General features: G+C 47.1%; 2 protein-coding genes across 3 annotated transcripts; one reads left to right on the forward strand and one right to left on the reverse strand.

The window, feature by feature from the left end:
* Positions 1-12,173: 12,173 nt before the first annotated feature.
* Positions 12,174-33,978, forward strand: LOC146058701 (interferon alpha/beta receptor 2-like). The gene is made up of 7 exons (XM_083170957.1): positions 12,174-12,239; positions 13,058-13,184; positions 17,341-17,513; positions 25,035-25,210; positions 27,951-28,122; positions 29,996-30,123; positions 32,267-33,978. The coding sequence occupies exons 1-7, from the start codon at positions 12,191-12,193 to the stop codon at positions 33,005-33,007; spliced, it is 1,566 nt and encodes a 521-aa protein (XP_083027083.1). The 5' UTR covers positions 12,174-12,190; the 3' UTR covers positions 33,008-33,978.
* A 2,525-nt stretch (positions 33,979-36,503) lies between these two features.
* On the reverse strand, positions 36,504-52,178 carry CCT8 (chaperonin containing TCP1 subunit 8). 2 transcript variants are annotated; one of them, XM_083171831.1, is made up of 16 exons: positions 51,992-52,178; positions 47,031-47,121; positions 46,837-46,916; positions 46,587-46,736; positions 45,164-45,344; positions 45,017-45,078; positions 44,652-44,789; positions 43,673-43,851; positions 43,528-43,594; positions 41,999-42,086; positions 41,741-41,856; positions 40,225-40,296; positions 39,952-40,116; positions 39,717-39,836; positions 38,032-38,146; positions 36,504-36,714 (listed from the first exon to the last, which is right to left on the reverse strand). In XM_083171831.1, exons 1-15 carry the CDS (start codon positions 52,049-52,051, stop codon positions 38,051-38,053), a joined length of 1,665 nt encoding a protein of 554 aa, XP_083027957.1. In that variant the 5' UTR covers positions 52,052-52,178; the 3' UTR covers positions 36,504-36,714; positions 38,032-38,050. The 2 variants fall into 2 exon arrangements, with proteins under 2 accessions (XP_083027957.1, XP_083027959.1); XM_083171833.1 differs by lacking the exon at positions 38,032-38,146 and having other exon boundaries at positions 51,992-52,173.
* Positions 52,179-72,089: the final 19,911 nt, after the last annotated feature.

The raw sequence follows: 72,089 nt of genomic DNA on the forward strand, positions 1-72,089 counted from the left end.
ATGTTACCTCAATGATAATTGGTCGCTGACCATCAAATAATTTTTTTCCCATAAAAGTCTGTCTAGGTTTTTATCTTGGACGCAGGTGTCCGCCCGCTCCAAGCAGGCATTGACACGTTCCCTGCTCCCGCCCCCTGCCCGTCCCTCCTGGAGTGAACGGCCCAGCAAGATTGAAACTCAGCGATGCCGTTCGCTCCCGGGGTTGGCACATGAGCATATTTGCGCATGCGCAAACCCCGACCATCGGGACGAATTCAGACCATTATGAACGGGTCTGAATCGGCCCATTAATATATTAATGCAATATGTTAAATGTTTGGAGTCATTATACCGACCCCATAACTAATATGAAGGGACAGTCCAGCTATCCGCACATTCGGTAAGTTGGGAGGTATTTCTCCTGCTGCCCAGGGCCCTATTTTGAGGTTGCAAATGTTATAACGTAAATGAAATTACTTTGACAACATTTTTTGGGGGTCAGATTGGGGAGGGGGGGGTCAGGGGCCCTTCCATAAATTTGAGAGAGGTGCCCATAAATTGGAGTAGAGGAATGGCGTCACCGAAGAACAGGCAAGCGGCAGCGGTGGGCCGGCTGGTTACAGAATTAGTTTTCCAAATTCACATTGAAATCAATAGATGGCCACTGATTTGTCATGGCTCTCAGCCAATGAGTGGTTTCCCATTAACTTCAATGGGACAATGCGCGGAACATGGCACCACCCTCCTACCTTGCGCTGAGGACAATACCTCCAGCACTGCCACACTGCCAACTCCACCGCCCCACCCCCCGCACTTTGACCCCGCCAGCAACCCTTCACTTTGGATACCGCCTGCACCGTGGCACTTCGGAGACCTCCAGAAATTTCGCACTGAGTACACCACAGGTACTCCTGCACTGCCGACACAACTGCCATCCCCTGCACTGCCGACACAACTAATTTTATCTCTCCTGAGTGATATCGCTCATTATAAATCCCAGTGTGTATGCCCTGCCCAACAGCCGGTGCGCGCTCCCTCGGGTCGTTAACAACCCCCTCTGCCATCTGTGCATGCTGCATGGCCCTCTTTAATGATCTGCTCCCCCCGCCACGTCTCTTGTCGCCCGCCCGCACTGTCACTCACCGCCCTGCCGATGCTGGCACCCGACCCTTCCACTAATCTGCGACAGAGACAGGTTGGTCAAAACCGGAGCTGATATCCCACTCTTAATCATGCCTGATGCGTATATGGTACACATGGGCAGTTGTTCGATTATCGCTCAATTTACTAATTCTCTAATTAGCGATCCATGCTCTGCTCCTTAATATAGCACACAAAAGATAGTACTGTAATAGCTATCAGGGCATGCTGCAACTTGTAGTTCCCCAACGGCTAAGAGAGTCACAGGTTTAAACCGAGTAGTGTGTGGAGACTTCATTCACTATCCAAGGCTGCTGTTTCTCTGTCGAGAATGTCAGTCATTGCCCTGCAGCCAGTCAGAGCACAGGGGGCGGAGCATTGATCTGGAAATATCATTCAGTATAAAGAACATAGAAACAAAACTCAGAGACTGTCCTGGATCGTCTTACACCAGTAAGTGATTGCATGCGTGCGTGTGTGCAAGACTATTACCGTGAATAGAAATAATTTTTTACGAGACCGGTAAGTGTATTCATTGCAGGAGTTGCTTTTGACTCCTCTGTACATTAATACGATGTTTCACAATGGATAATCATATCAGTGATTTGTAAGAAACTGGGTTACACCATGGCTAATTCCTGTGTTCTGCTTTCACTACCACTATGAAAAATACTGTAATATGCTCTTAGTGGGGTTGTCGTCGTCGACCTTTTGAATGACCTGTCGACCTAAACCCATGTCGACCTAGACTTATGTCGACCTAGAACCAAGTCGACCTATACCCATGTCGACCCAATGCTTGTCGGCCATTATGCTGTAGACCAAATGACGTGTCCCCTCTTGGTACTGTAAGATTACTGGATGGCATTAACTTTAATATTTGACTATTACTGTGTATCTCCTGTGTTAATATGTGTAGTCTGTTTTTTATGAATGGTCAGTGTTGCTGTCCATGAGCAAGGGAAATCTGGGACACAATAAACTTCATGTACAATACTTGTGCAATACGCTAAGGGCAATGCCATCTGCGCTAATGGTATGCCCCCAACATCTGTATTCCCCATGTACCTCAGTAAGTGGGCGCGCAGGGCAGCTGCCTAGGGGCTGCGGAATCTGGAGGCGGCACCCCCAATTGTATCACAAAATGAAGGATGACTCTGTGTGGTGTATTTACTAAGATGGGAGTTCTATTGAAGATGCTATCTATTATATTCTAGCAGGTGCTAAATAAATAAATAAGAAGTAAATTCTGATTGGTTGCTAGGGGGCAACATCTCAGGGCGCAATGTAATAGGGCGTGATTTTTGCACGTGTGATTAAAAAAAAAAGAAAAAAAAGAAATCGCACATTTACCAAAAATCGCACATGTAATATGCGGGAAGTGTGTGGGTGGTGGGTGGTGATGGGAACAGTAAGCTGAAGTTTGGCCTAGGGTGCCGAACAAACCTTGCACCTCTCCTGTCTGCGAGGGACAGAAAGAATGAATGTGGATGGAGTGTTCTGAAGTCTGAAGTGAAACCGAAACCACTGTAGAATGTGACTGATATAAAAAAACCTCTCAGGAGTAACAGATTAGGTGTCTATGTACTAAAGCCTGGAGAGAGATAAAGTGGATGGTGATAAAGTACCAGCCAGTCAGCTCCATGTTACAGGCAGTTTGGAAAATGACAGTTAGGAGCTGGTTGTCGGTATTTTATCGATACCTCCCAACAGTGGCGTAACTAACATTTTTGCGCCCCCCCCCCCCCCCCCACCCCACCCGCCCAAGTAAAGTTAAGTGATAAGTTGGGAATAAATCCACTGTTAAGTTCAAGGATAAATAAATGACACGTAATTACATATTTATCCAAAATAATATATTATACAATATTGCTTAATTCCAGACAGACAGAACAGAACAGCACAGCATCCAGGAGCATGGAGTGTGGAGTGAGGAGTGTGGAGGAGGAGGAGGAGGGGCAGGGCCCCAGCACTCCCCTCTCAGCTGTCGTCACATGATCCAATATATACCTTTTAAACCTATCTATCTATGGCCACAATAGTATGGGGGTGATTTCATATATGGTGATAATGCTAACTATTTAAATCATTACATATATGGAAGAACGTTTTTAGTACTTGTCAACAGTTCTAGTCGGCTCTCTGACGTAAAACATGTTGTAATTAGAGTATACATTTAAGCTATACATTCACTTCACGATCTCTTCTATTGACAGCAACAGGTGATGAGGCTTCAGAATAGATTGAGCTGGTAGTCTTTGATTGATGACAACAGGTGATAGTAGCTTAAAGTAACTTATGTCACGTTGATAAGTCCTTGGATACGTATACTGAATATATATATTGTTTATTAACTTGAAATCTTCAACTTGTGTGGAAATATAACTTTGTCCCATCCCAACATAAGCAACCCCCTTACCCCTCCGCATGCCGCCACCGCATTCCTGGTCCGGCACTGCAGATATCCTCCTGGCTCCGTTTCCTGCAGTTCTAATGAAAAATTACACAACAAAATGGCTGCCCCCTAATAGCAGACAGTTTTTAAGGATACTAGAGAAGGCCGCCGCCTCCTCTAACATTCCTAAAAAACTGTCTGCTCTATAGGGCCATTTTGTCGTGTAATTTTTCATTAGAACTGCAGGAGACGGAGCCAGGAGGATATCTGCAGTGCCGGACCTGAAATGCGGCGGCGGCTCTCCCACCACCCTCTCTGCTTCTGCCACCTGATGAGCACCGGCGGCGCCCCGCTGGTGTTTGCTCCCCCAAACAGCCGCGGTGGCTGCCGTATGGTAGCTATGCCACTGCCTCCCAACTGTCCCGCTTTCCGCAGTAACATCCCATTTTTTGGCGACATTCCTGCATCCCACCTGCACACAGCCTCTATTCCCCGCAGACAGAAGGGCAGCAGCAGCAAAACGGGGGCATGGTCTTGCGGGAGAGGCCATGCCCCCGTTTTGACGCTGCTGCCACTTCAGATTCCCTGAGCTGGCGCTGGCTGGTGGAGAGGCGATCCGTCTGTACATCGCAGGTGCTTCACCTGACGGCTGCACATCTGATTTATCTTATATGCAGCATGTCCGACCTCTGACTCCATTCTGAAACTTCTCCCCTTGGGCCAGATGCACTAAGCTTCAAAAGTGATAAAATGGAGAGTTATAAACAACCAACCAATCAGCTCCTGCCTTACATTTTTCAAACACAGAGAGGATTTCTATTACACTAGGTGTCCCAGAAAGTGAGTGGTTTTGCTTAAGCTGCGGTTTCGTGGATTTGGGATTCAAGCCCAAACAAACAGAAATACAGTGGAAAAAGGGGATGTGAAACCGCGCTTTATCTAATAACATGCAACAGGTGGAAAATTAAAAAACAATTCTAATAAAATATTACATATAAAATAGGAAATTATGTGAACATTCCATTTTCAAGGTGATATCTAGTGTACCCTATACCAGTGTTTTATACCCCAGATAATGAGGTAGATAGTTAGCATCTGTTGCATGTCAATATTAAATTTTTTGCCTGATTCATATATTCAATATTGGCTTACATTTCATAAAATAGGAGACAAAACTGGTCACAATGGGACCCTTTTTATCAAAAAACGAGCAGTGGAAAAGGTTAAATAACATATTTTACTAAAAGTAATTTAGCAGTCCGTTTCTTCCGGTTATGTCATTTCCGGTTTCAGTGAACCGCACATGCGTTCCACTGATGTTCTATATTCAGGCGTTGTATTCAGCCTGTCTTATGCCCTTATTCAAGATGGCGGTTCCCGTACTTCCTGTTTCCGGGAGCCGACTTTTTCTAGCGCTCCCCATGATTTAATTTCAATGGGAGTAAGGGGTTGCACTGTTAAACTCCCTTCCTTATATCAGACTGTTTATATTGGTTCCGTTTTAATGTAAATAACGGGATTCTTAGGGCGGGATGTATTAATATACATCGCCGCCCTTCGCCGGCTGTCCGTCGCGATGCCAGAGCATATGTACTAAAATATGCGGCAGGCATCGCGTTGCGGTGACGGAGCCCCCCCGCGATACCTCTACTCTGGTGTGCGGGGGGTCTCCGTCACCTCTCTGCTGCCTGGCTCTCCACTCACACTGGGGACAGCTAAGCAGGCTGGACCTGGACCAGGTAACCCAGAGGGAGGGGGCCAGGGGGGTCGGCGGGTTTGCGGCGGAGGCGTCGGGCGGCGGAAAGAAGCCCAATGGTGGCAATACCCTTCCCTTCGTTAACGAGGCGGCGGGGTTTTAATACATAGGAAAATGCAGTAAAACGGGGGTTTTACCGTATTTTCCCCTTAGTACATCCCACCTTTGTGCACTCATTGTAAGTGGTGAGCATGTGCGGTTTTTACATTGGCAGTTTATATATCGATACAATGAAGAGGAATATTTTCATAATACACTTTAAAGAGACTTGTAATATAGATAACAGCCTCATTATATGGGCTTATACAAATAACGGTACTTGTTTCCTAGCACGGCGCCCATCGGGTCCCATCGCATACCTTAACTTAAGGTATGCGATGGGACCCGACTGACCCGATTTCGGGCTTTTTAACAGCTTTCCCGACAATGTAAAAATCGGGTCCATCTCATGCCCTTATAATGGCATGCGATGCGACCGACCCGATTTTACATTGTATGTAATGTTAAATGGCCATTTAAAATCGGGTCCATCGCATGCCATTATAATGGCATGCGATGCGACCAATGCGATGGACCTGATTTTACATAGGAACCAATGTTAAATGGCCCCCCATACCCGTTTTTCATTGTATAGCCACCCAGATGGGTAATTTGTATGTGAAATGCCCCCCATTGTTAACACCACCCCACGATGAACGCCAACCCGAAGAGTGACGAGCGCAGAGAGCCCGCGAGTGGCAGCGGTATGTGTCCTCCGACCTTTTCATAACCCCACTATCCACGTCGGCGTGGAGTTGATTTTATATAGTGTGGCGAGCGCAGCAAGGTGAGCGCAGCGAGCCATGCGAGGGGACGCGTAATACATCTGAAATGCGCGTTCCCTCGCAGGGCTCGCTGCACTCTCCACGCTTCGGGCTCGCCACACTATATAGAATCAACTCCATGCCGACGTGGATAGTGGGGGTATAAAATGGTCGGAGGACGCGTACCGCGGCCCTTCGCGGCCTAGCTGCGCTCGCCACGCTTCGAGTTTACTTTGATCGTGGTGTGGCATTAACAATGGGGGGGGGGGGCATACAATGAAAAATGGGGTCTGGAGGGCATTTCACATTGGGGCCAATGTAAAAAATCGGGTCGGTCGGGTCAATCGCAGCGCATGCAATTTGGTTGCATATGATGCGATTGGCCCGATTTTTTGCAACCCGATTGCATACAATTAAATTCGGTGGTGCCGTGTAAGGAAAAAAGTACCCAAATAACATGGTAAATGCATTAGCAGAGTATAGGTAAATGATTCATATTTATAAACAGACATACTGTACTACAGCTGGTATTTTCATAATGCAAAATACTGTAAACTTTCCAGCAGAAAATATAACACTATTATTTATATATACAAATAAGACAAAATAAATCAATTAGCGATATAGACAAGACATACTTGTTCTCGTATTCATAAAAAGGAATTTCCCAATGCTTTAAAATTTGGGGAATTTTTTGAGATATTTGAAGTTCTCAGTGTCTTTTTTAGAGAAAACTTCTCATTTTGCTATGCGCATGTTTGGCGACCTCACACCGCTCAGGGACGGGGCTCTCCGTGCGAAAAAACCTGCCCGCAAAAGTACGGTCACTGTGTGCGGCATGGGCGCGTTTTTATGGGAGCGGCCAGAATAATGAGGAAACTGGGCGAAAACATGGACTGTACACGGGGGTGTGCACAAAAAAATCGATCGGCGAACGCACCGTGCATTTTGGGCCAAAAACAGGCGGACGCCAAAGATAGCTCCAGACCACCCCTAGAGATACCGCATGAGAGCGGACGGCTGGGTCTGCTAATTAACGCTGATTACTACACCTGAATGTAATAAGCAATGCTGCAGCCTATTAAGTGAAAACCATGATTTCACTACCTGCAAGCCACACACAGCCCTCAAACACATTGGAAGCATATCTTTCTACACTTCTCTACATGTAAAGGTTGGTTTAATTTTAGGTAAGATTCATTCTAGTGCTGTGTACACTCGGGGGCGATAGGAGCTATAATCGCTGGGAATATGGTCGCAGGCGACCATATTGCCAGTGATTGGGGGTGTGCCCCGGCGATAAATCGCCGGGTGCGCGCTCCCGTTTAAAGCCCCTTTCTAATCGCTGGAGCTTGCTCCTGCGACCAGCTGATTACCTCTGTGGCACCGCCAGCAGAGGTTCCTTTTCATCAGCGACCATCTCTGGTCGCTGATGCAAAGGAGACACTGAGCAATATATCTCCCCCTGTGTGTAAGGGGCTTAAGACCTGCTTACATATGTCAAGGTAGTTATTTTATAACCATCTACACCCATTCAGTAAGTGTTTTTGTATACTTTAAAAAGCAGGACACTCAATTCACAGAAGTCGACATGTGTCAACTTTTTCACTGTAACACCAACATAACTTTATTTAAATGTAAAACCAATATGGGGACACATAGATAGTGATTAAAATGCAACATTAGAACATAATAAATATACATGTAATGAGGGTTAAAATGTTGTTTTATTAGGGTGTTTATTAAGATACACAATTGAGTTATTAGAAAACAATTATTGAATAACAATTAGAATAATTAATTAAATGTCTTAATTATAGTTCATAGGCAAGATTTTCAGTGCCATATATGTGAAGGGTATGCCACTGTGCACGGACGTACGCTCACTCTCACGATCTGTGACACACGCTGAGTTTCCATTGAAAAAAGGCGAGACCCGTCCGTGCACTGTAGCGTACGCTCCGATATACGGAAGATGTCGGTGTGAAAACGGACGAGACCCGTCCGTATACGGTGGTGTACGCTCTGTTGTACGCCAGTTAACGGTGTCTAAGAGAAGACCCGTCCATATATGGTGGCGTACGCTCAAGTGTACGCCACTCCCCATTGTCGGTGTTTGTGCCCATCCGTATGCAGATGTTTTGTGGGCGGACTTACGCTCACCGTCCGTATACGGGAAACTTCCGGGAAATGGACCGTATGTACGTTGCACCGCACCAAGCAGAATAAGGCCCAGTGTCTCCAGACACTTCCACGAGTACCATGCAGGAGATCCAAGGAGCCTAAGGCTAATAGGACTAGAACACGTCAAGAGAACCCCACGTGGTGGAGACCGTTATAAAACTTTGTGCAGACAGGAGGTGTACTGGATGTATAAGATGGATTCTATACATCCAGGAGGACTAAATGAAGCTGTTTAGCTAAATACAGTAATTTAGATATTATTATCCTAAAGATTTTGGCCAACTGCCCCAGACTTCTTTAGCATCTACCTGGAACCACCTTATGACCCCCGGCTCCATGTGTAACTTCTTCTCTTTCTTTTACCCAGTATAGATTAGATATAATACATTTATTGCAATGAGCAAAGTAATAGACAACTTTTAGTCTATATAGAGATTTTATAAATCATGGAAATAACTGAATAGAAATGAGAATTTTTCTCTAAAAAAGACACTGAGAACTTCAAATATCTCAAAAAATTCCAAAACTCTCAAAGCATTGGGAAATTCCTTTTTATGAATACAAGAACAAGTGTATTGTCTATATCGCTAATTGATTTATTTTGTCTTATTTGTATATATAAATAATAGTGTTATAGTTTCTGCTGAAAAGTTATTACAGTATTTTGCATTATGAAAATACCAGCTGTAGTACAGTATGTCTGTTTATAAATATGAATCATTTACCTATACTCTGCTAAGGCATTTACCATGATATTTGGGTACTTGTTTCCTAGCTCGGCGCCACCGATTTTAATTGTATGCAATCGGGTTGCAAAAATCGGATCAATCGCATCGCATGCAACCAAATTGCATGCGATGCGATTGACCCGACCGACCCGATTTTTTACATTGGAACCAATGTTAAATGGTCCCTGAGACCAGATTTTACATTGGCCCCAATGTTAAATGCCCCCCAGACCCCATTTTTTATTGTATGCCCCCCATTGTTAACACCATGCCACGATCAACATGAACCCGAAGAGTGGCAAGCGCAGCGAGGCCACGAGGGGCGGCGGTACGCATCCTCTGACCTTTTCATACCCCCACTATCCACGTCGGCATGGAGTTGATTTGACATAGTGTGGCGAACGCAGCGAGCCACCGTGCCCGAAGCGTGGCGAGTGCAGCGAGGGGACGCGCATTACTTCAGACGTATAATGCGTCTCCTCGCGGGGCTCGGTGGCTATATAAAATCAACTCCACGCTCGCCACGCTTCGGGTTGGCGTTCATCGTGGGGTGGCGTTAACAATGGGGGGGCATTTGACATACAAATTACCCATTTCGGTGGCTATACAAAATCGGGTATGGGGGGCCATTTAACATTGGTTCCTATGTAAAATCGGGTCCATCGCATTGGTCGCATCACATGCCATTATAATGGCATGTGATGGACCCGATTTTAAATGGCCATTTAACATTACATACAATTTAATATAATTAAGTTAAGGTATGCGATGGGACCTGACCAGCGCCGTGCTAGAAAACAAGTACCGTTATTTGTATAAGCCCATATAATGAGGCTGTTATCTATATTACAAGTCTCTTTAAAGTGTATTATGAAAATATTCCTCTTCATTGTATCGATACATAAACTGTGTATCTATGCCAATGTAAAAACCGCACATGCGCACCACTTACAACGAGTGCACTAAGAATCCTGTTATTTGCATTAAAACGGAACCAATATAAACAGTCTGATATAAGGAAGGGAGTTTAACAGTGCAACACCTTACTCCCATTGAAATTAAATCATGGGGAGCGCTAGAAAAAGCCGGCTCCCGGAAACAGGAAGTACGGGAACCGCCATCTTGAATAATGGCATAAGACAGGCTGAATACAAAGCCTGAATATAGAACATCAGTGGAACGCATGTGCGGTTCACTGAAACCGGAAATTACATAACCGGAAGTCCGGAAAAAAGGACTGCTAAATTACTTTTAGTAAAATATGTTATTTAACCTATTCCACTGCTCGTTTTTTGATAAAAAGGGTCCCTTTGTGACCAGTTTTGTCTTCTATTTTATGAAATGTAAGCCAATATTGAATATATGAATCAGGCAAAAAATTGAATATTGACATGCAACAGGTGCTAACTATTTACCTCATTATCTGGGGTATAAAACACTGGTACACTAGATATCACCTTGAAAAAGTAATAAGAGTGCATTGGAGCCAGGACACCCACCTTTGGACCCCCCAATCAGTTCCCCTATTGTGACCGCACCAGCTTACTGAGTAATCCCAGCAGCCATGAAAATTGGGACACTATATCATCTGCAAACCAGGTTGAGCCCTATAACAACTGGTGCTCCTTGGGCTGGAGGATGCCATTGCTCCTAACAAGTCCTTTCTACATCATCTGCCTAAATCTAATGGGACATAAATAGGAAGCTTATCTAGGAACGGACACAGGACATTGCTCCATTGGAAAAATTGAGTGACAATCCTTGCTCTATTTAAAATACCAATACCAGTATTTTACCTATGGAATGTTCACATAATTTCCTATTTTATATGTAATATTTTATTAAAATTGTTTTTTTAATTTTCCACCTGTTGCATGTTATTAGATAAAGCGCGGTTTCACATCCCCTTTTCCACTATTTTTCAAACACAGTCTGTGACATGGCAAGTAGGAGCTGATTGGCTGGCTGTTCATCACTCTCCATTTTATCACTTTTGAAGCTTAGTGCATCTGTCCCCTTGTCCCATAACCCACTTTTAAGAAGGCTTGTTACATCCCCCCACTCCTAAAGCCAATTTGCACCACAGAACATGAAAGATATGAGGAGCAAGGATAATTACAGAACCTTTGGCTCATCTCTACTGTTACCACTAGATGTCGCCATTTGACAACAGTAATAATCAATGATTTTAGGAAATCAAGTACTACGCTCCAAACTGCTGCCAATCATGTTACATCGATAGCAAAGGAAAAGCGATGTTTACGTTTTCTTTTTTTCAAGGTGCCGGGACACGTAGCATAGCACCACCCCCAACACACGGAAGTCCCACCCCCGTGTTCTGATTGGCCCACGGGCCATTCAGTCAAATATAATGGATGACCATCGATAGTTAAAACTATCGATGGTTATCCATAAAATAGTTTACCACTATCGATGGCTGGGTGCAGAATTGCCTTCGATGGCAACCATCGATGGCATCTGCACCGATGGCCATCCCTAGGAGGGGGTGAAAGATGGGCATGCCTTTTCACTTAAGGCCACGCCCACTGAAGTGTAACCACACCTCCTTTTTGATTCCTTATTATTCGTCCCAAGCAGTTGTCAGGTATGCAACTAAATATCATTTCTCTTGTAGTATGGAATCTTGTGGTAATCTGGCTTGGAATTCTAGGGGTAGTTTTATTAAGATCAGTAAAGCATACCTCCCAACTTTTCATGTGAAGAAATAGGGACGCCCGAAAAGGGGGCGTGGCGTATGCAAATGAGGGCGCGGCTTATGCTAATTAGCCGCAACCTCATTTTCATACGAGAATAGACGCTGTGCGCATGCGCACAGCGTCTAATCTACTACATTGGGGGGTCTCCCAACTGCCACCCCCCCGCAGCGGGACAATGCCTGCCGCGGGTGGGACGTCGGGACAGGACCCGAAAATCGGGACTGTCCCGACGGAATCGTGACAGTTGGGAGGTATGGTAAAGTGATAAAGTGGCTGGATTTGAGAAATGACAGTTAGGAGCTGACTGGCCGGTGATAACGTACCAGCCACATTATCACTTCCTGGGGCTTAATAAATCTGCCCCAGAATTCCAAAACAGATTATCATGAGATTCCATACAGGACCGTATAGTTGTTTCATGAACTTTATGTCGCTGTTTCACATTAATTTATATGTTTGATACAGGTCTGCACAGTGGAACTGGAGCAATGACAGGACTACAAGTTCTGCTGCACTTCTGTCATCTGCTACTTTTGGGTATGTCTCTAACCGTAACCTTCTTATACAGTGGCGGCTCCTACCTTCTTGGGGGAGGTGGGCTGCCTCTGGCCCAGTGGCTGCGGGGGTACGGCGATGCAGGCAAACATATGTACTGCGCATGTGGCCAGCTTCTATGGGCTGCTTCGGCACATGCCCAATTGCCGTTTTTGCACAGCAGCCCGCAGCAAGGCGTCCCGGAGGAAGGGAACACCACCCAATGGGACTGCCTTTGTGACTGGCAGGTCGGACTTCCAACAGGAAGTCAGTGCCAGTCACAGTGAAGCCAGTGCAGTCTCACAGACTGTATCTGGCTTCACTACAGTGGTGGATTGTACCTGGGGGGGGGGTTGCAGACCTGCAGCCAATAAGTAAAAACCGCCACTGTTCTTATACCATAACTTTTAAAACAAAAACATGGGACTATGTAAAAACCGGACCCGGACAAGACCCCCGGACCGCAGGATCGGACATCAAAATCTGCAGTCTGGAGTTTGTAATGACCGGTCCGTGGGTGTGTTGTCCGTGGGGATGCCTGTGATAGCTTTCACCAGGGACATGGGGAAGGGGAGATTACAGCCCCCCCGTGTGGTCTGGACCGTCCGGTTTTTGCTACATGCCCGGACCAAACAGGGAGGCTTTATTCTCCCCCTCCTCGGGGTGTCTTGTGAAGTCCCCCGGACAGGACACCCCCAAGACCGGACACTACATGCTCCAGCCTGCTGATTTTGATGTCCGGCGGTCTGGGGTCTTGTCTGGGTCCGTTTTTTACCCATACCCCAAATACATTACTCCCCCACCTCTCTGTTTGTGCACAGGTTCAGCTACCCTACAGCCTCCGACCAACCTCAGACTCTCCTCTAGGAATTTCCAGCATATTCTGACCTGGGAGGAACCGAATAACGAATCTCTTATCTACTACTGCGTGGAATATTCTCTAGACAAGTACGTGCAAACGGTATTACACGAGGTTACACGTAACTTGCAGTTCTAAAAAAGAATCCCCGTCATTCGGTCAGAGCTGATGCAGAATTATGGTTTGATATATGTTCATTGAAAAATGTGTTAATTATTGATATCGGCATCTGCATGAAAATGTCGACATGAAAAAACAAACAAAAAAAAACAAACACTTTTTGGGGATGTTTCATTCTCTACAATCCACTCGCACTACATTTGGTAAAGTGTGCCGAGCTATACGATGGCACACACAACACTAATTTGGGGGGTCCATTTCGAGAGGTGTCAACCTTGACACCAAAAAAACGTGACCCATGTCGACATTTTCATGGAACCTTTTTCCTGTAGAATTTTTGCTTGTGTCATTGGCCCTTATTCTGGTTGGTGCGGTAATGTCCGCGTGCGGTTGGTCCGCCGATGTTTTGTGTCTGCGCATGTGCAGAGGCGTCTCTGCGCATGTGCGAACGGGACGCACGTCCAAATTCCGCATGAAATGTGTACACTACGAACAGGGGGTGGAGAGGGGCGTGAAGGGCTGTTTGGGATCATTACCATATGTTTACACCCCGCGTTTCATGGGCGTTCCCATGAAAACGCTGGGCGTACGTATGGTAATGCGGTCGTGACGCACGTGTAGGGGGCGGACATATGACATTGCCGGATGTCAGCTGCCCGCCCAGATCCCTGCTTTTGCACAGAGAAATGCCCGTGTGGTCTGAGGTTGCGGGAGCTGCCTGACCACTCGGTCCCATCGAATGATGGGGGAGGTTCCCTGAGATGGAGAAGGTGTATTCATGAGAAATACACTTGCAGTCCGTTCGGACAGCTTCTTACCGCATTTGGACGGAGTGAGCGATCCATACGAAAGGCTGGGTTTAGGACGCACGGTCCTGGCCGCATATTCGGCTCCGTCCGCACAGACCAGAATAAGGCCCATTGTGTCAATGTCGACCTTTTGTCAATGTCGATCTATTGACCGTTGATGCTTTGATCCACACCTATGCTGCTTTCACACCGCATAAATGGCATTGACCCGGTAATTTAAAACGTTTTTAAAACTGGGTCAGACAGTCTTAACCCCTTTTACACCCCATATCTTAAAAGGTATATTACCTGAAAGGGGTATTACCCGTTCAATGCCGTTTTGTCCAATCACATTACACAGGGACACTGAAACGGGTAGGACCCTGCTTTTTAACCGTTTAGAAATACCGTTTTTCTTGAACCAGTAAATTCAAAACGGACCTTTCACACCGCACATATTACTGTTTTGAAATGGTAAAAAAAACGGCATTTTACCTGGTAATACGTGCAGTCTGTAAAGGTTATATTGATGTCAAACCCCCTCTGATTTATTTATAGATTGCCAGAAAGGAAGGCAGCCATTTTGAAACAAAAATGTCTATCAGTTGGCATATAATCTGTTGGTACTTGTTTCCTAGCACGGCCACACCGATCAGAATCGCGGTCACCGGGGGTAAAATCGGGGCCATCGCGGGCATCGCGGCCGCTAAAAAAATCGGGTGCGATGGCCAGACGCGATGCCCGCGATTTCCCCATAGAGAACAATGTTAAATGCCTCAATTTACCCGCGATGACCACGATTTCCCATAGGAAACAATGTGAAATGGCTCAATTTAGCCAAATTATCATAGGGAACAATGGTAAATGGGCCAAAAACACCCCTGAACATTGAAATGTCCCCCCAAAAGTTATTGACGCCACCCCGCCATCAACGTGAACCCGAAGCGTGGCGAGCGCAGCGAGCCCGCGAGGGGCGGCGGTATGCGTCCTCCGACCTTTTCATGCCCTACTATCCACTAGGGCGTGGAGTGAGAATAGAATAGTGTGGCGAGCGCAGCGAGCCACCGAGCCCGAAGCGTGGCGAGCGCAGCGAGCCCCGCGAGGGGACGCGGATACCTTCACAGTTATACGCGTCCCCTCGCGGGCTTCCCAGGTGTCCATGGCGACGCGGACACCTGGGAAGCCCGCGAAGGGACGCATTTACCTGTGAAGGTATCCGCGTCCGCTCGCCACGCTTCAGGCTCGGTGGCTCGCTGCGCTCGCCACACTATTCTATTCTCACTCCACGCCCTAGTGGATAGTAGGGCATGAAAAGGTCGGAGGACGCGTGCCGCCGCCCCTCGCGGGCTCGCTGCGCTCGCCACGCTTCGGGTTCACGTTGATGGCGGGGTGGCGTCAACTACTTTTGGGGGGACATTTCAATGTTCAGGGGTGTTTTTGGCCCATTTACTATTGTTCCTATGCTGATTTGGGTAAATTGATCCATTTAACATTGTTTCCTATGAGAAATCGTGGTCATCGCGGGTAAATTGAGGCATTTAACATTGTTCCCTATGGGGAAATCGGGGGCATCGCGTCTGGACCATTTCAGCATTTTTAGGTGCACACGACGCGACCGACCCGATTTTTCACTGTTTTCAATGCATTTCAATGGAAAAATTGGGGGCATCGCGTCGGTCGCGTCGCAGGCCACTCAAATTACCCCCGATGGCCAAGATTTGTGGCCGTGCTAGGAAACAAGTACCAATCTGTTTCCTAGTGGATTGATCCAGTCTAAAAAATGATAGGCCTAACAATAAGACAATGGGCCAGATGCACTAAGCTTCAAAAGTGATAAAATGGAGAGTGATAAACAGCCAGCCAATCAGCTCCTACCTGCCATGTTACAGGCTGTGTTTGAAAAATGTCAGGTAGGAGCTGATTGGCTGGCTGTTTATCACTCTCCATTTTATCACTTTTGAAGCTTAGTACATCTGATCCAGTATGAGGTAAACAGTAACAGAACACTACAGTAACCAAATAACAATTAACACTCCCGACAGCTATGAAAGCAAGGGGTGCAAGTTAAAACCTGTTAAATGCTCTGAAAGAGGTGTGCGGAATGGAGGTAACGGAAGGAGGTACATACGGCCTGATCCAGCAAGGTCGCCAAGTAGCGGTTGTTTGTTGCTTAGTGAGCCTTGAAACCGCCATCCGGCCGAACATGCGGCTGAAGGGGAGAGAAATCATTTCATGGTCGCTGACATCAGGTAATGGCAGCTGCTTGACCCTGGCAGGCATGAGCCTGCCCGTGTTTCCAGGGGAACGCCCATAAAACACTGGTCATTGCCATAGTCCAGCCCCGTTTCTGCCCACATCCTTCCCTCCCCGCAACGAACGGCTCGGCGAGTGTGTCGAGGTTTGCACATGCTCAGAAATAGTGTAGCTGGTGTGCAAGAGAACTAGGTCAGGCATGTCCAAACTAAGCTGTTGTGAAACTACAAGTCCCATCATGCTTTGCCACAGTTTTGCTATTAGGGAATACTAAAACTATGGCAAGGTATGCTGGGATGTGTAGTTTCACAACAGCTGGAGGGCCACAGTTTGGACATGCCTGAACTAGGTAATGAGAACAGGGGGGAGGAGGGCACTGCTTGGTAGAGATTACAATCTAAAGGGAAGGGCGGAGACAGATGAGACAAATGACGGGATGCAGCAAGGTGAAACATGAGGCCAAACCTCCCAAAAAACATTATTTTCAGAGGTTTGCCCATGTTTTGCATATACACAATTCCCCACTGAGAGGGAACCAATCGGATCCCACCCAGCACCCCACTCACTGGATGAATGTCATGGACTGCGGGTCATACAGTACCTGGAAGTCCTGGACAGCTTTTACTGATGCTGCTATGCTTGGGAAGAGTGTTGGGATGCATCACAACTAAAATGTGTTCCGCCTATGGAGTGAGGGAGTATGGAGAGCTGAGGGAAGGAAGCAAGAGTGCAGAGATAGAGGATGCAAGAGGTTAGGTAATATAACATGGAGACATGGTTAAACAGCGGACTGATATGGTGTTATTGACAGGTGGGCGTTAAGCGTCCGTTTGAAGCTATCCTGGGATAATCTGATAGAATGAGCGAGATGTTCTTCAAGGGTATCTTAGTCCATAGTGCACATTTATATACCACTGACCAGTTCCATTGTCCCCAGTATAAGATGATATTGATGCTTCTGTGCGTCTGTCCTGGATCCTGTATTTTCCTACAATGCGTCATCTTACATTATACTGTATTATGTGTAATCTTTTTTATGCTGTTTTCCCTGATTGTTTCATATCTTTATTTCTGTTTGTGTCAGCGGCCTATTTACACCAGTGGCGGAATGCTGCAATATTACATCTCTGCTCTGTGACCTGACTAAATCTTTCACAGACATTTCTGGAAGTTACAGTATTAAAGTCTACAGCTTTACCCACAATGATGCATCAATCAAGTCTCATTTACCACATGTGCTGACCCCATACACCGATAGTAAGTGCAACTGTGCATGTACTGTAACAGCCACAAAGGCAGATGCTGATAAATACTGTGCATACTAGTCTCCAGCATGGGGCTCTGCCATGTATACTAGTCTCCAGAATGGGGCTCTGCTGTGTATACCAGTCTCCAGCATGGGGCTCTGCCGTGTATACTAGTCTCCAGAATGGGGATCTGCCGTGTATACCAGTCTCCAGAATGGGGATCTGCCGTGTATACTAGTCTCCAGAATGGGGCTCTGCCGTGTATACTAGTCTCCAGCATGGGGCTCTGCCGTGTATACTAGTCTCCAGAATGGGGCTCTGCCGTGTATACTAGTCTCCAGAATGGGGCTCTGCCGTGTATACTAGTCTCCAGAATGGGGCTCTGCCGTGTATACCAGTCTCCAGAATGGGGCTCTGCCGTGTATACCAGTCTCCAGAATGGGGCTCTGCCGTGTATACTAGTCTCCAGAATGGGGCTCTGCCGTGTATACTAGTCTCCAGCATGGGGCTCTGCCGTGTATACTAGTCTCCAGCATGGGGCTCTGCTGTGTATACTAGTCTCCAGAATGGGGCTCTGCTGTGTATACTAGTCTCCAGCATGGGGCTCTGCTGTGTATACTAGTCTCCAGCATGGGGCTCTGCTGTGTATACCAGTCTCCAGCATGGGGCTCTGCCGTGTATACTAGTCTCCAGAATGGGGCTCTGCCGTGTATACCAGTCTCCAGAATGGGGCTCTGCCGTGTATACTAGTCTCCAGCATGGGGATCTGCCGTGTATACTAGTCTCCAGCATTGGGCTCTGCTGTGCATACTAGTCTCCAGCATGGGGCTCTGCTGTGTATACCAGTCTCCAGAATGGGGCTCTGCCGTGTATACCAGTCTCCAGAATGGGGCTCTGCCGTGTATACTAGTCTCCAGAATGGGGCTCTGCCGTGTATACCAGTCTCCAGAATGGGGCACTGCTGTGTATACCAGTCTCCAGAATGGGGCTCTGCCGTGTATACTAGTCTCCAGAATGGGGCTCTGCCGTGTATACTAGTCTCCAGCATGGGGCTCTGCCGTGTATACTAGTCTCCAGCATGGGGCTCTGCCGTGTATACTAGTCTCCAGCATGGGGCTCTGCCGTGTATACTAGTCTCCAGAATGGGGCTTTGCCGTGTATACTAGTCTCCAGAATGGGGCTCTGCCGTGTATACCAGTCTCCAGAATGGGGCTCTGCTGTGTATACCAGTCTCCAGCATGGGGCTCTGCTGTGTATACCAGTCTCCAGAATGGGGCTCTGCTGTGTATACCAGTCTCCAGAATGGGGCTCTGCCGTGTATACCAGTCTCCAGAATGGGGCTCTGCCGTGTATACTAGTCTCCAGAATGGGGCTCTGCCGTGTATACTTGTCTCCAGAATGGGGCTCTGCCGTGTATACTAGTCTCCAGAGTGGGGCTCTGCCGTGTATACTAGTCTCCAGCGTGGGGCTCTGCCGTGTATACTAGTCTCCAGCGTGGGGCTCTGCCGTGTATACTAGTCTCCAGAGTGGAGCTCTGCCGTATATACTAGTCTCCAGAACGGGGATCTGCTGTGTATACTAGTCTCCAGCATGGGGCTCTGCCGTGTATACTAGTCTCCAGAATGGGGCTCTGCCGTGTATACAAGTCTCCAGAATGGGGCTCTGCCGTGTATACCAGTCTCCAGAATGGGGCTCTGCCGTGTATACCAGTCTCCAGAATGAGGCTCTGCCGTGTATACCAGTCTCCAGAATGGGGCTCTGCCGTGTATACCAGTCTCCAGAATGGGGCTCTGCCGTGTATACCAGTCTCCAGAATGGGGCTCTGCCGTGTATACCAGTCTCCAGAATGGGGCTCTGCCGTGTATACCAGTCTCCAGAATGGGGCTCTGCCGTGTATACCAGTCTCCAGCGTGGGGCTCTGCCGTGTACACTTGTCTCCAGAATGGGGCTCTGCCGTGTATACCAGTCTCCAGAATGGGGCTCTGCCGTGTATACCAGTCTCCAGAATGGGGCTCTGCCGTGTATACTAGTCTCCAGCATGGGGCCTTGCCGTGTATACTAGTCTCCAGAATGGGTCTCTGCCGTGTATACTAGTCTCCAGAATGGGTCTCTGCCGTGTATACTAGTCTCCAGAGTGGGGCTCTGCCGTGTATACTAGTCTCCAGCATGGGGCTCTGCCGTGTATACCAGTCTCCAGAATGGGGCTCTGCTGTGTATACCAGTCTCCAGAATGGGGCTCTGCCGTGTATACCAGTCTCCAGAATGGGGCTCTGCCGTGTATACCAGTCTCCAGAATGGGGCTCTACCGTGTATACCAGTCTCCAGAATGGGGCTCTGCCATGTATACTAGTCTCCAGAATGGGGCTCTGCCGTGTATACTAGTCTCCAGCATGGGGCTCTGCCGTGTATACTAGTCTCCAGCATGGGGCTCTGTCGTGTATACTAGTCTCCAGAGTGGGGCTCTGCCGTGTATACTAGTCTCCAGCATGGGGCTCTGCCGTGTATACTAGTCTCCAGAATGGGGCTCTGCCGTGTATACTTGTCTCCAGAATGGGGCTCTGCCGTGTATACTAGTCTCCAGAGTGGGGCTCTGCCGTGTATACTAGTCTCCAGCGTGGGGCTCTGCCGTGTATACTAGTCTCCAGAGTGGAGCTCTGCCGTATATACTAGTCTCCAGAACGGGGATCTGCTGTGTATACTAGTCTCCAGCATGGGGCTCTGCCGTGTATACTAGTCTCCAGAATGGGGCTCTGCCGTTTATACTAGTCTCCAGAATGGGGATCTGCCGTTTATACTAGTCTCCAGAATGGGGATCTGCCGTGTATACTAGTCTCCAGAATGGGGATCTGCCGTGTATACTAGTCTCCAGAATGGGGCTCTGCCGTGTATACTAGTCTCCAGCATGGGGCTCTGCCGTGTATACTAGTCTCCAGAATGGGGATCTGCCGTTTATACTAGTCTCCAGAATGGGGCTCTGCCGTGTATACTAGTCTCCAGAATGGGGATCTGCCGTGTATACTAGTCTCCAGAATGGGGCTCTGCCGTGTATACCAGTCTCCAGAATGGGGCTCTGCCGTGTATACCAGTCTCCAGCATGGGGCTCTGCCGTGTATACCAGTCTCCAGCGTGGGGCTCTGCCATGTACACTAGTCTCCAGAATGGGGCTCTGCCGTGTATACTAGTCTCCAGAATGGGGCTCTGTCGTGTATACCAGTCTCCAGAATGGGGCTCTGCCATGTATACTAGTCTCCAGCATGGGGCTTTGCCGTGTATACTAGTCTCCAGAATGGGTCTCTGCCGTGTATACTAGTCTCCAGAGTGGGGCTCTTCCGTGTATACTAGTCTCCAGAATGGGGCTCTGCCGTGTATACTAGTCTCCAGAATGGGGCTCTGCCGTGTATACTAGTCTCCAGAATGGGGCTCTGCCGTGTATACCAGTCTCCAGAATGGGGATCTGCTGTGTATACCAGTCTCCAGAATGGGGCTCTGCTGTGTATACCAGTCTCCAGAATGGGGCTCTGCCGTGTATACCAGTCTCCAGAATGGGGCTCTGCCGTGTATACCAGTCTCCAGAATGGGGCTCTGCTGTGTATACTAGTCTCCAGAATGGGGCTCTGCCGTGTATACTAGTCTCCAGCATGGGGCTCTGCCGTGTATACTAGTCTCCAGCATGGGGCTCTGTCGTGTATACTAGTCTCCAGAGTGGGGCTCTGCCGTGTATACTAGTCTCCAGCGTGGGGCTCTGCCGTGTATACTAGTCTCCAGAATGGGGCTCTGCCGTGTATACTTGTCTCCAGAATGGGGCTCTGCCGTGTATACTAGTCTCCAGAGTGGGGCTCTGCCGTGTATACTAGTCTCCAGCGTGGGGCTCTGCCGTGTATACTAGTCTCCAGCGTGGGGCTCTGCCATGTATACTAGTCTCCAGAATGGAGCTCTGCCGTATATACTAGTCTCCAGAACGGGGATCTGCTGTGTATACTAGTCTCCAGCATGGGGCTCTGCCGTGTATACTAGTCTCCAGAATGGGGCTCTGCCGTGTATACAAGTCTCCAGAATGGGGCTCTGCCGTGTATACCAGTCTCCAGAATGGGGCTCTGCCGTGTATACCAGTCTCCAGAATGAGGCTCTGCCGTGTATACTAGTCTCCAGAATGGGGCTCTGCCGTGTATACTAGTCTCCAGAATGGGGCTCTGCCGTGTATACCAGTCTCCAGAATGGGGCTCTGCCGTGTATACCAGTCTCCAGAATGGGGCTCTGCCGTGTATACCAGTCTCCAGAGTGGGGCTCTGCCGTGTATACCAGTCTCCAGCGTGGGGCTCTGCCGTGTACACTAGTCTCCAGAATGGGGCTCTGCCGTGTATACCAGTCTCCAGAATGGGGCTCTGCCGTGTATACCAGTCTCCAGAATGGGGCTCTGCCATGTATACTAGTCTCCAGCATGGGGCTTTGCCGTGTATACTAGTCTCCAGAATGGGTCTCTGCCGTGTATACTAGTCTCCAGCATGGGGCTTTGCCGTGTATACTAGTCTCCAGAATGGGTCTCTGCCGTGTATACTAGTCTCCAGAATGGGTCTCTGCCGTGTATACTAGTCTCCAGAGTGGGTCTCTGCCGTGTATACTAGTCGTCTCCAGCGTGGGGCTCTGCCGTGTATACTAGTCTCCAGAATGGAGCTCTGCCGTATATACTAGTCTCCAGAACGGGGATCTGCTGTGTATACTAGTCTCCAGCATGGGGCTCTGCCGTGTATACTAGTCTCCAGAATGGGGCTCTGCCGTTTATACTAGTCTCCAGAATGGGGATCTGCCGTTTATACTAGTCTCTAGAATGGGGATCTGCCGTGTATACTAGTCTCCAGAATGGGGATCTGCCGTGTATACTAGTCTCCAGAATGGGGCTCTGCCGTGTATACTAGTCTCCAGCATGGGGCTCTGCCGTGTATACTAGTCTCCAGAATGGGGATCTGCCGTTTATACTAGTCTCCAGAATGGGGCTCTGCCGTGTATACTAGTCTCCAGAATGGGGATCTGCCGTGTATACTAGTCTACAGAATGGGGCTCTGCCGTGTATACTAGTCTCCAGAATGGGGCTCTGCCGTGTATACTAGTCTCCAGAATGGGGCTCTGCCGTGTATACTAGTCTCCAGAATGTTGCTCTGCCGTGTACACTAGTCTCCAGAATGGGGCTCTGCCGTGTATACTAGTCTCCAGAATGGGGCTCTGCCGTGTCTACTAGTCTCCAGAATGAGGCATTGCTGTGTATACTACTCACTAGAATGGGGGCTCTGCTGTGTATACTGGCTGCCTGACTGGTGACTGCTGTGTATACTAGCCCCCTAAATGGGGGCTTTGATGTGCATACTACCCATATGAATGGGGGCTCTGCTTTATATACTAGTTACCTGAATGTGGGCTCTGATATGTATACTAACCACTTGAATAGGGGCACTGCTGTGTATACTAATCATCTGAATAGGGGCACTGCTGTGTATACTAACCGCCTGAATAGGGGCACTGCTGTGTATACTAACCATCTGAATAGGGGCACTGCTGTGTATACTAACCGCCTGAATAGTGGCACTGCTGTGTATACGAACCACCTGAATAAGGGCACTGCTGTGCATACTAACCACCTGAATAGGGGCACTGCTGTGTCTACTAACCGCCTGAATAAGAGCACTGCTGTGTATACTAACCGCCTGACTGGTGGCTCTGCTGTGCATACTTACCACCTGAATAGGGGCACTGATGTATATACTAACCGCCTGAATAGGGGCACTGCTGTGTTTACTAAAAACCTGAATAGGGGCACTGATGTATATACTAACCGCCTGAATAGGGGCACTGCTGTGTTTACTAACCACCTGAATAGGGGCACTGATGTATATACTAACCGCCTGAATAGGGGCACTGCAGTGTATACTAACCGCCTGAATGGGGGCTCTGCTGTGTATACTAACCGCCTGAATAGGGGTACTACTGTGTATACTAACCACCTAAATAGGGGCACTGCTGTGTATACTAACTGCCTGAATAGGGGCACTACTGTGCATACTTACCGCCTGAATAGGGGCACTAATGTATATACTAACCGCCTGAATAGGGGCACTACTGTGTATACTAACCCCCTGAATAGGGGCACTACTGTGTATACTAACCGCCTGAATAGGAGCACTGCTGTGTATACTAACCGCCTGAATAGGGGCACTACTGTGTATACTAACTGCCTGAATAGGGGCACTGCTGTGTATACTAACCGCCTGAATAGGGGTACTACTGTGTATACTAACCACCTAAATAGGGGCACTGCTGTGTATACTAACTGCCTGATTAGGGGCACTACTGTGCATACTTACAGCCTGAATAGGGGCACTGATGTATATACTAACCGCCTGAATAGGGGCACTACTGTGTATACTAACCCCCTGAATAGGGGCACTACTGTGTATACTAACCGCCTGAGTAGGGGCACTACTGTGTATACTAACTGCCTGAATAGGGGCACTGCTGTGTATACTAACCGCCTGAATAGGGGTACTACTGTGTATACTAACCACCTAAATAGGGGCACTGCTGTGTATACTAACTGCCTGATTAGGGGCACTACTGTGCATACTTACAGCCTGAATAGGGGCACTGATGTATATACTAACCGCCTGAATAGGGGCACTACTGTGTATATTAACCCCCTGAATAGGGGCACTACTGTGTATACTAACTGCCTGAATAGGGGCACTACTGTGTATACTAACCGCCTGAGTAGGGGCACTGCTGTGTATACTAACCGCCTGAGTAGGGGCACTGCTGTGTATACTAGCTTGTCTGTCCCACTTGTCTGTTCCACAGGCAGGAGAGAATAAGTGAGAACCCAGATAACACCAGATAGAGCCCCATTTAATAATGAGTGATAAGCTTGTTACTATTCTTAAATGGCGCTCCATCCAATCAGCTCCTAATGTGGGGTACACACCAGGACAATTTGGCCCAAAATGAGCCAATTTAGATACAATCTCGACCGATTGTATGTAAATTGGCCATATTTTGGGTCATTTCGCTGCCGTTTTGATGCGATCCCGATCCGATGCGCTGCCCCGCGGGTCGTTAGGTTTTTTCTGAGATCCTACCTGCAGCAGGTAGGTTTTGAGAAATGACCATTGTAGCGGGTGCGGGTCGCGATCGGATCGCGATCACATCAGGTGCCTTTTCTGTGCGGGTCAGCGGCTCCGTTAGCTCGTGTGCGGGTCGTACGTTCCTGTGACAACCCGCTCATGAGCAGCATCGTGCTGGTGTGTACCCAGCATAACTGTCATTTTACAGACTGTTTGGACAAAAATTACAGGATTTGATTGGCTGAAGTATTTTAAATCCATAACAAGTAATAACAGGCATATCATTCATTATTAAATGGGGTTCTTAGTTTGTAATGGCCAATATTTGGCAAGTCATGCTGGGAAATCCATTTCTATAACAGCGGGGGCGGTATTGGTTGACGATCCAAATTTTTCTAAAAAACACAAATAATTTTTTTTTGCAGCCATACTCGGCCCCCCTATTGTGGACGTAGCGGCGTGTGACAGTTGTATCAACATTTCCATCCACCCCCCGGTCTCTTACTTATGGAGTAACGAGGAGCAGCGCAATGTTACCATGCTTAGCTACGATGTCTACGCAAAGCTGGATTACATTATTAATTTGTGGCCCTCCACAGAGGTAGGCAGCGTTCTGTTTGTACACAAATAGTTGTGCAGCCCTATTCCGCAGGGTAAAGGTGCCCATACACTAGGAGACTTCCCCGATGGGAAAAGTCGCATGCTATAAATCTATAGTGCAGGCCTGGGGGATCTCCGGCTCCGTTCCGATGCGCACGGGAACGCACATCGGATCAGAATCGGAGCTGGAACATATGCGATTTCACACTTTTCATCCGATTTATCGGACCGATCAGTCGGAATTGTATGAAAAGTACCCAAATCGTACTAGTGCATTAAGAGGGCACTGGACCTGCTGGTATCACAAGTGTCACATTTCTCCATTTTGCCTATTTTTACTACGCTGTGTTGGTGCAAATCTAATTGAATGTAATGAACTCGTCCAGATTTCTGTGCATGAAAGGAATGGTCCCAGAGCTCAGGCTTATTCAACTCAGGATGCTGGCGGCCAATTAAAATGCAGCACCGTCTGGTGAGCCAATCAGAGCTCGAGTACCGGCAGTCGCTCTGATTGGCTGCCGGCACGGAAGCTCTGATTGGCTCAAAAGCCGGTGCAGTATTTTAATTGTCCGCCGGCTTCCTGAGTTGAATAAGCCTGAGCTCTGGGACCTGCTTTGTTCAGCGCTCTGAGCGCAGCGGAGGCAGTTGGGGGGTTGTGGTGGGCAAAATGAGCTGCCTGGGCCCTTCCAGAGGCCGGGGCCTAGGACAGCTGTACCCACAGCACCCCCCTATTGGCGGCCCTGCACCCATTTCACACCAACGTGCTAGTTGCATCTGCAAAAAGCGATCCACCTAACTTAAATCCACCTCCAAAATGCGTATACCGGCCCATACACTGAGTTGTACACATCTTTGCGCATAGGTTGGTGATTGAACAGGATCTACCAACAGGTCATGTTTTCCAGGCCACCCGTGGATCTGTAGATTGTGTCAGTTAGGAATCAATGCAGCACACGTTTAAAAATGCGACAGTTAGTAATGATTGCACCTGTGCACCAGCTAGGTGATCTGGGGAATGTGACAGTTAGTAATGACTACACCTGTGCACCAGCTAGGTGGTCTGGGGAATGAGACAGTTAGTAATGACTACAGCTGTGCACCAGCTAGGTGGTCTGGGAAATGTGACAGTTTGTAATGACTACAGCTGTGCACCAGCTAGGTGATATGGGGAATGTGACAGTTAGTAATGACTACAGCTGTGCACCAGCTAGGTGACCTGGGGAATGTGACAGTTAGTAATGACTACAGCTGTGCACCAGCTAGGTGGTCTGGGAAATGTGACAGTTTGTAATGACTACAGCTGTGCACCAGCTAGGTGACCTGGGGAATGTGACAGTTAGTAATGACTACAGCTGTGCACCAGCTAGGTGATATGGGGAATGTGACAGTTAGTAATGACTACAGCTGTGCACCAGCTAGGTGACCTGGGGAATGTGACAGTTAGTAATGACTACAGCTGTGCACCCGCTAGGTGACCTGGGGAATGTGACAGTTAGTAATGACTACAGCTCTGCACCAGCTAGGTGACCTGGGGAATGTGACAGTTAGTAATAAGTACAGCTGTGCACCAGCTAGGTAACCTGGGGAATGGGACAGTTAGTAATGACTACAGCTGTGCACCAGCTAGGTGATCTGGGGAATGTGACAGTCAGTAATGACTACAGCTGTGCACCATCTAGGTGATCTGGGGAATGAGACAGTTAGTAATGACTACAGCTGTGCACCAGCTAGGTGACCTGGGGAATGTGACAGTTAGTAATGACTACAGCTGTGCACCAGCTAGGTGACCTGGGGAATGTGACAGTTAGTAATGACTACAGCTCTGCACCAGCTAGGTGACCTGGGGAATGTGACAGTTAGTAATAAGTACAGCTGTGCACCAGCTAGGTGACCTGGGGAATGTGACAGTTAGTAATGACTACAGCTCTGCACCAGCTAGGTGACCTGGGGAATGTGACAGTTAGTAATAAGTACAGCTGTGCACCAGCTAGGTAACCTGGGGAATGTGACAGTTAGTAATAACTACAGCTGTGCACCAGCTAGGTGACCTGGGGAATGTGACAGTTAGTAATGACTACAGCTGTGCACCAGCTAGGTGATCTGGGGAATGTGACAGTTAGTAATGACTACAGCTGTGCACCAGCTAGGTGATCTGGGGAATGTGACAGTTAGTAATAACTACAGCTGTGCACCAGCTAGGTGACCTGGGGAATGTGACAGTTAGTAATGACTACAGCTGTGCACCAGCTAGGTGATCTGGGGAATGTGACAGTTAGTAATGACTACAGCTGTGCACCAGCTAGGTGACCTGGGGAATGTGACAGTTAGTAATGACTACAGCTGTGCACCAGCTAGGTGACCTGGGGAATGTGACAGTTAGTAATGACTACAGCTGTGCACCAGCTAGGTGACCTGGGGAATGTGACAGTTAGTAATGACTACAGCTGTGCACCAGATAGGTGATCTGGGGAATGTGACAGTTAGTAATGACTACAGATGTGCGCCAGCTAGGTGGTCTGCAAAACGTGACCTGTTGGTAGAATTTGATATCGGTTTGGCCAGCCCTGCTATAGAAAGATCTCTGAGCTAAGTACAAACCATACAGTGATCCGGTGACATAAAAGTTACAGTGATGGAAATTCCACCATTCTATTTTCCCCAGGCTGGAAGTTATACGAGTTTAGGGTCTTAACGTGCTTACAACATGTTTTCTAATAATTTTGATATTTTATATCACACAGGTTCCCATATATAGGAAAGTTGTTTCTACAGAAAATTACACCACATCGATAACGTCACTTCTGCCCAACGCCAATTATTGTGTCTCCGTGCGGGTAACTGTAGACATTGATGCACCTAAAGGGGTGGAATCTCCCAAAAAATGTGTAGTTACAAGAGCTTCCGACGTGAGGGGTAAGCAGGATTGATTTCATTTTTGTAAAGCAATTGATTGAATTTTAATTATAATAAATTTGTATTGAATACTGGAAACATCAATAGAGGGGAGGAGATGCAGAACAAATAAAAGGATGGGGAAGGTGTAAAGCAGCACAGTGACAAAGAAGATATAACCAAGATGTGACACTGCAAGTGAACACATCTTTTAACCCACCAAAAAAAGAAACCCTTTGATTTAGCACCCTAATAAAAACACAGACAATAGGAGTACAAGAAGCCCTTAATATTGCCTTTAGTGATTGAGCTACTTAATCTGCTGGGGAGGGTGGTCGACAGGGTACAAAGGTCGAGTCAAGTATTAGGTCAACACTGGGAAGGTTGACATTTGAGCTGACATGTGCCAACAGGCAGTTTTCCATGGCCTATCATCCACTTGGGCATGGAGGGAGAACAGAATAGCATGCGTGCACCGACATTCAGGACAAAAAAACGTGAAAAACCCATGTAGACCTTCCCATTGCCAACCTAATGCGCATGTCGACCTTTGACCCTGTTCACCTTAGGCATGTTGACCTTTTGTCTGTTTCGACCCAATGTATATGGACATTAATATGGTGGACCCAATGACAATTACCCCTTGCAACACGTCAGCAAGCCTCTGTATTCCATTATGTTGGTTTCCCTCAGCAACCAATCAGATTCTAGATAATGTCTTCTAGAATGTTCTAGATAAAACCCGTACCTTAGTAAATATACCCCAAGTGTGTAAATTTATGTCTGGGATCAGCCTTCGAAGTTCCCTGAAGGACAAGTAACGCGATGGCAAGATTTATCCCCTGGTTAAAGGTAGCCCATGCTTTAAGGGAATGTGGGCCGTTAACGGACGCATCTCTCTGGGAGCCCCTATAAGGTCAGATAAGAACCACTTGGCCCATCTAGTTTGCCCTTTATTACATGCTAGGGTTAATCATTATAGGAATGTAACCTACCAGTATATTTTTGGATAGTGGGGAGAAACCCACACAAGCACAAGGAGACCATATCATTTTTTTTCGCCTGACCTAAAACAAGTCTCGGGATAGTATATTGTGCAAAATAATAATATCCACTTTTTAAAATTCACCAATCTGCCTGACATCAAACGGTTGTCTAACTGCCTAAGAATGAATTGGGGTCCCAAGGTGGTTTTACGATCTTTGACTAAATTTAAGCCCTAACATATAAGTTAATAATGATGTGATTAGATTTTTTTGTGTCTTATTTGCGTCCGTAATTTCTGCTACATTGAGTTCACTAATACATGGGACCATGGCCTATTGGAAATAGAGAGTCGCATAAGCTAGCCAAACTTTGGGCCTCTTTACATGGTGACTTCCCAAATCGCTGATAACTAGGATGTATAAAACTTAAATGACCTGATCAGGAAGTGGGTCCCTTCTCCCTGGCCAGCACCATCTTCCCAATGATAATTGGGATGATGACGCGTCTTTCAACGTGCGGCGCCATCTTCCAGAAGATATCACAGGGAAGATGGCAACGCCCACAGGTATACTCCGGAAGAGGGGGGGGGGGGGGGGAAGGGATAGCGGACCTGAGCCCCTACCAGGTCACTCCGGCAGTATCCACTCTCCCCCTCTTGACACCACTGATTATATTAGCGGGATCAGTTTGATACTACAGGACTATGATACAAGGACTGGGGCAGCAACAAAGCATAAAATGCTTTTTGAAATGGAAATCAATTAATTGTGGGTGGGCGGAGTTACCTTTTAGCATTTCACCACTGAGATGGGGTCATGGTTATACTCGTGACATCAGCATTGTGAGGCAGCCAAGGTATTTACACTGCATAAGAGATGGACACATTGTACCTTGCTTCTCATTACAGGTGACGGAAAAAAATATGTCGCGGTTATCGCTGCCATCGTTATTTTCATTGGATCGCTGCTGATTCTATTTGCACTTGACAGAGCTGGATTTCTCTGCCGCAAAAAGAGTTTTGCTCCAAAGGTTTTGGTCAGTGTTTTCCCTTATTTTGTTGGAAGCTAGCAGAGAGTAATAATGTCTATAATGTCATTTTTTTTTATAATCTTGAAAACAGGACAACAGTGTCTAAATTGTGGGGTGTATTTACAAAGCCATGGAGAGAGTTAAAGTTGGCAGAGATAAAGTGCCAGCCACCGGCCTCCCAGCTGTCATTTTCAAACAGACGGACTGGTTCAGATCTGATCGCTAATGTGAGAATTCACAGGGGACAGAAAGAGAAGACGCCCCTTGCTAAATTGAGACTGCCATCAATTTGTTAATCCCCACGGAATGCCCAAACCAATAAACAGTTTTTGCCATGTGTGCAACTCTGAGGATTCCCCTAATCTTTGGTGATCGCTGACATCACAGATACTCCTCTAACACGTCTGGGCATGCTTGCGTTTTTCCCTGACACACCCAGAAAATGTCAGGTTTCCACCCCCCAAACGCCAACTTCCTGTCAGTCAAATTGCAAGGGGATTCCGTTTACGATCCATGTGCATTAATCTGTCTCAGGGCAGTTAGGAGCTAATTGGCTGTTACTTTATGTCCACCCACTTTCACTCTCTCCCCAAGGCTTAGTATATAGATCAACAAATGGTCCACATTTTCCAAATCACCTAGCTGGTGCACAGCTGTAATCATTACTAACTGTCACATTTCCCAGACTCCCTAGCTGGTGCACATCTGTAGTCATCACTAACTGTCACATTCCCCAGATCACCTAGCTGGTGCACATCTGTAGTCATCACTAACTGTCACATTCCCCAGATCACCTAGCTGGTGCACAGCTGTAATCATTACTAACGGTCACATTCCCCAGATCACCTAGCTGGTGCACAGCTGTAATCATTACTAACGGTCACATTCCCCAGATCACCTAGCTGGTCTACAGCTGTAGTCATTACTAACGGTCACATTCCCCAGGTCACCTAGCTGGAGCACAGGTGTAGTCATTACTAACTGTCACATTCCCCAGATCACCTAGCTGGGGCCCAGCTGTAGTCATTACTAACGGTCACATTCCCCAGATCACCTAGCTGGGGCACAGCTGTAGTCATTACTAACGGTCACATTCCCCAGATCACCTAGCTGGTGCACAGCTGTAGTCATTACTAACGGTCACATTCCCCAGATCACCTAGCTGGTGCACAGCTGTAGTCATTACTAACGGTCACATTCCCCAGATCACCTAGCTGGGGCACAACTGCAGTCATTACTAACTGTCACATTCCCCAGATCACCTAGCTGGGGCACAGCTGTAGTCATTACTAACGGTCACATTCCCCAGATCACCTAGCTGGGGCACAACTGCAGTCATTACTAACTGTCACATTCCCCAGATCACCTAGCTGGGGCACAGCTGTAGTCATTACTAACGGTCACAATTTCAAACCTGCTGCATTCATTCCCACTATAGATCCACAGGTTTCCTGCGATTTATCATATGCAACTCCCGGGGAGCTGCAGGCGGAAGGAGCAGGGGGGCAGCGGCGGATGCCGGCGAGGGGGCCAGTGAGCAGGGCACAGCAGTGGGCGGGGGATGGCCTTGACCAGAGGGAGCAGGGAGGGGGGGGCGGTGGAGGAAACCAGGGAGCTGGGCAGGGGAAGCCACTGCCAAGCAGAAACAAAGCTCATTGGTTGCTATGGGCAACTCTTTAGAAGTCTTGCTATATCTTTCCATAAAAGTTAGAAAGTATAATTTAAGGAGCCCATACACGGTCCGTTGTGTAGGGCTCCGTTCTTTACTATGCGATGCGCGCATCACATAGTACGGTACAAAAAGTATGTGCTGCACATACTTTTTGTACTAGGTACACATCGGAACGTATCGCAGTGCATGCACACTGCATGCACTAGGGATGCGATCCGATGTGTACTTTAAAAGTACAGAACGGACCGAAAAAACGGACCGGGTATGGGGGGCATTAGATACAAAGGGGTGATAAAAAGCAATATAACCACTTAAAAACACAATAGATGCAGTTGAGCAGGTTGATAAAGAATTTGGTTATAACAACGACGATGACCGAGAATTAGCCAGCGTTCCATTGTAGGCTCCATGACGTCATATGGGTTAGTAAACATATAGTGCCATTTTACTAACAATATGTATTTTCTCCATCATCAGCAATCCCTTCCAAGGAGGAGTACAATCCTTACAAGGAATAATGAAATAACCCCACTGGCGTCGCTGATGACTATGGAAACAAAAAGCAGCAATGAAGATAAAGAAAGCTACATGGCAAGACTCCTGGACAATACTTTATATATTGTCAATAATGTAGACAACAGAGCCTATGACCGCCAACAGCCCAGAAGTCACGATCCTGATGGACATGGTGAAGGACAAGCCTCTCAAGAACATACAGCAGTCCTGGATAAGTCTACTTTAGGACTCTCAGAAGGCACTTTCTTAGAAGATCCAGATAATACACACTTGGTCTCATCAGCTGAAGACAATATTCTAATGAAACATCCAGAAGTTATTGCAGCGTCTGATATAAAGGTCCCATCACACAATACAATGATGGGAATTAGCAACAGAGGGACAATGGCTTCCAATACATCAAGTCATATCAGTCAGGTTTTAAACCTTCCATTCAATGGAAATAGCGGATTTAAGATTGATTTAAATACAGTATCTTTAGCAGATACAAAGGATCTCTGCAAAAAGAAGTCTCTATGGGAGGATTCAGTAAGACCACATGTAGATGGTGACCCATTAGACAGCCAGCAATTCATATTTCACACCGGTGCCTTTGAAGGAGTTGAACCCACAGCGGTCAATCATGAACATAACAATGAAATAGACACGTCAAATATGGATGGTTTAAAATTGCATCTTCCCTCTATATACATTAAGAGATAAATACAGTAGGTACAGATGGAGCACCTCTCAGCCAGCGCTGGGAATCGCCAGATTCCCCTAGCTGGCACAGATGCCCTCCATCAGACGGGGACGTGCAAGCGTCTCACACCCACGCACATCCCCGTCAGCAACCAACAAAATACCCCGTCCCAACACATATTTTAAGGATTGGACTGCCCACTTAATTGCTAAGCACTTCTGCTCTACAGTTGAGCACCTGCGCTCCCGGGGCAGTAATTTACGGCTCAGTCGGAAGAGCATGAGACTCTTAATCTCAGGGTCATTGGTTTGAGCCCCACGTTGAGCACCATGTGTGACAAGGAAGCACATATACTGGATCAGATAGTCGTGGTCCTTATTTTTGTAGCAGGTGAACAGAACACCACATACTGTAATCCCCACAGCAATAATGATTACAGAATCCAGGTGTCACAGCATAATGCAAACACTTCATAAAGCTCCAGTGGTCCCTCCCGTAGCACACACCACGGACTATCACCTGGGCAGCTATTCCACCATCAAGAGAAATGACCTCCTGCCCTGGAAACACTTATATCAGGAAAACACAGGTGCTGCTTAATCAGCCTAACCCAGATCACATCAATTAGAAAACCTGGACTGGATCTAATTTTCCTGTTGTTGCTGCTGATGTAAAACCTGGTCTGGAATTTCCACAATAGCCTCATGTGAAAATATGCTGTATCTGCCACAATAGCTAAAAATGACTCTGGTTCTTTAATCATGGAACCTAATACATGATTGTATTGGATGAGGACTCCCATTCAGTTTACCGCTTCGCCCGCAATGCTTTGGCCAAATGAATATCGACATTTTGACTGTCTGTAAATACAGTTTGTTGTATCACTGTCTCTTTTGTAAAACACAACGGAATATGCTGCGCTATATAAGAAACTGTTAATAAATAAATAAAATGGTATTGACCTGTTGACTGTTATGAACCTTAAAGTTCTCTGTGGCTTAAATGTATAAAAACAAAATAAATAAAAAATCTTATTTTTGATGAGTTTCTCTGTGAGTAGAACTCTCAAGGCCCATACAAACTATAAGATTATCTTTCCAATGTGGCTAGTTGAAAAGTAAATCTGGAAATTTTTGTGACCAAATTACAAGCAACCATTTGCTACCAAAAGCTGGAAACGGAACAAAAGCAGTCATCTGCATAAATTGATTTAACCAATTTGTCTGAATGACCATTTTTGGCTGTTTTCGATGTTTAGGAGCAAATAGTCAATTGTCATTTGCTCCCCCAAATTTCCAGGTTTTCATGCCAACCAGCCAGATTGGAAAGATAATCTTATAGAGTGCATGGGCCTTTACTCTACGTCCTAGCGCAAGCACTTAACCTGCAAGGATGAGTTAAACCTAGTGTGTATGAATAAGAGAGGATTGAAAATATAAGTTCAGGTCCGCTACGGCAGGACTGATGTGAAAGGCCAAATTTTAAGCTCTGTAAACAGCTGCAGAATATGTATGAGCTATATAAACAGTTAATGAATAAGTTTTGTTTGTATTTGAGCCAGTGATTGGCTGATGGGGTGCAGTGTATGGCCACCTAAAGCTCAGGACCCCCTTCCCTGACTGTTGTTATATTAACGGATTTAAACACGCTCCTTTACACCTTTCTTGTTTTGAACTGGCAATTTTATGGATCACCCAATCTTCAAGATTGTCTCTCGCAAGGGGATTTGGCCTGTGCCTTGTCCTCAGATGTGCGGTGTCAACAACCGGAAAGGTCAAGAAGCTGGGAGTGGTACGCAAGTGGACTATGGCTACGCCAAGTGGATCAGCAGAATGTAAAACAAGGATTGTTACTCGTCAACTCCACTTGGTGGTACGAGAAAGCTCCCGGAGCTGTTGTTGGTGCCCCGTAGTAGAGTGTCGGGTGCCCAGTGCATTTTCTGGCCTTGTGTTGAGAGTCGGGTGCCCAGAGTGAGTCTTGCCAGCATGCTTTGCCGAATCCAAGTATAGGGGTGCAAATTAGCTTTAGAGCATTGTTCATTTGTTCCTTATATGGTTTCGTATTTCGTTTACTTAATTTTACTAACCTGATAGAGATCTATTTATGGTTTGGGTGTGGTACACAGACAATGTCTAGGAAGGTCAACACACGGAAAGGCCAACATGTGTTTCACCTTTTCTTCAGGTCGAGACCTGAGCATGTAGACCACTCAGTGCCGGAGTCCACGTGGATGAAAGTCCCAATAAATCGTGAAAACTCATGTCCTGTGGATCTTGTGTATGTCAGCCACCCATATTCCATATTGTTTAAGCTGTATTTTACTTACTAACTTTACTAATGCAGCAGAGTACAAGGGTTAGAATTCGGCCGAGTCATCCATTCTTTGGTACTAGATAAGCTTAACATGAACAGCTCCACATCGATCTTTGTAAAACTAGAACCAATGGACCCATCCTAGTCCTTTTTGGGAGTCATAGGTAAATTTACTATATCTATAAGAAAAAGATAAAAATTGCATAGCAACAAAATCAAATGCGGTCTATCATTTTCTAGGATGCAAAAGAAAAATTGACATCCTAATGGTTGCTATGGACAATATCACCTCTTCCTTTTTAGCACCTTTATTAAAGTAACCCTAGAGAGCAATGCAACCTCTGCCTAGCACAGAACAGGCTAGTGTGGTTGTCCTAGGTACAAATGCTCTCCGCACACCTTCACAAGCCTCCACTATTATATGCCTTGGCCACATCCGTCTCCGAAATCAGAGGATTTAACAGCAAGCACAGTTTCCCATTACCTAGTGTCTACATTAGGAAATGCTTATACCTATTGGGATAATTTGCTCATCTTCCAATCAATATTGAGCACTCCACTCCACTGATTTCAGACACGGATAATCTTTGTTGGGCTGATTACTAAAAACAGGGGCACCCGAGGAACAAACCCAATCCTGCCTGTTTTATTCAAAGCTGGTAAAAACACATTAGTCTGAAGGTCACATAACCACAGGTTGTAAGGGGTCATTCTAAACCAGCGGTTCTCAAACTGTGGGCCCTGACTACATGTTGCTGACCATCAGGCTGATTTTGTTTTCTAATCTCAGTCAGTGATTCAAGGAGTCTGATCAGTTGGATTGTCTGTTAGGTTAGACTCCTCCCATCATGTTGTGCCTTCACAATGCTGCCATGTATGTGCTGTCTGCTGACTACACATGTGATGTGTTATGGTATATCAGACTCCTCCCATCATGTTGTGCCTTCACAATGCTGCCATGTATGTGCTGTCTGCTGACTACACATGTGATGCGACGACGTTTTGCAGTAACTTGCTGGGGTCCTGTCATTATTTGTATAGTCTGATGGGGTCCCAGAGCAAAATAGTTTGAGGCCCTCTGTTCTAAACTATCAGCAAGTTGTTTGTACCAGTTTCGCCCCCACCTTGGAAGTTTAGAAATCAAAGTTATAAAAAACTTATCGGGTTTAAACCAACTTCAGGAAGAAGAAAAACCTACAGAACTAGAAGGAGTTTGGATTTTATTGTACAGTATTTTTAACTTAAGTGAACAAAACCTTAGACCGCTTGAGCAGTCATAACATACAATAATCAGACAATCCGTAATGAAAAAACAGATAAATATCGCCAGTGGTGCTCAATCGTTTTGGTCGTCGTCCCAGTCCTTTTTTCCCGTTGGTGGTTTGGGCCCTCCTGAGGGCTTTGCCATGATTATCTGTTGGAGCAGAAAGATAGTTACACAACAGTCACATCTCCTTCACCGCATGCAACATTCCAACTACTGCGGACCAAAGTATTAAGTCCTTATCATACACATGTGAACCGGACTCATGGGAAAGCCGGCTAGGTTTCCCATTACGTGAAATATCCATGGGTTTGATTTGCCTTGATGCCACAGGAGAACATTAACTAACCCCTCTCTGACACTAAGTAGAACAGACAATTATTCTGGTGCTTCTCTGTTCTAGAATACAGAACTGACCAATCACGTCCGGCAGACACTTTAAAATGCCATCGGGCCCGATGATGCGCTGTAATATTTTGGCAGAATTGGGCACATGATCACTCCTGTGCCCCCCCCCAAATGTCAGTGACACCCTGGCTTTACGAAGCACCTGTAAAGGGGGAGTCCGAGGCTACCAAAATAGAAAAACAGAGCTTTTAAGCTCATTAGGAACTATTGCTACCATATACCCAAATCCCAGGAGTGTTCGTTCTCCAACATCAGCTTTGTCCGAAATCCAGCTGGCCTCCCCTAATGCCAGAGGACAAACACAGATAATCCAGGTCTATCCAGTTTCCATATGAAAAATAGGGGCACTCACTGGGAATCACCAATAAATTACAAAAGATAGGTAAGTGAAGAATGCCTACCGCTTATATCAGAGCGATGTACAAACTGTCCACAATACACAGCAGACCATTCTAGAAGGTTTTATTGAAGATTTAGTGGGGAAATTCTGCTATGTGAAAGGACTATTACATGTGTTATAACTAGGCCATTCTGCCACCAATCGTGGCTCTTGTCACAAACTAGCTACAGATGGAACAGCTCCCGTCAGAGCTGCTCCTGGCGATAGAATCGCCATCCACCAGCCTGCACCAATCGCCAGAAGGGGTCACACGCACGAGACGCTCAAGTGCCCCGTTCTGACGGAGCCTGCCGCCTCACCACTCCCCCGTAGCTGCCTGGGATTTCGCTCCCCGCCGCTGAGTGACAGACGCTGCTGGTCTAGTGATCCACAACAGGCCGACAGAGAAAGGATATTTATTGTAATCTTCACTTCAGACCAAGAGGATAATAGGTCAGGTTCCAGGGTTCCGGACTGTTGTAATGAATGTGTACAGGGCGCAGTGTAAGCCACAATCACCAGGCCACAGCTGCCTGAGCACTACGAAAGTGGTTATACAGTGTTCTCTCAGTGTTGGTTATTTCTCTTACACACACACAAAACCCAAACCAGGCTGTTAGTAAGGTGGTGCGAGTGTGCCCATGCAGTGTGGCAGTCCGTGCAGCGTACAAAGTTGGCACCTGCTCTTTCACATAAGACCTAATATGTCTCCGGCTCATCCTGCCAGTCATCCTTATCCCAGTGTCCTTGCTGTTTAGGGGCTCGTGGTCCGCCAGCTGCTTTTGCCATAATAATCTACAAGCGTTTTACACAGTTCAGTGTGAACAGAATGAAAACCATAACAGATTCAACATGAACACCCTGCTGCGAAGGGATCAAAACGGATCATAGCAAACATACACGGAACAAACCGGAATCCCTACAGAAGTTCTAGAGATTAGACTATTTAGGGGCTTGGTGCTCATCCCCCAATCACAGTAGAGGAGAAATAGCGGTCACCCAATCACCACAAGGTATGAAGAGGGCAGTGTGATATCCCAGAGCAACAAGAATAACCTCTGGCCTTCCACCTGCGCACTTAGGCCTGTCCCAGTGCTTTCTTAAGTTCAATATCTAATAGATGGGTTCTCAAACTCGGTGTTCCCACACTGTTTCCAGGTTACCTGGCAGGTGCATTCATTAAAGGGTGGAGCTAATTATTTCACTTGTGATTCTGCGAGACCCCTGAAAAACATGCACTGTTTGAGAACCTGTGATTTAATATGATCCCACTGTAATCCCTGGGCCTCCATGGTCCCTCTTCCCACATAATGCTAACTTCAGCCTCTCTCCTGCCATCCAAGGCTGTTTTCTGGATGACCAACATCTTACTTCATCCCTCCTGCCTCTCACTCTGTTGCTTCCCTTATCCATCTCTCAGTTTTGATTCAACCTTTTCGTCTTTTTAAACTCCATCCTTGGTTCCCGTTCCCCTACAGTTCCCGTTTCCACAGTTTAGGCTTCTCACCATAAAGCCCTTCATCACTGCACATTCTCCTTAAGCCACACCCCTTTCTCTGCTCTTCCTAGACCAGTGATGGCTAACCTTGACACTCCAGCTGTTATTGAACTACACATCCCAGCATGCTCTGCTACAGTTTTGCTATTTGGTCATGCTGGGATGTGTAGTTTAACAGCTGGAGTGTCAAGGTTAGCCATCACTGTCCTAGACTGTCTTTTTTCTCCTCCCACTCCTGCATATTTCTGGTGCCGACTCTCATCCTGCACTATCCCTGTCTCTCCTGTGTCCACTAATTCAGTCTGCCCATCCCCGGCACGGGGGGGGAAACCGCTGCTCCAGTTATTAACCATCTCAGGTTCTGGTACAATTATTACACCGGTTTAGTCCATTTGATCCCCTTTTTATATAGTATTGTGTTTATTCGTGTTACTGGAATTCTCCATGTGCAGAGCTAGACAAACACTGAGGTGCATTATAAATAAAAGGATAATTAAATTGGCATTTGACACATCGCTACTCTGAATACAGACATTGGGGCAGATGTATGAAGCAGTGATAAAGGAAGAAGTGAGCCAGTTGTGAAGTTGCCTATGGTAACCAATCAGCTGCTCTGTTTAATTTTATAGGATGCAAATTGAAGCCGTTATTTCAGCGCAGATTGGTTGCCATGGTTCACTTCTCCTCCATACATCTGCCCCCCCCCCCCCCCCCCCCCAGTATCTGCTTTTAAACACGCCTGAGAAGTGATTGGACACCAGTACATTAAAAAAAAAAAAAAAGTAGATTTAGAGCATCAGCAGCCAACTGCAAGTAGGTGTCCATACCGGACGTACGAATATGTATCACTGCAAGCTACACACGTACCTGATCTACTCGCAGCACAGTCACCGCAGCATTGGTAGCCAGCTTTATCCCCCAAAATTTGACAAGGTAAGCGTCAAAGATGCTACTTTCCAGCATGTCTTTCACTGCAGCGGTCTCAGCCTGGAATCACAGGAAGGAATTACAACAATTACACAGGCTATGGGCTGTGCGCAGGCAAAGAAGTGCAGCTGCTTGCTCCAGCTTACGTTATAGGGAGGACAGGACTCAGACATACCTCTATATCAAAGCCCACATTCTTGTTCCCCTCCTGATGCATTGCATACAGCTTGGAGATCACCTCATTAGCTTTCACCCCAGAGTTCTCGGCAAGAGCTCTGGGAACAGCCTCAAACGCTTCCGCAAACTTCTTGATGGCGTACTGGTCCAGTCCCGGACAGGTCTGAGAGGAGAGATCAGGTGGACGTTACGTCCGTTATCTATACACTAAGCTTGGGGTAGACACAAACAATAAAGATAAATAACTGAAAAACGTGCAGACCCCACTTACCTCCCCATAAGACGTTATTTGTTTCGCCAACTCAATCTCTGTGGCTCCCCCACCAGGTAAGAGGCGCTTATCCTTTAGTAAGACAGGAAAGACAAAGAACATAAGGGAACGCGTATTTTATTATGCAGCTGTTTATTATACAGGATGGCTGATTCACTCTGTGCTTGTTATTTAGAGGTTTACTACTACAACTAAAAAGTGCATATACATGGTACCATATGGACTTTCAATTTTCATTATATAGGCAAAAGCAGAAGAAATATTACTGCATATTGCGGTGTATACAGCAGGCTATTTTGACTATAATGTATACAATCTTGTATAGTCGAAACATCACAGAAATATAGGAAAACAAAAAACCTACAAAACATTCTGGGCTCCAGGGAGTTAAAGGGGAAAACAAAATATCTAAAATTGCAGTGTCAAATATTGTCCCGCACCTTTACTGGACATTTGGTTATAGTATAGCGTAGGGGTGGGGAACCTTTTTTGTACCAAGGACCATTTATATGGGGAGCCATATGTAAAAATTTCTCTTACAAATTGTCCTGCTGCAGCCGTCCCACGCTCCAGCGGCTGCCGCTGAATAGGACTGACAGTCTCCGGCTATTGTTGATTAAGAGGAATCTCGGGAGAACTACCGACCTCTCGCTTGAATACCCCTGTACTTTACTCCCGGCAAAGCCGCCAGGCGGCTGGGTGGGCCACTTAGACCGGCATAAATAGGTTTAAATAAACCTATTTAGGTATTTAAACCTAAATTGTCTTTTTCTGTTGATTCATACTGTCATCAATCTTGGTATATGGTACCTTTCAATTAAGTGATTAGACGGTATGTGCAATCTTTGACTAAATTCTGCCACAGATAGGGTGATATAGGGTCTATATCCGTGGAGAAATCAGACAGTATCAGGAGACTTTGTAATTAATGTCATGATTTGCTCTTAATCTTTCTTGGAAATACTGTGACAACTCAGATATTTCGCAGCTTGTTGCTTTTGGATATCCAGAGATGTCCAATTAATAATGAAATGTGCTACTCCCTTATTACACAAGTATTTAGTGTGAATGTTGAATTTTCTGCACACACTACACAATTGATTTAAACAATACTTGCTGTATAAGCGAAGGCTAGTGCAAGCACCGCAAGAGTGCTATGCACTTTTATTTAATGTTTATTATATGTATTGTTAGCGTCAACGTGTGTCCGTTTTATTCTTAAATAAATTTTCGAAATATTAAAAGCTAAGTTTTAAAAACTATTTTCAAAAGCAGTGCCCCCGGCAAAAGAGAGTACTTTTTCTTTATCTAAAAATTATATTACGGGGCAGATGTCAGCCTGGTGAACAGTTCAAGAGGAAGGTGATACCGCACCAGCCAATCAGCTCCTAACTGCCAAGATACAGGGTGGGTATGCAAATGACAGTTAGGAGCAGATTGGCTTTTGCATGATCACTCTATCAGGCTTAGTACACCTGCCCCGAGCTTCATAAGGAAATGCGCAACATTTACTCACCCGCGTGAGAACTTTGAAAGTGTTAACGGCATCATCCACTGCCCGTTCCACGTCATCCATGAGGTTGTCTGTAGAACCCCGTATGATAATGGTTGCTATGGCACCATCCTCCTTTTCTAAACACACACACACAGACTGGATCACCGTATTATAAAGAGAGAAACCCTCCAGCAGGAGCAGTTCCCAGATTGGCAGGAATTAGACATAAGCAGCCGATTACAGAAGACGCCGACGTCATCCATTACGTAGGACACTTACCGTGTTTAAATACAATAACTTGCGTGTCCCCGACTTCTGACAAGTACACATTGTCACAATGTCCCATTTCCTCTAAAGTAGGAGGGGTCTATAAAATGGGAAAAGCATTGTACATTCCAGTCACTGCCAGTTGAGATGCACCCTGCAGAACCCACTTGTCACCACCCCCCTTACTGGTAATGGGGTAAAGTGTTACACTTCACAGTAATGCAAACAAAACGCCAAAGGTGGCCGTACCACGGGTGCCAAAGCCCTAATCCGTGGCTCTGGTTGTGTGGATGGATACATACCAGTGGCAAGATGGGGCAATGTCAACAGGGACTTGTGTGTAAGTGGGATCAGCACTGTCCTGGGGTACTCCGGAACATTTCTAGGGCCCCGACCAGAGACCAGAAATGGAGCCAACGCTACACATTACCCACACATAAATTGTGTAAACTAAAATTATTGTTTTATAAACCACTAGTAAGCCCGCTCCAAGCAAAAGCTTCGAAAGCTAGTCTGCTACCTTCTGTGTTTGTGCATGTGTGAGAAAGATGTAGTTTCACTGTCTGTCAGCAGATGGCAGTGTTTCGGAGACTCACGTACTAAAATAGATTAGATAGATAATAAGTGATGGGCAAATCTGTAGCACCTCTACTGTGTGAAAGATCATTTGAGAACTTATGTACTCAACTAAATTAAAGTGGTCTATAAGTAACCCTATAATAAGGGGGTGAAGGCTTAAAGTGCTTTTGCTGGAACATTAGGCACAGTAGCGAATTGGCAAAATAAATGTGTTTGGCATTTTCTACCAAAGATGGGAGACACAGACTGTAGGATTGGTTGCCTGCACTGCCCAGAATCATGGTCCGGGAGAGCCCTTCACCTGCAGTGACATAGGGGTAATGTATGAAGCTTGGAGCAGTGGTATCTCCATAAACACCGTTATGTGCAAGGTGATAATGCCCCAGCCAATCAGCTACAATATGTAAATGGGAAGATAGGAGGTGATTGGCTGGAGCATTGTCACCTTGCACATAACGTTCTTGATGGGGATAGCTACCACTGCTCCAAGCTTCATACATGTACCCTATAGTTATCAATAACAATTAGATAATGTCCTATGAGGTATAAAGCAGCCCATACACGTCCCGATGCGGGCGTGCGTTGTGGCCTGCAATAGCAGGGATCACATTGCATTGCATGTGCATGCAATGCGATGCAATTTGAGGAAACCTAAGTACAAAAAGTATGTGCAAGCACATACTTTTTGTACTGTGCGATGATGTGCGCGGGAGCGCGCACCTCAAAGCACACATCGGCTCAGCGCGCTTAGCAGCGTGTATGGGCAGCTTTAGCCTCATCTTCCCTATGCACCACAACCTAGTCTCGACAATCAGGGAAGACCACCACATAGGTTAGCAACTTCTCCTGGTCAAAGCACCAACTGACTAATTTCTGCCCATCGCAGAGATCCCCATGGCACATCCTGACCTGAGGTTGACTGACAGATCACTATTTCATACACAGTATATACGGTCACTTACCAGTCTCGGCAAGGCTGTGGCGCAGACAGTCTTACACAGTCTCCTCAAATCCCATTTGGAATTTAGCCTGCAGCAACAGAGACACAATCTCACTACCAGCACGGGGAAGAGACAGCACTACTACCTGTATGGTGAGAGCCCGTACCTGATCAGCATAAGGTTGTACTTGTTGGCATAGTGCAATGCCATGTCTGCCACCTTGCCACCTGTGACGATAATGTTGGCACCGGCCTCAGCTATAGCCTTCACCTGCGCTTCCATCAGGTTCTCTTCCCCTCTGCTGAAGTTCATCAGTTCTTGTGCGTTGTTGATTAGAACGGTGCCCTGTTTGTTAAAGACATAGGAATACAGTACATTGTTCTAGGCAATGGTGATCTACCATTGACGCACTGTGCAGCAGGAATCGCCAGAGTGGGGTCGTTTATTTCCCTCCGCCAATCCATTATCCAAGATGGTCATACATCTCGGCGCTACTGGTTCGCATTGGGTACAATACATCTACCCCAGAGTGCCAACCAATCAGCTCCTGTTATTTTTCAAACCTGTAACATGGTAGTAAGAGCTGATTGGCTGGTACTCCCTCTCCACCGCTTAGTATTAAGAGGCCCCTAATAGGTTGCTCAGATGTGTGTAGACTTCTACAATAGATTTCATGCTAATTAACATAACACATTCTACCAATCACTTAGTTATCAGAAGATAGATATGGAAAATATATTGGGGCTCAAAATAATGCCGGCCACACGGTTACTAGGTTTTAAGGACTACGGAGTCTACAATCACAGTTCCTTATGAATAGCATTCTGGTGTTCCTTTTGGCTAAACAGCATATAGCCGTATGTGGGGGTGGGGAGCAGGAAACGTCAAACAGGTGACCACGAGTGACCGGCAGCGGAGCCGTCACAGTTTCCACATAATACAGGCCAGCATTCTGCAGCTGTCCCTTGTAGACTCTATTCCCATACTGTCTACTCTGCTGATCACTATGAACGGCGGGGAGTTAGTACATGACTGCAGCTCTGACTGCCCAGAAGGGGGCGCACCAGCTGTCAAGTAAAAAAAGAGGGCTTCTATCAAGGGAAAAAAGAAAGTGGTGTATTTCTCTGCAGGGAAAGAAGACGCACCTTTGTTTCTGTGATCGTGCCATCAAAAGGACAGGAGAACACTGCGATTTTGGCATCTTTTACGGATGTGACGTCCCCCTCCGTTTCCTTCTTGAAGACCATCCCATGCAAAACGGATGATGCACAGATGCCAGAACCCTGGAGTGAGAGAAGCTTCTGTCAACCTGAGGACTGTACGAAAATACATTCCAGATGCCGCTGTATGATAAACAATTGCGGGCTGGACGTACTAATCTGTGCTTTGAAAAGCAAATGCTATTTAATACCAACGGCACTGTAAACCCAGTCACCCAAACTGCAGACACCGCTTTGTAATGGCTCATAGCTCAAAACATACTAAGGGGAATAACGTATGCCGGACTTACCAAAATTTTGCAAACCCTGATGTTATCTACATTAAAGTTCCCAGAATCGGGAAGGATGGAAACTATCCGAAAAGGAAGAAAATAAATATTAGTCTGAGAATTAGCTCCTTATAAAGTGCAACAAAAAGCCTTCTTATCAGCTCTTACCACAGGCCTGAGCGATGAGCTTAGACAGAAACAACTCATTGCCGTATTGCTTGCTCATTATGGGGGTCTGCAGGAGGGAGGAGACTTCGTCAATGTCATGCAGGTTCTTGGCGGAGCTGCAGACCAGGTCAGGGAGAATCTCCAACGCTTTCTTACAGGCCTTTTCATAGCCCTCAATCACCTGCACACACACAATGATATCTCAATACATAACTCAAAAAGGACATGTCGTTGTATTAGATACAGGTCTTATATGAACGTGAGAGAGGGTGTAACAAACCTTTCCACACTTTACATCTGATATTAAACATTAGATTTGATAAATACTTTATGGCCAAGACAAGGGTGCTTTACAACTACATGCGCTTACTATACAGATATACAGCTGGCTATACACATAGCGATGTGGTTCCCGGGCTGACAGATGTAACCATACACTGGCCATCCCATAAACATTGAACATAGTGCTATCGTATGGGGTCCCGGATGACTGACCGGCAGTCGGGATTCTGACAGTCATTACACCGACCTCGTAATCCCGACAGACGGGCAGCGGCTATTCTCCCTCGTGGGGGTCCACGACCCCCATACGGGGAGAATAAAATAGGCGGCGAACGTGGCGAGCCAGCATGGGGCTTTGTTTCACTCGCCCCGCTGTCTGAGTCCCGGAAGTTGGGATTCTGACGTCGGGCTAATTACTGTCAAAATCCTGACTGTCGGTGTGTTAATACCACACCCATCGCATGATATATCATTATACTGCATCCCATAATTTCCTGGCTTGTTCTATTAGAGTGCAAAGGGACAACCTAGAAAACAACCGTCATGAATGTGCGATTGGGGATACACATTAGACATTGCGTCCAAAATATCATCTATTGCAGGGCTGGACAAACCAGTCCTCGAGATCTACCAACAGTCCACAGCTGTAGTCATTACTAACTGTCACATTCCCCAGGTCACCTAGCTGGTGCACAGGTGGTGCACAGGTGTAGTCATTACTAACTGTCACATTCCCCAGGTCACCTAGCTGGGGCACAGCTGTAGTCATTACTAACTGTCACATTCCCCAGGTCACCTAGCTGGTGCACAGCTGTAGTCATTACTAACTGTCACATTCCCCAGGTCACCTAGCTGGTGCACAGCTGTAGTCATTACTAGCTGTCACATTCCCCAGGTCACCTAGCTGGTGCACAGCTGTAGTCATTACTAACTGTCACATTTTCAAACCTGCTGCATTCATTCCTACTATAGATCCACAGGTTGCCTGAGGACAGGTTTGGCCAAGCCTGATCTAATGTGTACCCAGCTTAAAACCCAAGGATAACCATTTAACTGTAAATTCCCTATTGAGACAAGGGGATTTGAAACAGAATGTAAGACTGCTAAAACTGTAAAGGAGCATGTAAGATGAAAGACTTACCTCAGACACAGAGAGCCCCATTCTGAGAAGCTCCTCTCCCAGCTCAAGGAGGGCACCAGCTAAAACCAGCACAAAGTTAGTGCCATCGCCAACTTCCTGCTCCTGCATGTGTGATGCCATGACAACCATCTTTGCAGCTGGGTGCTGGACCTAATAAAAAAAAAAAAATTCCATTCATAAATAGGTAATACAGTAAACACCCATTGTATAAGTCCATAATAAGGGAACAGAAGATTCGGGACTCACTGACCTCCAGCTCACGGATGATAGTAGCTGCATCATTGGTCACAAAAAGTTTCTCCAAGTGATTGATGACCATTTTGTTCATCCCTGAAACAAGTGCATAACAGTACAGTGTTATATCAGGTTCAAAAGCCCAATAACTAAGCCATCACCTTGACCAGACACACACACACACAGAGAGAACAGCTGCTGGTAACGTACCATTTGGTCCGTAGGCTGTGCGGGTAGTCTGGGCAAGTTCCTTACAGGCCTGGATGTTCCGATAGACCGCTTCTTCTAGGCCAGAATAGTGCTGAAAATAAATAATGGCATTAAGCCAACATATAAAGAAGTGTATAAAAGGAAGATTGTCCAGGCTAGGGATGCCAATCCCGGGGCATTTTTTAAATCCCGGAAATCGGGATTGAAAAATGCTCAATCCCGGGATTCCGGGATTGGCATCCTTAAAAGAAAACCACCACCCCCCCCCCCCCCCACGTTGCCTTACTTTAAGTGGGGCAGGCGACAGCGGAATGGAGGCAGGCTGTGGGTGTGATGCCAGAGGGAGGTCAGTGTGTCACTACACTGTGCAGCCGGGAGAAGTCGGGCGGGGAACAGGTTCAGTGCTGCGGCCTGCGCAGCGTGACCCATAGGTCACGCTGCGCAGTCCGCAGTGCTGCACCTACAGTGTCACAACTCACTCGCCGCCTGACCTCTCCCTGCCGCTCAGTCATCATGCCTTGTCCTGGTCACAGCGGCGAGTTCAGCGAACAGCCTCCAGTAATTGTACAGAGCGACGGCGGTGCGGGGGCGTGTTCGGTTGGCTGCACAGTGTGACGCGCAGCGTGACCTCTGACCACATCACGCTGCGCGTCTGAGCTGCACAGCCGGCGCAGGACTCAGGAGCAGCCGGGCAGCTTCTGAGCAAGTGCTCAGACGCTGCCCAGCATTAAACTAATCTAATCCCGAAATCCCGGGATTGGAAGGTCCAATCCCGGGATTCAAATCCCGGCAATATTGGGGCCAAATCCCGGGATCCCGCCGATCCCGATCCCGGGATTGGCCACCCTAGTCCAGGCCCCTGCTGCCAGGAAGATTTATCAAACCATTATATGGCACAAGTCTACAAAGGTCTGCCCACTGAATAGTCTAAATGTATTAATTATTGATTCACTACAGGCCAGTAAACGTTTATAAAAAAATAAAATGCCTTTTACACCAAAAATCCCGGATCCGACCTGACATTTGGAAAACGGATCCAAGCCAGGTTGGATCCGGGACTTTCACTGTTTACAATGCAGTGCCTACCCGCAGTGTAGACGGAGGCGACACTTGGAGAGGACATCCTCTCCAAGGACAGGACCGCAATCACCACCGCTGGGAGCGAGCTCAGCACCAAGGTAAACTGTTGGGCTGCCCCCAGCCAGGAGGTGAATGGATGGCGCTCACAGGCATCCATTCACCTCCTCCGCTGCTGTCTTCAGAGTGTGTGTTCCCTCAGTCCAACCTGCCGACACAGCGGTCCACAGGTTGGGATTCCACCATTGATGTAAAAAGGAGCCGGGTCGAAGGACCCGGCGTACCTGTTTACACTGTCCTCTACCCAGGTCATAGCCGTGTTCTAACCAGGTCAGGTCCTGGGTATAAGTCCCATGTAAAGGGACTCGGCTTGACCCATTTACACCGCTGCTGACCCGGGTTTTTGCGGTGGTGTAAAGGGATATAAATGAAATATTTATCCCACAAAACAAAAAAAAAACACACTCCTGTTGCTAAGTAGTTGTTGTATATTTTGTAAATGGGAAGCTCGGTGTGGTCCAGAACACTAATCCACATCGGTACAGGTAAAACTACTATAGGCTCATGAGATTGGACCTTAACTGTCTAAAGGTGCCCACACACAGTAAGATTTTTTTAAACGATATGGGCGTGACCAACCGACAGGAATGACCAATCGTTTAAAAACTTACCATGTGTGTGCTTGAGGACGAGCCGATGTAGGTGCCCACAGGTTGTTCTTCGAGCCTGCTAATCCCTTCAGCAGGTGGGAAGATAAACTGACCCGTTGTGCATAGGGATGACCATCGATGAGTCAAAATAATCGATGGTTCATGGCCGATGTCGAATACTTTTACCATCGATGGGGGAGAACCAGATGGTTTCCCTCCATAGATGGAACAGCAAAACGATGTTTTGCTTTTTTTTCAAAGTGCCGGGACACGGAACATAGCCCCTCCCCCAAAACCCGCAAAGCCCTGCCCCCGTGTTTTGATTGTCCCACAGGCCAATCAAACACAATGGATGACCATCGATATGCAAAAATATCGATGGTCAGCCATTGCATAGTTTAGCACTATCGATGGCCAGTTGCAGAATTGCCATCGATGGCAATGATGGCCATCCCTAGTTGTGCAGGATCATGGCCACTTCGTTCCATGTGTAGGTATGATGAATGAGCGCCCATCTCTGGCAACCCCCCCACTGATAGTCAGAGAGACCAGTGGCTGGCAGGACATTCCAAATTAATAGGGCGGCTGCCCGCCCCTCTTTCTCTCTGTCTGCCAGCAGTGGGGATGTGGAGCGGCAGACACTGAACACCCCTGATCAGGGCCACACCGAACAATTGAGTAAACCCTCTGATCGTTGACTCAATCGTTCTGTGTGTGGCCACGATCAGGGGTGTTCAGGATTTCAATGGAAATTGGATACATATCTGATATAGATCCTTTACTGTGCTTGGCTCAGCAAGGATGCAGCATCTGCGATGCTACCCTTGGGGCTGCTGTGGCTGAGTACTGGATGCTGAATAATTAGCATGCTGCCATCAGTAAGTACTGCATGACTCCATTGCTTAAGGGTACTTCAATGTTAATGGAAAGTAAACAATTTTGCTGGCTGGACCGAAATTGCCATAAATACAAGTTTAAGCGATATAACCAGTTCCTACTGACGGAGTAGGCTGTAGTCTCATGAATTCTGCTCACTGCTCCATTGTTTTGCACACCTGCAGCTCCAGAATAAAATGACCAGGAGCTATTCAGTTTTTTGGGCGCCTATAACTACCACTGCAAGCAGAAAAGAGGGGATGTTGCCCATAGCAACCAATAAGATTCTGTTTATCATTTCCCTACTGTATCCTGAAAAATGATAGCCAATCTGATTGGTTGCTTTGAGCAAATGGCGGCTCTAATCAGCTGTTCACCTACTGACTCTCTGCCAACCCCTATAGGAGGCTCTGTCTTCTGTTATCCTGTGTCCCCCATGAGGCACCATCCTCTAAGGTCCCCTTATAGTCCTTCTTTATGAAGACACAGCCACTAATGGCAGATATATTAAGCCTGGTGACGTGATAAAGTGGCCGGTGATAATGCGGCAGCCAAACCCAGCCTGTAACATGGAAGATAGTAGCCAGATACATCTGCCCTAGTATCCCCTATATAGTCTCTCTATATAAGTTAGTGTTCACGCTAGGCCCTGCCCGATTTTTAAAGGGCAAAATGTGCCCTGCCCCACTAGCAGCGCCCCGCTAAAACAGTCTCACGGGGAAGCCCAGCGCCCCTGTAGACGGCGATGCCCGGCGCGGAGAGGCTGGGCCCACCCACTTTGGTGACGGCGGTGCCCAGGCCCGCCCCCCTTGATGATGGCGGTGGCCGGGCACGCCCCCTTGATGACATCGCGGCCCGGGCACGCCCTTCTTGTGACGTAGGCGGCCCAGGACCACCCACAGCGGTGACGTTGGCGGGCCCAGTCCGCCCCCCGGTGCCCTGACCGCTCTAAATGCTAGAGTGAACACTATGAGGCACTAAGCCCCATATGATACACTATCCCTCTATAGTCTGCCAATATGAGGACCTGCCCCCATTCTACCCCTATATGATACAGTATTCCTCTATAGTTTGCCTTTGAGGCACTGCCACCTTAGTTTTCCTATATGAGGCACTGTCCCCATTGCCAAACTATGAGGGACTCCCCCTATATGAGACACTATCTCTCATTGTCCCCTATATGAGGCACTATCCCTCATTGTCCCCTATATGAGGCACTATCCCTCATTGTCCCCTATATGAGGCACTTCCCCTCATTGTCCCCTATATGAGGCACTATCCCTCATTGTCCCCTATATGAGGCACTATCCCTCATTGTCCCCTATGAGGCACTATCCCTCATTGTCCCCTATGAGGCACTATCCCTCATTGTCCCCTATATGAGGCACTATCCCTCATTATGAGACACTATCGTTCATTGTGAGACACTATCCCTCCTCCTAACCTCTTTTGATCCTCCTATCCTGCCTCCGTTCCCACTTATCCTGTTGTTTTTCGTTCGTCCACCCACCTATTTTTAGTATGTTAACTCTTATGAGTAGGGTCCTCCTGCCTCACGTACTCACCCTACCTCTTTACCTCACCTGTGCTCCTGTCCTGTTCTTGCCTTCCTCTACTTCATCTTCAGTCTCCTCGACAATTTTGACACCTACTTCTGAACTGATGCTGATTTTATTTCTACCAGCTATACCCCTATTTATACTGTATTTTTCAACAAACCCTGTACGTTACCTTGTAATTTTTTTTTTGTTGGCTATGTACGGCGCTGCGGACACTTTGCGGCGCCTTATAAATAAACGTACTACTACATTGTCCCCTATGAGGCACTATCCCTCATTGTCCCCTATATGAGGCACTATCCCTCATTGTCCCTGATATGAGGCACTATCCCTCATTGTCCCTGATATGAGGCATTTCCCCCCTTATGAGACACTATCCTTAATTGTCCCCTATATGAGGCACTTCCCCATTATGAGACACTATCCTTCATTGTCCCCTATATGAGGCACTAACCCTCATTGTCCCCTATATGAGGCACTTCCCCACTTATGAGACACTATCCTTAATTGTCCCTCTATATGAGGCACTGCCCCGTTATGAGACACCATCCCTCATAGTCTCCATACATGAGGCACTGCCCCCATTGTCCCGTACTAGGGGCCTGTATAAGGGAGTGGGGGCAAGCCATATAAGGGAGTGTACAATACAGCGCCTCTGTCCCCCTACAGTCGGATGTGTCACTTATATAGCGACATGTGCCGGCTATGGGCGCCGGGCCCGGAGGCTGTGTGTTCTGGAAGCTTCCACCACGCCGCACGTGTCCCCGGCTCCGCCCTCCTCACCCGGCTCGTCGCTTACCTTGGCTCCATCTTTCAGCATCTGGGCAAAGCCCGGGGCCTTGGGGACATGAAGCGCCATGTTTGCGGACCGGTGTGCGGGGAGACAGAGGGGAGTTGAGCACACTACCGGCGGCGGAGAAGACAGGGGGAGGCGGGGACTACCCACAATGCTCTGCGCGCCAGCCCACACTAGTGGCTATACCAAGCGCCTGCTCAGTCCATACGGCGGCAGCAGGGGAGGGAATCGATGCGATCTGACTGCGGCTACTTGCCCTGTATGCTGCTAGGCAGCGGCAATGTGCTCAGGGTGTGATCGCTCCGCCCATCATCAACTCATCATTCATAGCATAAGCCTCCGCTCTAGTCACATACGCAGTGTGTAGAGATGGGCAAAACGGGTCACTAGAGATAACTGGGAATGCAGCAGATCAGTCAGTGAAAAGATCCGTATCTTTTAGGCGGGTCGGCGGTTCGCTTTGAAAGAAGGGGTAATTTGATAATAGCGAACCATAATTTGTTTTACAATCATTTATTGCCATTTTTTTTTTACTTTTTTTTTTTTTTTAAACAGTGAGCTGAACAAATAAGAACGTATATGACCGAGTAAAACACTGATAGATGGCTGGGTGCAGAATCGCCATCGATGGCAACCATCGATGGCGTCTGCACCGATGGCCATCCCTAGCATAAGCAGCCTTATTATTCTTTCTTTCACTTGCAGTCGCAGCACTGTACTCAGTCTCCTGAGCCAGTACAGCTCAACTGCCACAGGTGGCAGTGCTGAGCTCAGGCAAATGCATTGTAATGAAAAACTAAATTGAAAGTAAAAGAACAACGGATCACCTTTTTGGGATCGGCGGCTCCCTCAGTCTTTTATGGGATCCATTCAAAAGACCCGCTTCGTTCGCGAATGACCCATCTCTAATACGCAGTGTCACCATCACCAGCATCAGCAGTGACTCTGCTGTTCATATATGAGGAATTCTAGATGTCTATAATAAGAGCAGTCTGCAGACTGAACTCTTATGTATGTTTCATAAAATCTTAAGCAGCCCATACACGCTGCTATGAGGGCGTGCTTTCCGTGCTGTACTAGCAGGGATCACATTGCATTGCATTGCTGTGCATGCGTTGTGCGATTGTGTGATTACTTTTTGTACTGTGCGATGAGGTGCCGCGGGAGCAGCACGCATAGTCACATACGCAGTGTATGGGCAGCATTTAGGGCCCCATACACGCTATGATGCGATGTGATGCGCGCTCCCGCGGGCATCGCATCGCACAGTACAAAAAGTATGTGCTGCACATATTTTTTGTACTGCTACGGTTAGCTTTGCACGCAAAACGCATGCAAAACGCACACGTGCGATCTGATGCGATTTAGTACAAAACGCACGGGTGCTATTGCACCGTGTATGGGCACCTTCAAGCCTATGCACTGTATAAGATAATTACATGTATGTTACATGAGGCATAATATGCCATGGTGCCTGCTTACTAATACCCCTTTTACATCTGCAAGCCGGGTTGCACACAGGATTTTGTACCCGGCTACAACCTGGGTGCGACCCAGCTTGCAAACCCATTCACACTAGAGTTCCCACCCGGCATAATGCCGGGTGGGTGATGTCATCGGGAGGTGGGGTCTGGGAGTCGCTGGGAGATGAGAGCATCTCCCAGAGCCGGCTTTTGCACTGTAGTGAATGGGACCCGGGTCGCATCGACCCCGGTTACCTGTTTACACTTCACAGTGACCCAGGTTGAACACGTGTTCAACCCTGGTCACTACCTGGGTAGAAATGCCGGGTCTCACAGCCTGGGTTATTTCTACAGGGAGCGTTTCCACCTGCCTAAAATCCCGGGTTTTGCGCGCTCCCGTGCAAAAACCCTGGATATTTAGGCTAGTGGAAAAGGTGTATAAATTGTACCATGTATGGGCACCTTAAGACAGCTTCTTTATTCACCAGCTCAGGGCCAGGTTGAGTTCTGTGGGGGCCCTGGACAATAAATGTGTAGGGCCCCCTATCAATAAAAGTGATATAATGGCAGTTATAAAAATAATTTAGTAATCTTCAATGTGATTCCTTATGAAAGAAAATGGAACTCAATACAGTTGTTAAAATGTAAGGACATATATATATATATACTAGCTAAGCCTGCTCGAAGCAAAAGCTTTGAAAGCTAGTCGGCTACCTTGTCATTGCCTCAGTTTCTGTATGTGTGATTGCCTCGGTTTCTGTATGTGTGATTACTGTACCTCTGTGTTTTTGCATGTGTGAAAGAGATGTAGTTTCACTCATTACCAGCAGATGGCAGTGTTTCAGTTACACACAAACACACAGCTCAAAGCTTGCTGTCAGCCAGTCACACACTGCCGGTGCCGCTGAGGGAGGAGCTGAGACTGGGTGATATGGCACCACTGTGGGGGCAAGGACAGGGTTCTGTGAGCTGCTGGAATTCCTCAGTCTTCTGTGATTATATGCTATGTATGTGCATGCTAAGCAGAGCAGCAAGTGACAGGGGGCCTCTGAACTGACCCTCCACTGCAGGACACTGCTGCCCGCTGGTGGGACGCAGGACAGTCACTAAAAATCGTATCTGTCCCGCAAAAATCAGAGCAATTAGAAGGTGTAAATCCCTATCCATATGCACCCGCCTATACCTCTATCTAATAATAATAATAGGATTATTTATATAGTGCTCATTGCCCAGGGAGAGTTAAATGCTTGTTGCCCAGGGGAGTTACATGCTTGTTGTCCAGGGTGAGTTACATGCTCCTTGCCAGGGAGAGTCACATGCTCGTTACTCAGGGGGGGAGTTACCTGCTCATTGCCCAGGGGAAGTTATCTGCTTGTTGCCCAGGGGGAATTACATGTTCGATGCACGGCGGTGTACACTGTGCTCCGGTGCTCCCGGATTCTGCACTTCCGGTTAGTAATGCGTGGTCTGCATTCCACTGTCAGACGCTAGAGGTGCAGGAGCACCTCTAGCATCTGTCCCCAACCAGGCAGCGGACATCCCTGGAGGGGCGCAGGGTTTCTGTCTGTATTCGCCGCCACCCGGCTACTTTGAGTTTAGTTTTTTTCAATGCAAGGAGCCGGGCCGGGGATCCAGTCATTTCAGTGGCGGTTGGCCTCTCGGGAAACTTCCACTTTCCTGCCACGTTCAAAGACTCTTTAATGTTCTTGGGTTTGTGTATGGATAGCGATCTGAGGCGCATTGGCAAATTAGCATGGAGCGTTTACACTTCCTGTTTGGGCGGTGGCTGTCTACTCGCAGTCATCTGCAACTTCACAGAGTAATGATCCATGCTAATCTAGGCTTATAATGGGCTAAGATGGCTGCGTCCTATGGAAGGACAGCTGCTTTATTCACTACCGCTAATCAAAAATAGCATTATAGCAGTGCATATATCCATATAAAAAGCCATTCTTTATGATCCCCACACACTTATCCTTTTCCATATGTGGCTTTCTAAATCTGTACCCTACTCATATGCAGGATGGCAGCAGACTGTGAGTGATTGACAGTCTCTTGCTAATCGGAGGGCGGTGACGGCATGTGTTGCCGTCGTTTAGGGTGTGGGAAGAAGCCAGGGATCTCTGTTGTAGAATGAAGATTTCCTGCCTTATGGAGAATTCCTGGCCTCGGCAACAGTGGCTTTCCGGTGGCCACCGTCAGTCTACTGCTGTTTGAGGCCGTGGGTCTGTCGTGGTGAGCAGTGTTTGTGTGTGTACCACCACTCCACCAGCACTGACCACCTCCTCCTCCTGGTCATCATGCTGCTAACCCACACAGGGTCTGAGCCTTTTCTGCCAGACTTATTCACTTTCTTTCCCTGCCGGTAAGTGGCCACACATGGTACATATACATGTAGCTCCAATCATCTAGCTCACAGCCGGGGATGGCACATACAGCTCCAATCATCTAGCGCAGACCTGGGGATGGTACATATAGCTCCAGTCATCTAGCGCAGAGCTGGGGATGGTACATATAGCTCCAGTCATCTAGCGCAGACACAGGGATGGTACATATAGCTCCAATCATCTAGCACAGACCCAGGGATGGTACATATAGCTCCAATCATCTAGCGCAGAGCCGGGGATAGTACATATAGCTCTAATCATCTAGCACAGACCCAGGGATGGCACATATAGCTCCAGTCATCTAGCACAGACCCAGGGATGGTACATATAGCTCCAGTCATCTAGCGCAGAGCCGGGGATGGTACATATAGCTCCAGTCATCTAGCGCAGAGCCGGAGGATGGCACATATAGCTCCAGTCATCTAGAGCAGAGCTGGGGATGGTACATATAGCTCCAGTCATCTAGCGCAGAGCCGGGGATGGTACATATAGCTCGAGTCATCTAGCACAGAGCTGGGGATGGCACATACAGCTCCAATCATCTAGCGCAGAGCCGGGGATGGTACATATAGCTCCAATCATCTAGCGCAGACCCAGGGATGGTACATATAGCTCCAATCATCTAGCACAGACCCGGGGATGGTACATATAGCTCAAATCATCTAGCGCAGACCCAGGGATGGTAGATATAGCTCCAGTCATCTAGCGCAGACCGGGTATGGTACATATAGCTCCAATCATCTAGCGCAGAGCCAAGGATGGTACATATAGCTCCAGTCATCTAGCGCAGACCCAGGGATGGTACATATAGCTCCAGTCATCTAGCGCAGAGCTGGGGATGGTACATATAGCTCCAATCATCTAGCGCAGAGCCAGGTATGGTACATATAGCTCCAGTCATCTAGCACAGACCTGGGGATGGTACATATAGCTCCAATCATCTAGCGCAGAGCTGGGGATGGTACATATAGCTCCAGTCATCTAGCGCAGACCTGGGGATGGTACATATAGCTCCAATCATCTAGCACAGACCCAGGGAAGGTACATATAGCTCCAATCATCTAGCGCAGAGCTGGGGATGGTACATATAGCTCCAATCATCTACCACAGACCCAGGGATGGCACATATAGCTCCAGTCATCTAGCACTGAGCCAGGGATGGTACATATAGCTCCAATCATCTACCACAGACCCAGGGATGGTACATATGTGACACGCCGCCGGCGGGGGTAGGTAAATACCTTGAGTCGCGGGATACTCTTGGTTCCGCACCGATTCTTCGCCGTGTCGACTGCAGAGAACACACCACCCTAGGAACTCAAACGAGGCGCCCAGCAGGTACAACTACTTAAGTTTTATTTAGCGTAAAAGGTGAATAAACAATTGTCCTAATATTACACGACTGTAAACGACATAAACAGTTGATCTATACAATACTGGCTATACACCGCCTAAGGGTGTTCCTATCAACATGAGCAGCAATACTCTACTACCGACATTACCCATGCTAACTATCCGACATAGATATAATACCTACAAGACATACTAGTACAGAACATACAACATGACAGTAAATATATCTTATGAATACCTCCCTAGGGAGAAGTCCAGAATACTGTCCCTGGGAAAAGAGGCGATGCCTGGATCCTTTTGGTAGGTTTAACAAGCACTCCTTGCCACCTGAACTTTGGCCACAAGCTGGCAGCGTTCCTTTAGTTAGATCAATGTAGCAACAGGCAAGCACAGTGTCATTGTACTTTCCTAATAGAGATCCCCTGAGGTGAAGGGGTGAGACCCCTGTTTAAATGGGATTAATGTCCCCATGGTGCTGCAGTTGCTGGGAGGGCTAACCCAACACTATTCGGGTGCCCCTATGTGTCCAAGATTCCAGAGCTCCGCTGCGCTGGTGCCCTACTCCCACTGGTGCTTCCTAGTGGGGTGCTGGGGGTGGCATATGTAAAAAGGTTCACTGGCCAGTAGGGGCTAGAGGCGTTCTGGGTAGTGAGCAGGGGGGTGCCCATTGGGAGTGTACTGCGTTGGTGGCAGGGAGTGGACACAGGGAGGCAGGCCAGGGGGTAACCAGCACAGGGGGTACCTGGCGTCAGGAGCAAGGTGCAGGCTCCTGCCCGTCACGATCGGGCCCCCTGGAGTCCTGGGTCGACTGGCGCCGGTCCTCTTCTTGCAGGAGGGCTGCTAGTGTGGGCGCTGCTACTGCTCAGCTGGGATCTCCTCTGAGTCTCTCGCCGCTCCTCTCTCACCTCGCGTCGTCACGCTGTTCCCAGGCCGCCTGCTCTCTCTAGCTGCTGCCGCCTGTCTTCTTGTACCCGACACTGCGCTCCGGCTCCTTCTTCTTGTCACCCGGCGCTCCAGTTCTCTGGACCTCGGGGCTGCTCAGCATCTGTCCTCTTCAAGCCCTCTCTCCGCATCCCGCGCTGCTCTCCCCACACCACCTCCTCCGGCAGCTCCCCTCTGACCTCACCTCTGCTCACTTCCTCTCTCTCCCCATACGTCCCCCAGAGCTGTCAGTCAGCCTGGTGATGCTCCTTCGCGCCCTTAACTGAACGGGGGATTAACCCCTAAGGTCCCGCTGCTGGGACTCTGTGGAAATAGGCTGGGGTGCCACACATCCACCCACTTAAAGGATGCTCGTCCTCGGGCATCGAACTGGATAAGATAAATGTTCCTAAAAAAAGTCTTCTGGGTTTGAATTTGGGCCCAAATGTCTACTGTCCTCGGAGAGGGGGCCACATATATATGTCACAGTTACAGTTTTTTTTTTTTACACAAAATGTATATTACACAACATTGGGACATTATGTACAGCATATCTATTCCCTGTACTGCAGGGGTAGCACGCCTCGCGTGCTCCTAACTGAACGCCTCGCTCCAGTCCCAGGGGGTGCGATCTCAACAGCCTCAGGAGCAAGTTCAACGATCCTCGGCCTGGTCTGCAGCGGTATATTCGGAAGGAGTGGCACGGACCAACTGACCTTCGGCATCAGTTCCAACGGGTCCTGAGACCATCTTGCGACCGGATAATCGTTGTCCAGGCCTTCTTTGCTGCTTGACTTGGACAGAAGTGGGGTTTGATTCGGATACGGTTTGATCCGGTTGCGATGGATCCGCTGTGAGTGGGCACCCTCCCACTTGGTGATGCGGTAGACTGCTGCCGTATCCCGCGGTTCTTCTACCACAACGTAGGGGTCCGATTCCCACTTCGCATCAAATTTACTCTTGGGACGATTGTTTCTTTTGCACACCGGGGTACCAACAGGTATGCGGTCAGCGTGGGCATTCTGGTCATGGTGAATCTTCTGGCGGTCTCTACTTTGTGCCAACTTTTGGTCGCCCAAGGCTCTTGTGTTAGCCAACCTGGGCTGATGTTCTTGTACCCAGGGTGCGCATGATTCCCAGCGGGACGTTACTGGACTGGTGAACGTTGGCATCTCGCTTTGCTCCCTGCTATCCTCCACCTCTCCCTCCGGTTGTAGAGGCAAGCGGGAGAGGGCATCAGTGTTGGCGTGGTAGCGCCCACTTCGACAACGGTAGAAACGCCTACGGGAACGACGCCTGTCGGAATCAAACCAGCTTCCTTTTACTGGCACCCTTTTCTCCTTCTACCACGTCGAATTCCACCGTCTCGCCATCTTCGACACTGTGCCGGAACTTCTGCGGGTGGTTTCTCTTTATGGCCGTCCGATGGACAAAAACATCATCTTTCGTGTCATTTCGGTTAATGAAGCCATATCCCCTTCAGACGTTAAACCACTTGACAGTTCCTTGTACCCGTGTGACCAGCGCTTTCTTCACCACCTGACTCCTCTGGACGCAGATGATGTGTTGCAGGGTTACCTTCTCAGCCTGATCTTGGTCAACCAGTTCCTGCTTTAGCGCCGAAATCAGCTCTTCAGGGCAATTCCTTAAGATGTTCATACCCAGGATGATGGGGGAAACCTTTCCTTCTCCACAGGTGATCACCAAATACCCCTGTTTGGGTAAGTGCGCTCGTCCGATCTTCAGGTCGGCCTCCCAGTACCCGTTGCAGGTGACCTCTCGGCCGTTAGCAGCGACCACTTTCACCTGCGTGGGGGGCGGTCTAAATGGTACTTCTTTTCCCCAGTATTTTTGGAGAGTGGGTAATTGTATCATGGATACTTGCGACCCGGTGTCTATCATGGCCACTGTCTCTATCCCATTGATCAGCACTTTGATCCTCGGGCATTGTCCTACGTACTGGGCCCACCATTCCTCCGTGTCTGGGTCTACTCCCGGTGTTCTGGGTCGCTGGCGTATTTCCCTCTGCATATTTGCCATGCCGACGGTGAGGTTCTCAATCTGCTTTTGTAGAACCTTGAACTGGTCATCCGGTAGGTTCTGTGCGGCCCGTATGGCTGTGTCTCTATTCTTCTTTGCCCCATCTGGGCTGGTAGAGAAGGCTCTCCGTGAGTACGGCTGTTCGTGAAACCCTAGTAATTCAGGGTACTCCTCTCCTGCTTCATCCTGTGTCCCGACCACCCCAATAGCGGCGTCTTTGAAGTCTGAGAAGGTCGCACCCGACATCTGCCTTTGCAACAGCCTCAGTTGCGCCCGTATGCTCTCTCGCCCGGCCCCTTCGATCAGCTGAACTATTAGTGTCTCATCCGCATTCCTCATTTCTTCTGGGTCGAGGGCTTGTATCGCCTTACTCATTTCTAGTAGGCTGAGAGCATAGTCCCTCAATGTCTCGCCCGCTCGTTGCTTTCTTCGAGACGCGAAGCCTCCCAGAACTTCAATTTTAGTTCTGGGAGGCTTCGCGTCTCGAAGGTGGCGGATAGCTTCTTTAGTATCTGTGCTACCGTCGTCTTGTGTTCAGGTGCCCATGACCTCACTTCACGGAGGGCAGATCCGGTCAGTTGTCCTATTAGGATCTGAATCTTCTGTTGTTCCTGCAGGGTATACAGTAGGCATGTTGACTCCATTCCCCTCTTGAACTCCGCAAATGTGGTTCCCGATGCCTTCTTCTTGTCTCTGCTGTAGCTGGGCAACCATGACGCCCCGAAGTAGTAAGGGAGCGTGATTTGGGTGGTTAGTGCAGCGGCGGCTCGTCCTTGCTGTTCACCCCCGGGTGCTGGTATCTCTCAGCCTTGCGTTGGCGCAACTGGTTGCGCCAGTGCTTGTACCGCCGGTTGTGCAGCTTGTTGCTCCATCTTCCCTGCTTGGTTGTCCTCTCAGCCGACTCGTATCCTGTTCGGTCTGACGCCAAGTGTGACACGCCGCCGGCGGGGGTAGGTAAATACCTTGAGTCGCAGGATACTCTTGGTTCCGCACCGATTCTTCGCCGTGTCGACTGCAGAGAACACACCACCCTAGGAACTCAAACGAGGCGCCCAGCAGGTACAACTACTTAAGTTTTATTTAGCGTAAAAGGTGAATAAACAATTGTCCTAATATTACACGACTGTAAACGACATAAACAGTTGATCTATACAATACTGGCTATACACCGCCTAAGGGTGTTCCTATCAACATGAGCAGCAATACTCTACTACCGACATTACCCATGCTAACTATCCGACATAGATATAATACCTACAAGACATACTAGTACAGAACATACAACATGACAGTAAATATATCTTATGAATACCTCCCTAGGGAGAAGTCCAGAATACTGTCCCTGGGAAAAGAGGCGATGCCTGGATCCTTTTGGTAGGTTTAACAAGCACTCCTTGCCACCTGAACTTTGGCCACAAGCTGGCAGCGTTCCTTTAGTTAGATCAATGTAGCAACAGGCAACCACAGTGTCCCTGTACTTTCCTAATAGAGATCCCCTGAGGTGAAGGGGTGAGACCCCTGTTTAAATGGGATTAATGTCCCCATGGTGCTGCAGTTGCTGGGAGGGCTAACCCAACACTATTCGGGTGCCCCTATGTGTCCAAGATTCCAGAGCTCCGCTGCGCTGGTGCCCTACTCCCACTGGTGCTTCCTAGTGGGGTGCTGGGGGTGGCATATGTAAAAAGGTTCACTGGCCAGTAGGGGCTAGAGGCGTTCTGGGTAGTGAGCAGGGGGGTGCCCATTGGGAGTGTACTGCGTTGGTGACAGGGAGTGGACACAGGGAGGCAGGCCAGGGGGTAACCAGCACAGGGGTACCTGGCGTCAGGAGCAAGGTGCAGGCTCCTGCCCGTCACGAACGGGCCCCCTGGAGTCCTGGGTCGATTGGCGCCGGTCCTCTTCTTGCAGGAGGGCTGCTAGTGTGGGCGCTGCTACTGCAGCGTTGCCACACTCAGCCGCGCACTCCCGCTCAGCTGGGATCTCCTCTGAGTCTCTCGCTGCTCCTCTCTCACCTCGCGTCGTCACGCTGTTCCCAGGCCGCCTGCTCTCTCTAGCTGCTGCCGCCTGTCTTCTTGTACCCGACACTGCGCTCCGGCTCCTTCTTCTTGTCACCCGGCGCTGCAGTTCTCTGGACCTCGGGGCTGCTCAGCATCTGTCCTCTTCAAGCCCTCTCTCCGCATCCCACGCTGCTCTCCCCACACCACCTCCTCCGGCAGCTCCCCTCTGACCTCACCTCTGCTCACTTCCTCTCTCTCCCCATAGCTGTCAGTCAGCCTGGGGACGCTGCTTCGTGCCCTTAACTGAACGGGGGATTAACCCCTAAGGTCCCGCTGCTGGGACTCTGTGGAAATAGGCTGGGGTGCCACACATATAGCTCCAATCATCTAGCGCAGAGCCGGGGATAGTACATATAGCTCCAATCATCTAGCGCAAAGCCGGGGATGGTACATATAGCTCCAGTCATCTAGCGCAGACCTGGGGATGGTACATATAGCTCCAATCATCTATTGCAGAGCCGGGGATGGTACAAATAGCTCCAATCATCTACCACAGACCCAGGGATGGTACATATAGCTCCAGTCATCTAGCACTGAGCCGGGGATGGTACATATAGCTACAATCGTCTAGCGCAGAGCGAGGGATGGTACATATAGCTCCAATCATCTACCACAGAGCTGGGGATGGTACATATAGCTCCAATCATCTAGCGCAGAGCCGGGGATGGTACATATAGCTCCAATCATCTAGCACAGACCCAGGGATGGTACATATAGCTCCAATCATCTAGCGCAGAGCCAGGGATGGAACATATAGCTCCAGTCATCTAGCACAGACCCAGGGATGGTACATATAGCTCCAATCATCTAGCACTGAGCCGGGGATGGTACATATAGCTCCAATCGTCTAGCGCAGAGCTGGGGATGGTACATATAGCTCCAGTCATCTAGCGAAGACCCAGGGATGGTACATACAGGGGTGCCAAGAAGGGGGGGGGGAGCAGGTACAGTTTACCCGGGCCCAAGCCTGTCAGGGGGGCCCTGGTTTGGACACACATTTTTTTTTAATTTGGTGGCGAGTGCGCCGGGTCTGAGTGCGCCGAAGTCAGCTATTTCAGCGGCAGCATTGGGTATGCGGATGTGAGCCAGTGTGGGGGCAGCAGTATCACAGAGGTGCTTCTGTGTCATTCTGCTCTCCGACTCCAGGGTCTGCTGAAAGCCAGCCACGTGACTTGGGAGTTGACCGTGGCTCGGCGACAGGAGGATACTTAGGGTAGGTCATAGGTGCCGATTTATGTCTTTGCTGGAGGGTGCTCATGAAGCTCATGAAGGATTGTGGCACAGGTGGTGTACCTATCTATGGCGATGACCATCAGATAAAGCACAGGCAGCTATGTATCTAATTTTTAGGCCTCAGGTCACTGAGGGGTAGATTTATTAAGCTTGGTGAAGTGATAAAGTGTCTGGTTTTTATCACCGGCCAATCAGATGCTACCTGTCATTTTCCAAACCAAACCTGTAACTTCACAGATAGGAGCTGATTGGCCGGTGATAAAAACCAGACACTTTATCACTTCACCAAGCTCTAAAATCTTTTTACCAAAATGTTTATTTTATAACCATGTTGAATGCTGAGAATGTCATTGACTAATGTAGAAGCTATAAATAGAAGGACTCCAGTCCGGATGAGAAGTTCCTTAATTGACCTTTCCCAACAACATCAGTTTCAGGTGCATTAACTTTTATCTTACAACATGACTGACTCTATTCATGAGTTATATCAGGCAGCGGCTAGTTTTCTGGAAACCACAATGCGCTGAGACCCAGTGGGTGTTTTTACCTATGGGCTGCAGGGCTGCAGCCCCCCCAGTTAAAATCCGCCGCTGTAGTGAAGCCAAATGCAGTCTGTGAGACTGCACTGGCTTCACTGTGGTGACTGGCAGTGACTTTGATAACAAATTGATAACGCCTAGATATGATTGATAACCCCAGGGGCGGATTGGGAATTAAAAGCAGCCCGGGAAATATCTTGAAGCAGCCCTAAATGGGGGTGGGGGGGAGACATGGGATTTTTTGGGAGACGTGGCCTATCGATATGGGGGTGTGGCCTATTTCGCCGAGGCCACGCCCAATTTTTGCCGCTATGGGGGGGGGGGGGGGCATGGCTAGTGGCTCTCTGAGCTGCTGGCTATGTACCCAGCCCCTCAGGCTGCAGAATAGGCGCATGCGTACAGGGTCTATTCTGCAGCCTGTGGTTCTGGGGAGATAGAGAAAGGGGGGGTGACAGGGGGGTCTCCCAACTGTCCCCCCCGCGCCGTGGGACACTGAGTATGGGCCACCTCCCTTGAACACATTATGCACCATAACAAGAGAGCCATTTTTTCTATCGAAAAACCTGTACACATTATGCCACACAGTATGAGCCAATATTCACATTATGACACATGGAATAATCCAAAATTCACAAAATGCCACACAGAATGAGTTAAAAAAAAAAAAAGCTAAAGTTCACATTATGTAACGGAATGAGAAGACACAGGGTGAGAGGGGGTTGGTGCAGGGTGAGAGGGGTTGGTAATGAAGGGTGAGAAGGGGGTGACTAGGGGTGAAAGTAGAGTGACAGGGTGGAAGAGGATGCAGGGAGGAGCGGAGGCGGGACAGAGGGTGGCTGAGAACTAAGGGATGGAGGATTTACACAGGGTGGCACAGGACGCAGAGTGTGAGGGGGGCATGGTGGCACAGGATGCAGGGTAGGAGGGAGAATGCAGAGTGGCAGAGGATGCAGGGAGGAGAGTCACAAAGTGGTGGAGGATGCAGGGAGGGGAGACAGTGATGCCCATTATACATATGCCACACACCATGATGCCCATTATACCTATGCCTCACACCATGATGCCCATTATACATATGCCACACACCATAATGCCCATTATACATATGCCACACACCGTGATGCCAATTATACATATACCACACGCCGTGATGCCCATTATACATATGCCACACACCATAATGCCCATTATACATATGCCACACACCGTGATGCCAATTATACATATACCACACACCATAATGCTCCATTATAATATGCTGCACACCCTGATGCCATTATACATATGCCCCACACCGTGATGCCCATTATACAAATGCCACACACCGTGATACTCCGTTATACATATGCCCCACACCGTGATGCCCATTATACATATGCCACACACTGTGATGCCCATTATACATATGCCCCACACTGTGATATCCATTATACAGTACATATGGCACACACCGTGATAAGAAAGGAAAAATGATAAGATCATCCCTTGGGTAAACCAATACTCGGTGGCCAGCAGACAAACTACAAAGAAAATCAAAAATTTATGGCCAATGGTAAATGCTGATCGCGATCTACCCATGTTTCATGGTGTACGATTGATGCCAGCATACAGTAATGGCAGGAACCTTAAGCAATCCTTGGTAAAATTAGATGTGACGGATCTAGGGGTTAATAACAAACCAGCACACTTTTTGAGACGTAAACCTGGCTGCTATCGCTGCACAGGGTGTACTACCTGTAGCGCAATGACAGCCAGTGACCACTTTGTACATCCACATAGTGGCAAGAAATATAACATCCAGCATATCCTCACGTGTACATCTAGATACGTGATATATACTTTGACCTGTCCGTGTGGTTTAGTGTATGTGGGGAAGACCAGTACCACCTTCAAAGAAAGGATGGCTAACCACAGGTTGGCCATACGTTCAGCGCTAAATTCTGGTACCAGTGATCAACCGATGGCTAGGCATTGTGCCAGGTTTGGGCACTCTGTATCATCTATACGATCTAAACTAATTGACCATATACCGGCTTTAAGGAGAGGGGGCAATAGGAATAAAATGTTATTACAACTAGAGTGTAAATGGATACACAAACTTGACACTATTGCTCCAAAGGGGTTAAACGAATATTTGGGTCTTTCTTGTTTCTTGTAAATAATAGTAACATTCAGCTATGTATCCCAGATCTCTACAATATTATATATACCCATTGAAAACTGTCTTGATCCTTCAAATTCCGGTATTTATATAGGTGTTTATTAAATTAATAGAATGTTGAAAATATTATTGATAATAAATATTTATACATATAAAAATGTTGCTTAATATTATGACCATCCAGCAATTATGTGTGCTTTTGTTTTTTAAAATATGTACGATTTTCTGGTATTTATTGTACCTGTTTGTATTTTGTATTTTCTGATTTTATTGAAGTAACCTTGATAAACACCACCTGTTATTCCAACTAAGCCAGTAGTAGTTTTTAGAAAAGCCCATTCCCTTAAAACTACACTGGCACCCAGCATGTTAAAAATACAAGATAACAGTGACAAACAAAGCTGGTTGGGAAACAGCAATGGATGTTATCCCTGTAACAAGTGTAAGATGTGTCCCTTTGTGGATCGGGATAGACACAAATTTTGGAACAATGATAATACTAAATCTTGGGACATAAAAAGTCGCACAACATGCTTAACTACTAATGTCATTTACATGATAAGCTGCAAATGAGGCATGAAATATATTGGCAAAACTAAGCGCCCCCTGAAGATTCGCATGTTGGAACACACTAGAAGTATCAAAAATAAATCTTGTCTTCATAGTGTACCTAGACACTTTGAAAAATGCTGTAAGTCGGATTTGTCTAGTTTTTCATTTAAAGCACTAGAACATGTGAAGCTTAATGGTGACATACTGAATAAACGTGAATCGTATTGGATCTATACAGCAAACACGATAGCACCATTTGGTATGAATGAGAACATAGACATCGTGCCCTTTCTGCGCTAATACCATTGAGGATCCCCCCGTATACTGGTGTGGTAGTGATGTTGAGTCTCGTACTCCTCTACCTGCACCGTTAAAGTAGCGGGAGCACTTAATGGCGGCGTAGATACGATGTGCAATTGTATCTCAATATGTTATAAAATATATTTGTCATTGCCCGTCTTTTATATACTTAACAGTCCCCCATGCGGAATTATCTATACTAGATATGGGATATGTGTAATTTAAACATGTATATCAGTGCGCATGTATTAATCATATGTTTTTGTTCTTCTTCTCGTCTCTTTTTGCTTCTTTTACCTTTTTGATAAAACTAATTAAGTGTCAGATTGTCTATGAAAATCCAAACAGGACAGATAAATCAGGCGGCTTTTTTATAAAGTGCCGGTTTTTAGCCTTAATGTGATTATGCCAAGCAAGCTTACTAGATACTTTTTTATTAGTTTTTATTCATTGTATAAAAAATTGTTTTTGGACCCATTGTATTAAATATGATATGTGTTTTTTTAATGATGTATTTGTATTTTTAAAAAGACTTCATCAGGGGAACAGTTTTGTGTCTTCAATTTAATACAGATTTCCAACAAGCAATGGAAATTTTGGGGAGGTGCCTCCTCCAGTTGGAGTCCTTTATTAGGACTATCTTAGATCCGTTAGCCTTCACAGAATTCTAGGCTGCGGGTACTCAGATGTTGTATCTTCCCTGCAGGACCCAGTGATTTTTGAAAAATTGGTTTGCTGCTGCATACTTGGGATATGCTGTTACTCATTTCAACTATTGGATCTGACAAGTTGTAATACTTGGCAACTCATTAAAGTACTGGCAGGGAAGGACATTTAAGTGGATATTAATGTCACTGGGTTATTTATACTTAAGCATACTCACCATCAGTATTTGAGTACCCGTGGCCTAGAATTCTGTGAATTCCTGTGCTTGCTTGTTCTCCCTCAACTGCCCTCCTCCTTCCTTCTCCAACTCTGATATTTAAACCTTGTCCTCGTCCTTGTTACTAGGCAAAGATTCAGTGGCCTTGGGCCCTGATCCCATATTATTAGGCTTGTGGAGACTAGCTTTCTGTCCTTGCTCCATTATACTGTCAACACCACATTCTTAAGCTTCTAAAACCAAAAACAATTCTCTATAGGGAATCACTTTTACAGCACTAATCTGAATCATCATCCATTTTATAATGTTATTATGCAAGTCATAGTTCACAAAATGGTTGCTGCTTCGAACAAACACATGCTGCCTAGCGCAAAGGGTAGGCCTCATACGCCGTGGCTAGTACCTTGTGCAACAAACTAACGCCACCTGCAGCAATAAATAACAGTATTTGAGAAAACAGAGTGTAACAAAAGCAAAGAATTATTAATGCGTTATTTCTGTTTTAACAGTTTCATCCTCTGAACTTCGTCATATCTCCGATGAAAGTTCATATATCTTGCAAAATGCATCATTAGTCTCTCTCTTAATACATCGGAAAACCTTCTTGAGGATTTCCCTAGTACAGCGGTTCTCAAACTGTGGGTCCTGACCCCAAAAGTGGGTCCCGGCCTTCTCAGCATGAGGTCGCGACCCCATGTTACTGACCATCAGGCTGATGACTTTTCTAATCTCAGTCAGATTCAAGGAGTCTGAAAAATCTATTGAATTATCTGTTATTTTAGACTCCTCCCATCATTTTGTGCCTCCACAATGCTGCCATGCATGGGCTGTCTACACATGTGATGTGATGACCTTCTGCAGTAACTTGCTGGGGTCCTGTCATTATTTATATTATCTGATGGGGTCCCAGAGCAAAATAGTTTGAGGACCCCTGCCCTAGTATACAGAAAAATCAATAATATTATCTTGGAAAAAACATTAAACTTCTCAAAGCATATATAACGTTGACTTATGTGAACCAGTTATTGTGGTTCAACCAAATAAACCAACTGTAGGGAATCACATCACTCACGCCTGTTCAATAAACTAATTTTTAACCCAAATAATTTCATTCAAGTTCTTTCCTTTTAACGTCACTATCAGTTTAGTATTTGTGATGCTTGTACCATATTTTAATTATGTTCACAACCCCAATCAAATTTTATAATCTGGCAATAATGTAAATAAATGTTTATTTTAATATACCATATGTTACTTTCAAATCTTCATATTGGATTACCACTGTATTTATTAGTAAAAGTAACATTTATTACAATAGATCTTGTTTGTAACCATTTAGAAACCTTAAGTTTGTAAATATGCTATAATCCTTGTGGTAATGTCCATGGCTTATGAGACAGTATGTTTAAGAAAACATCATAAGAAACAATTCAATGAGTACCCTTTTTATCAAGATTTTCTACTAGCTCACCCAACTCTGTCACACAGGGCCGGTGCAAGGCACCGGAGCGCCCCAGGCGAGTCGGGGGGGGGGGGTTAGGTAGGGTACCTTTCGTTCGGCGCTCTCTCTAATCAAACCTGGCGGCGGAGGCAGCGGGGGTCCCTGCAGTCTATTAAAAATCACGAGCGCTATCCGCCGGGCTATGCGGAAGCGCTTCTAGTGTGAAAACACTGGCAGCACGCTGATTGGCTGAGATCAGCGTGCGCCGTGCTGCCAGAGTTTTCACACTAGAAGCGCTTCCGCATAGCCCGGCGGATAGCGCTCGTGATTTTTAATAGACTGCAGGGACCCCCGCTGCCTCCGCCGCCAGGTTTAAATAGACAGGTACAGGTACCCGGGCGGCATTTTCCGCCCTCCAGTGGCCGGCGCCCTAGGCAAATGCCTAGGTTTGCCTAGTGGTGGCGCCGGCCCTGCTGTCACATGATAACTACATGTTTTGTTGTACTCCAAAATATCTCCTGTTATTACACTCTTTGCCAATTTAGTGTACTGTATTTAATGATCTCTACAAAAGCATGACTCTAATCATGTTCAGTTATTCAATTTTGTTAATACATGTGATACTTTCCTGATTATACCTGGGACACTTTGTTCGTTTTAAACCTGGGGAGAGTCAGTAACCTCATATGATTCACTTGTGTGAATCCTACATAGAAAGTGAAGTGTTGTGAAATGTTGTTTGATTTGACTGAAATGGAAGTAGCCATTAACCCAACATTACCGGAGTGATACCGTAGATGACAATCTAACCAACAATCAGTTTACCTTATTGTTCTTTTTATCAGCTCATGATGAGTGTCTAAAGAAGAAATGTCAGTTTGCATATAGATATTATGTTTGCACCATTGTTACCATCCTTACTCAGAATGGCTCTTCTTTACTGATACCTCACTAGATGTATTCTATCAATGGTTCTGGTGTGGGAGTTCTTACATTACTTTTATGGTTTTACTCATATATTTATTTTAAACCTTCTAATTATTTTAACATATTGGCTATCAGTATTTTTTTACCATCCTCTGATGCATACCGAAACCTGGGAGCATCAGTAGTATGATGTATATGTAGCAGTGAATGGCATAATCAATTTTCTGTAACAAAATGATTCTGAAAAACAAATGATACAAGCTGTACAATATATAAAACTTGGTACTTATGTATTATCTGGGCGCCCGATTTTTTCATTGCACTCCACTACTTAAGGCATGCGATGCGATGCGATTTTTCATTGTAAAGACCCGATTTTTAATTGTATAGTCACCCATGGGTGGTTTCATACCCCCACTATCCAACTACGCATGGAGGTGATTTTATATAGTGTGGCGAGCGCAGCGAGCCACCGAGCCCAAAGCGTGGCGAGCGCAGCGAGACCCGCGTAGGGACGCGGATTACTTTACATGTATTCTGCGTACCCTTGCGGGGCTCGCTGCGCTCGCCACACTTCGGGCTCGGTGGCTCGCTGCGCTCGCCACACTATATAAAATCAACTCCATGCGTAGTTGGATAGTGGGGGTATGAAATCACCCATGGGTGACTATACAATTAAAAATCGAGTCTTGACAATGAAAAATCGCATCGCATGAATTGTATGCCACTAAATTGCATGCGGTGCGATGCGATGAAAAAATCGGGTGCCCAGATATTACATAAGTACCATAAGTACCTAAACCTAAAGATATCGAAAGAACTGCTTTGAGTGCTTCACTGGAGATTGGACCACCATATTTATGGACTTTTATTAATTTAAGGCGCCATTCCACAACTGGGTGTTATATGGTTGTTGGGGTCCCTTATCCCTCTGGGGACATTGTGATAAAGGCTGCCAAACCTTTTTGACAAATAAGGTTAATCTATTTGTACATAGAGCGCGAGTTGGAATATTGGGTTCATATATATATATATATATATATATATATATATATATATATATATATATATATGTATATATATATATATAGAAACAATATCCCAAGGTTGCCCTCCGGAATGATGAGCGGCACTCGCTGGTCTTTGTAAATGACTTTAAGTGGTGGAAAAAAAGTTGTCACATATAGTCAACGTTTCAAGGCTTACAAGCCTTTTTCTCAAGACGGACAATCATAAAGTGCAATAGTGGTTGTGCAAAAAGAATAACAAGAATACCTACAGTATGTATGCTGACCTTATATGCCAGGAGTGCATACCGGTGATAATACCGGTGATATACACAATACCCAAACTGCACAAAGATCCTGTCAACCCCCCTGGCAGACCCATCATATCTGCCAGGGGATCTCTTACCCAAGCCATCTCGAAGTTTTTGGACTGTTTGTTACAACCTTACATCATGGAGCAGCCGCATTATCTAAAAGATACAACGCAGTTACTGATTAAATTGAACCAACTACAGAACCTCTCTGCTAATACCAGCTTATGTACACTGGATGTATCAAATTTGTATACCGTCATACCTCATTCACAGGCTTTATCTGCCATGAGAAATTTCCTATTCCGGGTCAGATTTGACAAATTGGACATCGACTTGTTTTTACAACTTTTGGAATACACTCTGTCCAGGAACTATTTCATCCACAATACAGAATTCTATGTTCAATTGACTGGATGCTCGATGGGATCAAACGTATCTCCCTCATTGGCAAACATTTACATGTTTGAGATGGAGAATGACTTCTTTTTTCAGGACCGGAGTATATATGACAACATCATTCTATATA

Source organism: Crinia signifera, chromosome 2 (genome assembly GCF_055691185.1).
Source record: "Crinia signifera chromosome 2, ASM5569118v1, whole genome shotgun sequence".
NCBI classification, from domain to species: Eukaryota; Metazoa; Chordata; class Amphibia; order Anura; family Myobatrachidae; genus Crinia; species Crinia signifera.

Excerpts from the sequence above, each read along its gene's own strand:
- CCT8 (XM_083171831.1), bottom strand. The coding sequence starts at position 52,051 with ATGGCGCTTCATGTCCCCAAGGCCCCGGGCTTTGCCCAGATGCTGAAA. Across the intron at positions 46,917-47,030 it reads CACAGCCTACGGACCAAATG|GGATGAACAAAATGGTCATC; the intron begins GTACGTTACCAG and ends CACTTGTTTCAG. Across the intron at positions 39,837-39,951 it reads ATGTGGGCTTTGATATAGAG|GCTGAGACCGCTGCAGTGAA; the intron begins GTATGTCTGAGT and ends CTGTGATTCCAG.
- LOC146058701 (XM_083170957.1), top strand. The coding sequence starts at position 12,191 with ATGACAGGACTACAAGTTCTGCTGCACTTCTGTCATCTGCTACTTTTG. Across the intron at positions 13,185-17,340 it reads GTGGAATATTCTCTAGACAA|CGGCCTATTTACACCAGTGG; the intron begins GTACGTGCAAAC and ends TGTTTGTGTCAG. Across the intron at positions 17,514-25,034 it reads GCTGACCCCATACACCGATA|CCATACTCGGCCCCCCTATT; the intron begins GTAAGTGCAACT and ends TTTTTTTTGCAG.